The sequence below is a fragment of the Heterocephalus glaber genome, unplaced genomic scaffold (genome assembly GCF_053883595.1).
Source record: "Heterocephalus glaber isolate CG9 unplaced genomic scaffold, H.glaber_assembly_v1.0 deba00001577, whole genome shotgun sequence".
NCBI lineage: Eukaryota > Metazoa > Chordata > Mammalia > Rodentia > Bathyergidae > Heterocephalus > Heterocephalus glaber.
In genome coordinates, this window is record NW_028258358.1 from 12,176,688 (window position 1) to 12,248,776 (window position 72,089).

At 36.0% G+C, this 72,089-nt stretch overlaps 1 long non-coding RNA gene and 1 pseudogene across 1 annotated transcript; both read left to right on the forward strand.

The window, feature by feature from the left end:
* Positions 1 to 11,634: 11,634 nt before the first annotated feature.
* On the forward strand, positions 11,635 to 29,257 carry LOC147823509 (uncharacterized). The gene is made up of 3 exons (XR_015443709.1): positions 11,635 to 11,828; positions 14,959 to 15,116; positions 27,255 to 29,257. It is a non-coding gene; the product is annotated as an uncharacterized LOC147823509 (long non-coding RNA).
* Positions 29,258 to 43,120: 13,863 nt separating this feature from the next.
* LOC101716126 (rho-related GTP-binding protein RhoQ pseudogene) lies at positions 43,121 to 44,608 on the forward strand (annotated as a pseudogene).
* The last annotated feature ends 27,481 nt before the right edge of the window (positions 44,609 to 72,089 follow it).

Sequence of the window (72,089 nt, forward strand, 5' to 3'; positions counted from 1 at the left end):
AATAAAATTTGGAAGATTAAAAGAAACTACAACATGAAAAGATTTTTATGATTCACTAAGAATGTAGGTTTAGTAGGTAATTTAAACACACCGAATTGTTTAAGCAGGAAATGGACATGATCTGATTTTTTCAGTTGAGAGAAGACAGGGTTCCTAGAAAGCAAAGAATTTGGGAGTATGATAAGAGAATGGTTGAAATTACAGAGCTGAATTATAAAACGATAAGAAATTAGAATTCCTTTTAGAATTCCTTAAGACTTCCTGTAGCCTTGAGGGGAAGTATGCATAATGGTTGTAACCAGTTCTTCTGGAGCCAGACTGCCTAGGCTGGAACCCTGGCTCTGTCACCAGCCATGTGACCTTGGACAAGTTGCTTGGGCTCTCTAGGCTCTAGTTTACTTATCTGAAATGGGGATCCCATAATAGTGCTTTCCTCATCAAAGTTGTTAGTTACTCAGATTAAGTAACTTTGTGAAATATTTTAAAAAGAGGCAACAGTATTTGTTAAAATAATTAAAATAAAACCTTATATATTTATTAATATAAGTAATACTACTACTACTTTGTCTAAAATTATGCATACATGTTTTAACTATTTTCATTTCTGTAACACTAGACATGTATGACTTTATTTTTTTGAGAAGTTAATGTTTTGTCTAATTTTTTTCCCTCAGATAAAAATATCTGATTCTAAAACAGGTTGTGAGATAAATCAAACAATAGTACTTGCTAAAATGTATATCCTAAAGATCATATTAAATTGTTCCTCCACATTGAGAATTAAAAGATCTAGAAAGAATGCATAAAAAAGACTTTGTAGCAAAAGGTGTCAGTGAACAACTTACCACTCCCAGGTGACAAAATGGAGTGAGCTGCTTCCATCACCTCGACTTCCAAGGGACCAGTCAGAGAGCTTCACATGTGTACCTGACAACTGGGGGATTTAGATGACTTCATTCTGTATTTACTACTCAGTTCTACCTGAGAACTGTGGGAGTCAGAAGACAACCTGCCAGCTATCCCAGCAGTAGAAGTAAGAAAAGAGGCCACTGCCTTGAGCTCAAAGAATGCATCAAGGAAAAGGAAAGGTAACTAATCCCCAAGTTAAGTGCAGAAACCATCAGTAAGAAAGGGCCACAGTGGAGGTGTGCTGAGGGACAGACTTCTGATGAGGGGCGCTAAAGGCTCCTGGTGACGCTGGAAGCAGAGAAAATGAAGAGCCAGAGGAGTGCTCCTCATGTGCAACAAGCTGCCCATGACAGATGTCCAGTGATGAATAGGTGGGGATTCCATCCACAAATGAAATAGTGAGTTTGAACCTGCCTGGCTCAGACATTTGGTGAAGATAGCTTATGAAGGCAAGAACCTACCCCTCCCTGAGGTCCCCTCACTGCCTGCATTCCAACTTGAGAACTATTAAACATTAAGGTTAGTTAGCTGGAGAGAGAATCAAAGCAGGAGAGAGCCCACATTCCCCTCTCTACCTCAGCAGAAGTTGGAAACAGTAATCTCTATATGCAACTGAACATTTTATGTACTGAGATGAGACCATTTGTGAATTAAAAGGAACATAAGCCTCTACTTGCATTCTGCAAAATCCTGTAACTGCCATTCTTCATGCATGGGGAGAGGAAATTTTAGCTCACTGAACAACCTAAACGACTGGTGAGAAAGGAAACAAACTTGCTCTGTGAATTGCATCCAACAAATGGCACTGGTTCAGAGTACTGGTTACAATTTAAAAAAAATTTTTTGTCTTCTGTTTTGTCCATTTGCACATTTAATTACAAACAAGTGAATTTACTCTGTACATCACTTAGCGATTTTATTTCCAGATCTTTTCTCATGCCTTTTCTCTCAACTGACATGAAAGCGCTTGTCACATTCAGAACTTCAAACAAACACTCCATTATTCCAATGAAGCCAACAAACCCTTTGATCATTGTTCTTAACCTGCTATCTTGGACAGATTTCAGAGAGTCTTTGAATCTCTGAAATTGTCCCTATATTTTGAATGAATGTGCATATGTATCTTTTTTCTTGTTGCATGATTTACAGCTTTGCTAGATTCTCAGATGAGTAGAAGAAAAACAAAGGGAAAAAAAATCTGTCTTCATTCTTAAATGCTTCTTCCCTTACAGCTGAGATAAATTAGAAATATGCATATTCAGATTTTTGCAAAATTTTGAAGATGATGTTTCTTTCCCTGAAATTACCATTCATTGCTAAGAGGCCTTTGTTCCTTTCTTTCCTTCTACCTTTTGACCCTCTAGTAATAGAAAATGTGAGTATCAGGCATGTATTTCTTAGACTAATGAGATTTCTCACTAGGAGTTCTCATTTTAAGCATTAGGGTTATGCTCTCATAAATCAATTTCCAGATGTAGTAAACAGGGAAGGAAAACATTCTTCATTGTTAGCGGTAATTTCCTAACCCTTAGAATTACATTATGAGGCTGTGCCTAAGGCAAACAATATAATATATTTATGTCCTCAGGTGATGTAAATATACATATATATTAAGTTTTTTATGTATCTATGCTTTTGCTTATTTCCTCAAGAGTCATACAGCACTCCTAAGCAGCTACCTGATTAGTGAGGAGCTGATTAGTTTGCAGAAACTGAACCTGACAAATGCCACTGGTTCTCAGATTTCCACCGATACAGGTCCCTCTAGATGTTCCCTCTTCCTTGTCTCTTTTGAGTTGTTATTTTGAAAATCCTACTAATTTGCTTCTCCCATTAGCCCCTCTCTGTAATTTAGCTGTTTTTCAGAATTGTAGCAGTCAACTTTGGTGACTTATGATAGTGAGTCAAAATAATAGCACTTTTCAAGGTGCTTTAAGTTCCAACTTCTGACTGTGTTTCCCCCTACAGGAAATAAGGGCTGTGTTTCCCCCATTTAATCAACATTGGCTAAAATTGATTAGCACCAATTCTTAATTTCACATAAATGCCAACAGATATCTATTAATAATGGGGAGAATTTCTGAGAACAGAGTCAAAATTTCAAGTCATTATTTATAGATGCCCAGATGTTTTTCTGAGTCTTTTATGCTACTCACAGAGTATGCAATTATAGTGCTGAGATGGTCCACTTCCCAGAAATACAGAGATGCTCCTAGTATGGAGAAAAATGTCCCTGCTGCACCAGTGAAGATCCTTTTCAAATTCAAGAACAGATGTCGATGTATGAATAAAATGAAGGAGAAGAAAAAAATATAGTGTGAAAGTAAGGAAGGAAGTCCATTCTGAAGCGTAATCAAAGTGTGAGCTCCTACTTAAATTAATTTTTACACTTGATCTTAGCTAAAAGGCCAAGAAGTGATTAAATTAATTTTTATGAGGAATCCTTGGATCTATTAAAATAAATTTTTAGAAAAAGATAATTTGAGGAGGTGAAATATTTAGTTCTTTTACCATTAGTTGCAGGATGGAATTGATAGAATTGATTTGGGAGACACAAAACAGAATGAAAAAATTGAGCCATTTAAGCTGACTTGTGGTTTGGTGTACTTAAGAAGGACTTTTATTGAGGAATGTGGCTGTACACTCTTACACAAATACATTTATGCTCTGAGATTATTCCTGAGCCGCCTGCCTTCTTGGTTGGGATCCACACTTTATCTGGCTCTTTGATGTAGACCTTTGCACAAATCCTGGCTGTTCTTTACCTATCTCTAGGTTGATTTCTTTTCTTTCTTTTTAAAATTTTGTATATTTAACATATACAACATGATGTTTTAATATAGATGTGCAAAAAGATGCATGTAGTGAAATTGATCACTACAGTAGGCAAATTAACATATTCATTACGTTCTATAGTTATTTTTGTCTGTGATAAAGCACCTACAAATCTACTTTCTTAGTAAATTCTTAGCATACATTATATTTACCAGACATTCCTGCAGTTAGGTGCCAGTACCCTGCCCAGTATACAACACTGGCCTGAGAAATAAAACTAAAAGACAGAACTAGGAGAGAGAAAGTGGGGTGCCAGGATTAGCAATGCTGGTGCAACCAACAAAGGCACTGGCCAATCCCAGGCACTAACTTTTATTGGCAATCAATTAGGGTAAAGGCAGTTTCTATGGAAATTAATGTAAACAAGGCTCATAAGGGACAAAACAAAGCATTCTCAAATTAGGAACAGAATAGACAAAATATATGGTTGTTATTAGAACATTGTCCTTCCAGTAAGAAAGTTTTAGTTGTGGGAATGGAATTTGAGTGCAAGTTACTCTGACCTTGGCATACAGGCTTCAGCCAGACTCATTTATAAACAAGCCAATTGTGGGATTAACTCTTTACACCCTGCTTTGGGCAAAATCAATATTACGGTTCCCTGCAATATTATTAACTATAGCCTTTCTGCCTTTCATTAAAAATCTAGGCTTAGTCATTCTACATAACATAACCTCTCTGAGCTTCTTTTCCCCTATCTACAATTAAGAAAATAAAAACATCTATTTTGTAAGGTGAATTTTACTATCGATTTAAAAAAACACATGGAAAAATGCCTAATATATGATACTGTGCAAATATTAGTCTTTATTGTACTATATAATATTCTTTAACAACTTTGTCACTTCTCAATTGTGATGGTTGATTGATTGTGTCAACTTGAGAAGTTTAGTTAAGAAAGTTTAACTCAATGGGCTCAGCAATTCCACACTCTAGGGTGTGGGTGTGGAAGACCCGCCCTAAGGCAGCTCCATGATTGGATGGTATAGAGGAGAAATCAGGAAGGATGGAGCTGCTTCTGTTCCTTCTGAGAAGCTCTAGTCTTTGCTTCACCTTGGACACCATCTCCTGCATTGTAGCGCAAACTCTTCAGCTTTCCAGAGTAGACTCCTCAGCCTTTCATTGCAGACCATTGGCCTGATACATGCTCCCTCATGACACTGCAGTGAGCTCCAGACCTTAAACTAAATCCTTCAGTCTCCAGTGTGCAGACAGATCCTCTGGACACTTCGACATCCAACTCTGTGGGTGGCCATTGCAAGCCAATCTTGCAAATTCATATATATTTGTATAGCTTGTGTTCTATCTGCTTCTCTAGAAAATACTGACAGATATATCAGTAATCAATAGACTTCTTCTCATAGTACTACATAGACTTATTCTGTTATATCTATTATATTCTATATTTAATAGACTATTCCATATTCTATTGAACATCTCTACCTAAAATTTAGGTGCAATATTAAAATCAAGAGCATAAAGTTTTAGTTACTGTACCTTTTGATTCTGCTTTAAGACCAAAAAAGGTAAGTCACATTCTCCCATGCATTTGTGTAATTATTATTTCACTCCACTTTTTGCTGAGATTGTCTTTGGCAAGACAAATGCATTGATGAGAAAAAAATGTGTTTTTTAAAAAAGGTTCATGAACAAGATATGAGTTATTTTCTATAAACTATAATTGATGAAGACGTGAATAATATCTTTATGTTTCTGAGAGGTAATCTGTACATGGAGTAGGGGATAATAAATATTATTTATAACTGAAAAAAAGTTCATGATTTTCTATTTACTTATTTTTCCATTGGAAATTTTAAAATAACTTACAAATGTATAAAATAAGAATTATATTAAAATTGTAGATTACTTTGAAGTGATGTTATGAGAATAAATTTTAAAAGTTTATTATGTAAAACTACAAGGATCATTTCTAATATTCTAATTACTGTGTAGATCATTTGAAAGATGCGCTTAAAAATGTCTCAGAAGTTAAAAAGTAAAAAAATAATGAAAGTATGTAAAAAAATAGTTAACAGTAATAAAAAGTAGAATTTAATGTGAAATACATGAATAAAACAAAAAAATTAATAAAGCTTATGTAGTAAAATGTAAACTTAGATGCAACAAATAACATTGTACCAAGATATAGAAAACAAAAACAAAAAATTATAAAAGAAATGGACAAAAATACAACAAGCAAATGAGTTCAATATAGTACCTTTAGTATATAAAAGACTATGGGGAATCAAAAGATGTACTTATCCAAAAAATACTCCCAATTAAAATCATAATAGAACTTCAAAAATTTCTAAAAAGTATATTTTTCAGATTATGTTCTAACTCCAGTACAAAAATATTCAGAAAGTATTAGTAAATGTATACTTTTAGAACATATCTAAATATTTAAAGATCTTCCCTTAGAAATTAATTGGCTAAAGATAAAATTAAAATAATTATAAAACATTAAGAAATGAGTGTAAATAAAAACATAAATTATATTGACAAACTCATAAGAAGGTAAATTCTTACATTTAAAGATGAAGTATAAAAAGATTAGCATAAAATATGACTTTGTATTGAACTAGAAAATTTTCTCAGTGTCTGCCAGGTCCATACCCTTCTTTGAGGTGCACAGACCGTACTGTAAAGCTCCTTCCTCGTGCATGGGTAATCAGATCAGGGGTCACCTTGTGATCCATGAGCCACACATCCTTATGCTAACCAGTGACCAGTGGAAACCAATGTAAAATATAAATAGGACCATTATACATTGTTTTGGATAATCACAACTATGTATAATTATCATATATCAATTAAAATATACCCTGAAATAGAACCAAAAAAAGATGAACAGAACCAGTAAAATTTTTCTTGGGGTACTTAAGCAGCTCAAGATGCAAGACTCTTCTGCTAGTTCATGTAGTTCTGAGTGCCTTAAGAAAGAGAAAAGCTTATGGTCCTGTGTGTTGGGAAGTCTCAAGGTGAAGAGATATCAAAACACAGGTTCTCCTGGTATTGATTTGCTTAGAAAAAACAACAACAAACAAATGGATCCTGAGTAGTTACGTAAAAGCTGTTTATTTTCCATCTCAGTGTTTCTTCTAGTTACAATTTCCACTAATTAGCAGTAGATGATGAGAGGCCAACATTCTTTCTTGTCTCATTAGGGACCATTTATTTATGTGTTACTTATTCACAGAGTAAAACATATAGCATATAATCTGATTCACAGGAGACAAAAGACTTTACTAAGAGTCTTCTTCATCTTTTATTTAGAATTCTGGTACTAGTTCTGCCTTATGAACTTTCAAAAATATTTACTAGAAGTTTGTAAGAAAGCATACAAAACTAGAGTTCTGCTATACAAATTACTTATACTTTGTGTTTCATTGATTTATTTTGTGCTTATTTATAAAAATGCACATAATACTTAAAAGTAAAATCAATACTCAATGACAAAAAGAATAAGTGTACAAAATACCAAATAAAACTAGATGTGGAATTGAGCCAGGGACAAAAGAGGTTAAGATACAAGGTATAGGATTTGAGAGAGACAGCTGCCCTGACATAGGCCTTTACACTGTGCTCATGGCAGTCAAACTTCCTGAGGCATGAAGGACAAGCTTTGAAGCTTTTACATTTGAGCTCCAGCTCTGCCCAACAATTCTACTCCAAAGAGGGGCTCAGGCTTTCCCTCAGCTACGGAATGCACAAAAAGAGAGATCCTTTCACCAAAGTTAATTTTGCTTCATTATCATAGTAGAACTCCACACCTCAGTGGAGATGGTAATGTAACATATGACTTATGAAGTAGCCTGACAAACCACTACTGTGTAGACGTTATCCTACCCCATCTTCTGCATGTGATCACAGGGACTGAGGGCTGAGTTCACGGCTGCCCGACAAAAATAAAGCTTTTACTCCAGTGGTGTCTCAGGCTGGTTTTTCTAGCAGAAGTCACAGTGCTATTTAGCTGCCACACGTGAGGTGAAAATGTATCTGTTTATTCACCACTTACCAAACAATGAAAGAAACAAAACAGTTTTTAAAATATGTATTGTTTTCAGGATACGAATGTCTTAGAACCCATGTTTGTCCCTTAGATTGACATGTGTTTCCTTACCATGTGAGAACACACCTTCTTGGTAACCTCACCTCAGCTACAGAAGGTACATTGTGCAAAAATAATTGAGGGACCTTTGAGTCAAATCCTGAGAATTTTATTCTTATTATTTCCTTCAATTTACTAAATTGTGCTAATGGCATAACTGAAAGACTAGTTCAATAGAAACAATTCTAAAAGGGGCAAAAACACAACACATTTTAACATCTCAGAAAGGTCACTTGTGTTAACATGTTTTCAGTTTCTCCAGTTTAAATTGGGAATTGGTATTGAATCAACTTGCTTCAGTTATAGTGATAGCTTGAACACATAAAAAATAACTAAATGGCTCAGGCACACAAACTGCAGGTGAATTCTTTCTCCATAGTTTGTCTCAGTCTTTCTCTGTATGCAGATTTCACTCTCTGAAAGAAGCTTAAACCATGCTGTTGAACATGACCAGATCTACACTTGCTTCATATTTACTTATTAGCTGTCCACTGTGTACACACTGAATATTAAAAATAAAATGCAAAGGAGGGATTTAGAATGGCTGAGTCACATGACTAATAATTAACAATTGCTAACCCAGACAATCAGTCATGAAAAAAAAATTGGATCATGTGGAACAATTGTCTAGGAGTAGGACAAAAAAGCAGTTCTCCAAAAAAACAGAGTGTTAACAAGGACATGACCACTGGAAGAATCACTGTGAAGTCCGTAACTAAACAAATTGGTCCTTGATAATGACCCCCTTTTCATATTATGAGAATTAAGTATAAGAAATTATTATGCAAATTGTAAAGGCCAAATCATAAAAGGCCAATCACTATTTCTTCCAATAGGATTTTCCTAGAAATTTTTTTAAAAGAAAAAGAAAAAAGCTCAGAATTCACAGGAGAAAAATAGACAGCCTGCTTTGCCCAGGAAGAAATATGGCTGCTTTTCTGCAGTCCCTTGTGATTTGAGAGCAAGTCATTGAGCTATTAAAGTCTGCAAATGAAGAACTCCCAGGAGTGTATTCTGGACCATCAAGAAGAGGATGACTCAAGGCCTCTACCCATATAGATCAGTAGACCACTGTCAGATTTCCAGCCCTCCCCAAAGTCACTCATGGTATGCAAATAATACCAATGACAATACATAGATTCATACAAAATATCTGTGTGTGAACAAGTTGATTTTTTTGTTAATTAAATCTAGTTTTGAAAATCATTCATTCCTTAAGAATTCTAGAAAACGAATGGGTCATTAACTCCTATTTCCATGTGGCAATATTCCCAAAGGTGCTGTGCTAGAGGAAATATGCAGTAAAAGTAATTTTCTAAACAATGTTCTGAGGACATCAAAGCAAGGGCATACTTAACAAAAGTGTGCTATGCTTTATAATGTAAAGCAGAAGTCTTGCTAAAGACAACTAAAGACAGTTGAATAGGAAAAGAGCTATAGCCTTAGTGCAGAAAAATATATTGAGGTGTCCTTCTGTCCTCTTTGCCAATAAAGAGAACTCCTGCCTGGTGAAAGAATTCAATGCAAAAACAAGACTGTTTGAAACCTGGGGTTTCATCTTAACTTGCCTGATGATAAAAAGTGGTAAGCACATGTAACAGTGATTTGTTTGCTGAAGTAAATGGCGGCTTTATGTTATAAATAGAAACTATGCTTTTAAATATTCCATTATTTCCTTTTTGGTGGCTTTCTCCTTTGGGGCAAATTAGTTTCCAAGCACCAGACCCCCATTTAAACAAATACAATTTATGTACAGATAGCTCGTATGACAATAGGAAAAATTCTTGCCTGGAGTCACTTGAAGGCTGAGACAATTGGCTGGCTTAGGAGAAAAGCCTCTATTTCAGCTGGCTTTTAAATATTATTTTTTAGTTTTGAATGATTAATGGAATGTTTTATTGAAAAGAAAACTTTTGCTGGGGATTTAGCTCAGTGGTTTAGCCGCCTGCTGCGCAAGCACAAGGACCCAAGTTCGATGCCTGGTACCAAAAAAAAAAAAAAAAAAAGAAAGAAAGAAAAGAAAACTGTTTCTAGTTGAAGGAGTTTCACATATAATGCCACAGAAATTTGAGAGTGCATTTTGAAAGCAGAAATCCAGATGAGGAAGGCAATCCTCAAAAGCCCCTGACAGGAATCCCAGGAATGACCCTGTATCTTGCCAGGCCTTCTACAGCTCCCTCCAGGGAGCATCTAGGAGAAATGGTTGTAAATTTAAGCCTTTAGATACCTTTCATGCAATAGCTGCTGAAGAGCTAGCATAATTTGAGCTAACCCACTGAGAGAGCCAGCAAAATTCAGTACTGCACCCTATGTTCCAACTGGACAATTGGCTCTTGTCTATTGATAGATATGCAATAACCAACATACAATATTATATGCACTGGGATGTGGAAAGTTCTGCTTTTCTAGCCTAAATTATCTCCAGTTATACTTTTAAAGACTGGAGTTCAACTGTTACTGGCCCCCTCCTCCATTTTCTGACATCACTATGAAAGAGAAACACATATTGAGTTGCAGGTACTGTGTGTAACTTCATTTTCTCACCTTAATTATCAGTGTCAGCTCTGCTCTTCTTCCTAGTTCTCCTTCAGCTGCTCTAGAATTTCAGCCAATAGACAAGAACACACTTTAGTTCTTGGCAACCCCAAGGTCCAGATGCTGAATAATTTTTTACAATTAATTCATTATGAATCTCATTCTAATACCAACTCTTTTGAAGAAGGTTATGAAAGGAAAACCTACTTCTGAAATGCTTCTTACCTCACTAAATTCGAATAGTTGCAGCAGAGGTAACTATGTGAAAAATTTTCATCAGCCTGTTATGTATATATAGTGAAATTACAACTCAATCCTTTTTATTACAAACAGGTGATTATTTCTCAAGTACTTGTGCCCTGAGGACTCATAAGATGCCTGGCTTCTTTGAAGATACAAAAATTTTTTTTCTAGAGCTCAAACTTCTTCAGACCAGCAACTAAAAAGCGATCATGTTTTGGGGGTGTATTCCCTCAATTGTTTCTTCTTCTGCCTGGGTTTATGATGCTGCCTTGAACTAGTGAATTAAAATGTTTTATATTTCCATAATACCTTCATATAAAACACTATAAATTATTAATAAATTGTGTCCTGGCAACCTACAGAGGCAGAGTAGTATAAATTAATGATTACCACCTCTGAAAACAAACTGAGGTAAATAAATAGACCAGTGGTACACATTCCACTGGAGGACTCTACAATTACTGAAATTAAGACATTTCACCCTCCGACAAGGATGACAAATAAATACCCTGGTAACTGCTGAAACCTGACTGCAGCTGCTTTCCCTTTGGTGTCCACATGCAGCCTCAGAGCCGCCTACAGCACAGCTCCCTGCACCCACAGCGCCTCAGCAGGCTGGTAAAGCCAGCAGACCAGCTGGAACCCAGGTGCCATCTTTGCCCGACAATGTTCCCATGCAGAAAGAGATGGAGCAGAGGGGAGGGAAGAGAGGGAAAGGGGATGAACAAAGAAATTAAGATGTGCTACGTACACGTACAAACTCTACACAAGGAATGTAAACACTGTGTACTCCAAACACGTCGTAATAAAAAAAAAGGATAAGGGGCAGTTGTCTCAATTCTTCAGACATTGGCTGTGATCAGCTACTGGATGACATACTTACTGATTTACCCTCATCCAGTAATGTGCATGTGCAGCTGGTTTGAGGAATCTGAAAACAGCTGACTTGTTGGAACTATCAGGTGTGACATAGTGATTTGCTCCAATGCTTCTGTGACCAAGATCAAAACAGCCTCAGAGATTCTTCTGTTTTGATTTAAAATAGTTCAAAGTAGGACTTGCTGCTTGCCACTTCACTGTTGGCTGCCTTCTACCTGTTCTGCTTTGCCATGGACTGTTTCTCCTCTGAGATGCCCCTCTGCCATGTCACCCTGCTTTGGAGCCAGCAGACTATGGACTGAAACCTCCACAAACTGTAAGCCAAAATAAACCTTTCCTCCTTCAAAAAAAAGTAGTTTAAAATAGGCTTTTTGATGGCCTGAACTGTGAGCCTTGGGAAACTTTCTCATTTCCCCTTTTTTTCTCTATTATTATGTGAATGGCCCTGAAATGATGTTTGTTTACGTGCTTAGTACATCAGAGTAGACTCTGCCTCCCTCTTTCATTCTCATCCCAGTGTAGCAAAATCAATATTTTTAATGGCAAGCCTGTGAATGAATATTACTTTAAAGTCTTGGAATGACAGAATTACTATCTAAGATTATTCTTCAGCACTTGAAAACCTGGGTTTACATTGGGACTATGCTAGTTAACAGCTGTGTAGCTTTCCACAAATAACCTAATCTCTGATTGTTAAATGAGACAATGTTTATACTTCTTTTGTGAACTGTAGTGAGGACTAATTGCAACAAAATGTAAAATGTAGTGGTCATGGTGGTGCATGCCTATAATTCCAGTAGACTGGGAGGCTGAGTCAGAAGGATAACAAGTTCAAGTCCAGCCTGGGAAACTTAGCAACTTAACAAGACCTTATGTTAAAATTTTAAAAAGGGATGGGTGGCTGGAAATGTAGCTCAGTGCAAAGGCCCTGGATTTAATCCCCAGTACTGCAAAATGCATACATACATACATGCATACATACATACAAATTTCAATAGGTTTCAAAGGTCCTGGGACATAGTACATACTATATAAATAACAGGTCTCATTAGTCTGCACTCATATGCCTCCCACTTAATGCCAGCATCTTTCACCAGTAGAACATTAGTCATAAGGAACAATAGGGCAGGTTCAATAAGAATGTACAAATGATCAAAATAAATCCATTCCCACTTCTGAAAATAATCAAATAGCCCATTTGATGATGGAGATTGATGTTAAAGAATTATATTACAGTATTTGGGAAAAATTGCACATCTGTATTCATATTTGGTGAAGATATAATTTGACATTAAATTTGTAGAAGACATCTTCATAGAAAATATTTTTGTAAATAATTAGAACTTTTAAATCTGGTGACGAAAAGATTATATTTTCTATTTTTTAAAACCACATTGATTTTTGCATATATGGCATGTACCTGATTATATATTTGTTTCACCATTGTGTATTCTGATAGATTATGGTTCTTTACTGTGATATACAGTCATCAAATTTTTGCAACCAAATTGTTTTTATTTATCTTTTCAAAAAATAGAACACTGTGATGAAACTTGAGCCTGAATTTCTTATTTATATAAATAATTTGAACACAAATTATTTATAGTTAAAAGGAAATTCATGAAAAAACAAAATCAAATCAGGAGGTGAAGTAATGCTGCTCTTTTGAAATATACATAATTCACAATGGAAAGAAGCATTAATGTTACAATATCTGAATTAAAGCAATATACACCAGCCAGCCAACACTTATGAACACTAGTTCACTGCACAACTAGTTACAATTCTGTGAGGCAATTAATGACCTTATTTGATTTTCAAAATAGCCCTTGACCTAAATCCACTTTTTAAACTATACAAGTTGAAAGTGGGACATGGTGAACAAAAGAGCGTTAGAATTATTTTCTGGAAGAAAATAAACTACCAGAACATTGATTTTTTTTCATATATACCAATTTTTTCAAATTTAAAATGTTTATTTAATACCATATTTACTAGTTAAAATGAACTCCATTTTGGGAAATGTAATGTCAAACTTAAAGCATAAGGTATTATTTTTTCATCCCAGGCATCTAAGATGTATATGTATTTGTATTACCTGAAACTTAGAATTGTCATATATGATAAGAAATATTTACTTTACCTTAATTCACATATTACTTGGCCTGATATCCCTGAAAGACTATTAGAGGAAAATAAAAAGTTGTGGGCTTTAGACACAAGACCTTTTTTAAGTAGTGGGAAGTGAATGTCCATCTATACTTTATTAATTTAGTAGTATGATTTTCTCATAACTTTTCTCAACTAAAAACATAAATGCATATGATCTTTTTCACAAATAAAATTATTGGTTGTGTATTCCATTTAATAAGGAGGCCTCACCTTAAGCATGACTTCACCTTAAGGATCTGTATTTGCAATGACTTTACTTCTAAATAAGGTCACGTTCTGAAGTACTGGGGCTCAGAACTTCAACATATCTTCTAGAGGGGATGCAATTCAACCTACAATATTTATTGTTATCTGTTTATGCTTTTAGAAAGAAGCATAAAAAGTCCCTTGCTCTAGATTTAGTGCAATTTCAGGGAGTACTAAAAGTCTTATATGACCCAGAAGTCTTACATGAACTTTTAATAGTTTGATTGAATAATAACAATGCTCTCCTGAACCATGTTCATAAACTACAAATTTATAGCTTTTTATTGAACTCCACTCTCCAAAATTTCTGATTTTCTCTGTACCATCACCCCTCATGATACTACTAATTAACACCTAACCATTATGAGCAATTGGATTCCACTTAATTGGTATTGGTCTATACTCAAACAACACTGAAATATTAATTAACAATACTGAATGATAAAGTACTTCTTAAATTTACTTTATCATTGCTCTTTCAAAAAATATTGGAAATAGCCATAATACAGAATACAGTACCCACTTTCAGAAGAAAGATCCTTTTCATAATAGTGTAATAAAATTTTGATTCAGCAAATGACTCACCAAAATGCAATTCTTACTGTATGCTCCAGTCTTAGTGTAGTTATGAGGGCTATTCTTTGATATATAACAGAATCATGGGATAAGTAATAGCACTAAAGTTCTCATATTATGACCAGGATTTAATATCAAAGATAGGCTATGAAAGAGATAGTTAAGCACATCATAAGTATAAATGCTACTAATGACGGTCCACCTCCTCAATGGAATAATTCCAAAGGGTGTCACCATATTAATCAAACATATTCTACTACCTGGATGCTGACTAAGAGACTAGTATTTCAAAGAAGATCCTAACATAGTCATTAATGGACCTCCTATCTACAGTGTCACTTTAGTAAATTAACTCAGGGAAGTATGGCTATAAGTGAATACCAAGTTTTCAGCTTATTCATCCTTTTCTAATTCAGTGAAATTTGAGGGGTTATTTTTTGTTTGTTTTAAAGATTAGATATTTACACAAGATAATGAATATACATATGACTACCACATCACCTACACAAGACAGAGTAACATTAAGAACTTCACTTCTGCATCCTGCCACTCCCAGCCCAGAGGAAAGGGCTTTTGGGCCACCATACATCCTGCTGCTACCAGCCCAGAGGTAGGAGCTTCTGAGCTGCCATCCCACTGCTCCTGGTCCAGAGGAAGGGCTTCGCAGCCACCATCCCTCCCTCTGCTCTCAGCCCAGAGGAAGGGGCTTCTGGGCCACCATCCCTACTGCCACTCTGGGCCCCTGTCCTACCTCTCCCAGCTCAGAGGAGGTGAGCTGTGGGGGCGCCAAAAGCAGCCCCCTGCTACCTGAGTCTAAATGAGAAAACATGTAAATAAGTCTCAAAACCAGACTTCCAGATCACCTACAGCAACCCCAAAGGGAAATGAGATGGAACACTCTGATACTCAACCACCTGGACCCAGTGAACTGGTAACAAAAGGGGATCTGGAAAAAATGAAATCAGAAATAATTTCTCAGATAACAGGAGAAATGGTGCTCCTAGTGCAAGACATGATTAATAAATCTAGAGAGGAGCTGAGGAACATGATGGAATCCCAACACAGGAAACAAATGGAATCCATAAAACAGATGCAAATAGATTTCTGGGAGATGAAAAACTCCATTGGAAGTTTACACAGAAGAATGAGCCAATGTGAGGACATAATTTCAGATAAAGAAGATAAGATTGCAATTAATGACCAGGAAAAGAAAAATTGCTTCAAAATTCTAAGGGAACATGAGAAATCAATCCAGCAGCTGCTAGACGATGCAAAGAAGAATAACATAAGACTGATTGGAGTCAATGAAGAAAGAGGAGAGAGTGCAGATGACATTAAAAAACTCTTCACAGAAGAAATGGCAGAAAACTTCCCAAGCATGGGAAAAGAACTTGACATACAGATAAGTGAGACATATAGGACTCCAAATAGCCTTGATCAAAAAAAAAATCCACACATAGGCATATAATTGTTAAGATTCCAGAAACACAACAGAAGAACAAAGTTCTCCAAGCAGTCAGAGAAAAGAAACAAATGACATACAAAGGAAAGCCCATCAGAATCACAGCAGACTTCTCAACACAAACCATCAAGGCAAGAAGAGCTTGGAGTGACATATTCCAAGCCTTAAAGGAAAACAGCATCCAACCCAGATTGATGAACCCTGCAAAACTATATTTCAAAAATGGATGGAGAAATAAGATATTTTCATGACAAAGATCACCTTAGGAAATTTGTGAGTACTAAACCAGCACTCCAAAGAACTTTACACAATATCCTAGGAACAGACATTGAGGATCACAACCCCAGGAAGCAAAGCAGAATGAAGCCATCTGGCATGACAAGAAATTAAATGTAAAGGGGGAGAACCCAACAAAAAGAAAAAGTCATGGCAATGTTTCAGTTATAACCATCAATGTTAATGGTCTCAATTCACCAATCAAATGAAGCAGACTGGCAGAATGGGTCAAGAAGCAAAATCCAACAATATGCTGCATACATGAAACACACTTCATTCAAAAGGAAACTCATAGACTGAAAGTTAAAGGGTGGAAAACAATACTTCATGCAACAGGAACCCCAAAAAAAGCAGGAGTAGCTATCCTCTTGGCAGATCAAGTAGATTTCAAACCAACACTGATTAAGAGAGATGAAGAAGGATACTACATCCTTGTAAAGGGAAGAATCCAAGAGGAAGAGATGACAATCATAAATATCTATGCACCGAACACTAGTGCACCAACTATGTAAAACAAATACTAACGGATACGAAAAGTCATATATGTACTAATACAATTGTAGTGGGGAACGCAACACCCCATTGTCACAAATAGACAGATCAACTAGATAAAAAATAAGTAATGAAATACTAGAACTCAATCGAACTCTTGAACAAATGAACTTAACAGATGTTTACAGTGTTCCACCCCACAAAATCAGAATACACATTCTTCTCAGCTGCACATGGGTCATTCTCCAAAATAGAACACATACTCACACATAGAACATGTTTAAGTAAGTGCAAAGGAATTGAAGTTATCACCTGTATATTATTCGACCATAGTGTGATGAAATTGGAGATCCATAGCAAAAGAAACTCAAAAAATTTAATAAACGCATGGAAATTGAACAACACACTTCTGAATAACCAATGGGTCACAGAGGAAATTAAAGAAGAAATCAGACAGTTCCTTCAATTAAATGACAATGACAATACAACATATCAGAATACATGGGACACAATGAAAGCAGTCTTACAAGGGAAATTCATAGCAGTGAATACACATATTAGGAAAACAGAAAGAGCCCAATTAAACAACCTGATGCTGAACCTCAAGCTTCTAGAAAAAGAAGAGCAGGATGACACCAAAGCTCATACAAGAGAGGAAATTATAAAGATTAGAGGAGAAATCAATGCAATGGAGACTAAGCGAATGATACAAAAAAAAAAAAATCAAAGAAGCCAAGAGTTCGTTCTTCAAAAGAATAAACAAAATTGACAAACCCTTAACCAACCTTATCAGAAAAAGGAAAGAAAAGGCCTAAACCCATGCAATTAGGAATGAAAAGGGTGAAATTACAACAGACCCAGCAGAAATCCAGAGCATCATCAATACCTACTTCCAGAACCTATATGCCAATAAGATGGAAACCACAGAGAAATGGACAGATTCCTAGATACATGTGAATTACCAAAGTTGAACGAAGAAGACCTAAAAATTCTAAACAACCCAATATCAACCAATGAAATAGAAAATGTAATTAAAAACTTATCAACTAAGAAAAGCCCAGGCCCTGATGGCTTCACTGCTGAATTCTACAAGACATTTAGAGAGGAACTACTGCCACTACTGTTGAAACTCTTCAATGAAATTGAAAGGGAAGCAATACTCCCAAATTCATTCCTGGAAGCAAGCACCACCTTGATCCCCAAAGCAGAGAAAAACCCAACCGAAAAGGAGAACTATAAGCCAATCTCACTCATGAACATAGATGCAAAAATCCTTAATAAGATACTGGCAAACAGAATGCAGAAGATCATCACGAAGATCATACACCCTGATCAAGTGGGATTCATCCCAGGGATGGATCCACATATGCAAATCAATCAATGTAATACACTATATCAATAGAGCCAAGGACAAAAACCATATGATTATCTCCATAGATGCAGAAAAAACACTCAACAGAATCCAACACCCATTCATGATAAAAACCCTACAAAAAATTGGAATAGATGGTCTCTACCTCAAACTGATAGAAGCCATCTATGAAAAGCCAACAGCCAATAACATACTAAATGGTCAAAAACTGACATCCTTCACACTAAAATCAGGAACAAGACAAGGATGTCCACTATCACCACTCTTGTTCAATATAGTTTTAGAAACATTAGCCATAGCAATTAGACAAGAGAAAGAAATAAAAGGAATAAAGATAGGAAATGAAGAAGTCAAGTTGTCATTATTTGCAGATGACATGATACTCTATATAGAAGACCCCAAGAACTCCACCAAAAGTCTTCTAGACTTAATAACCAAATTCAGTCAAGTAGCTGGTTACAAGGTCAACACACAAAAATCAATAGCTTTCCTCTGCATGAATGACAGACTCACTGAGAGAGAAATAGGGCAAATAATTCCTTTCACAATAGCATGCAAAAAGCTGAAATACCTAGGAATCAACCTAATGAAAGAAATCAAAGACCTCTTCTCTGTAAACTATGGCACTCTGAAAAGAGAGATTGAAGATGATATCAGAAAATGGACAGACATCCCCTGCTCCTGGGTAGGAAGGATTAATATAGTGAAAATGGCCATACTACCAAAACTGCTATATAGATTTAATGCAATTCCAACTGAAATCACAACAGCATACTTCATGGACCCTGAGAAAACAATCCAAAAATTCATTTGGAACAAGAAGAGACCCAGAATAGCAAAAGCAATTCTAGGTAATAGAGACATGGCAGTGGGTATCACAATCCCCAACCTGCAACTCTACTACAAAGCTACTGTGATAAAAACACCATGGTACTGGCAATGAAACAGAACTGCTGACCAGTGGAACAGATTAGAAGATGCAGAAACAGCACCAGACACACTCAGCCCTCTCATCTTTGATAAAGGAGCCAAACAGCCTCACTGGTGGAAAGATAGCCTCTATAATAAATAGTGCTCGATAAATTGGGATTCAATTTACCAAAGATTAAAAATAGACATATATCTCTTGCCATTCACTAAACTAAAATTGAAATGGATTAAAAATCTAAATATTAAAATCGAAATTCTGAACCAATTAGAACAGAGGTTAGGTAGAACTCTTTAAGACATTGGTGTAGGAAAAGATTTTATGCATAAAATCTCCTTTGCCTGTGAACTAGCACAAACAATCAACAAGTGGGATCTATTCTTATTAAAAGCTTCTGCACAGCAAGAGAAACCACCAGCAGTGTGAAGAGACAACCCACAATGTGGGAAAAAATCTCCACCTGCTTTTCCTCAGACAAAGGTCTACTATCTTAAATCTATAAAGAACTTAAAAAGATCAGACCTCCCAAATTTAAAGACCCAACCCGAAAATGGGCATCTGAAATGAACAGACATTTCTCAAACAAAGAAGTAGAAATAGCAAATAAATACATGAAAAAATGTTCAACATCACTGGTCATTCGAGAGATGCAAATGAAAACAATGCTGAGATTCCACCTCACCCCAGAAAGAATGGCTGCTATCTTGAAATCAACCAATAACAAATGCTGGAGGGGCTGTGGGGAAAGAGGAAGCCTGCTCCATTGCTGGTGGGAGTGTAGACTGGTGCACGCACTGTGGAAATCAGTATGGAGTTACCTCAAAGAACTAGGACTGGAAGTCCCATTTGACCCCATATTCCACTGCTGGGGATCTTCCCCAAAGAATAAAGGAATCATACCACAGTGGTATATGTGTGCCCATATTCACAGCAGCATAGTTTGTAATAGCTAAAACTGGGAAACAGCCCAAATCCCATCAACTGGAGAATGGATAAAGAAAATGTGGGTTTTTTAATAAAATGGAGTACTACTCAGCCATAAAAAATGAGAAATTAGAGACATTTATAGCTAAGTGGATGCACATTGAGGCGATACTCTTAAGTGAAATAAATAGGACATACATGTGTAAATACCAAATAGTTTCTCTGGTGTGAGAACCTGAAAGTGTAAATAAGGACTAAATGTATAATAGGTCATGTGAAATAGGAAGAAAAGGGGCAAAGGGGAAGGAAGTGGGAGGGCTAGGGGAAAGGATAGAAGGGAATGGGATTAATATGAGAAAATGGAAAAATAGGAACAAAATCTTTGTAAATAGGGAAGACTGGAGGGGTTGAAGGGAGTGCTGGGGAAGGGTGAAAAATAAGAACCAAGAGAGACTATGTAAAGGTGCAAATTTCCAATGATGAATGCCAACGGGAACATATTCTGACTTGGATAAATCAGGAGCAAAGTCAAACTTTAATATTCCTCCAAGATTGTCTCCTTTTTCTTTTTGTGATTTTTTTTATTAGTATCTGTTTGCAATACCTAATGAGTATTCATCACATCTTAATCTTTTCTACTCTTCTCAAGCCTGCATTCTACCAAGATACTGCCTGGGTCCAGGGAAAAGCTAATGTTCTCATGGCACTGAATGATCAGAACTTCAATTGTTGTCCACTGAATTACTGGTCCATTTGCCTCTAGGCATCTGTTATTGGTCTCTAATGTTGAAGTGTCCACAACTGATATAAGTTGTGAATTGGTTCCTCAGCCTAGGCAAAGCATGACAATTACCTCATTTCCCCTTCCTCTGGGCATTCACTAGATTTCCTTACATGGAGCCACATCTTTGCCCCATGGCTTCACTTTGCAACCCTCAGCATAATTTCATCCTCACTAATTTTGTACAACCTTTATCTTAGTTACTTTTTTCCTTGCTAAGACAAAATACCAAACACCCACAAGTTAAGGGAGGAAAGGTTTATTTAGCTCATGGTTTGTAGAGGTTTCAATCCATAATCATCTTGCTCAAAGGCAGGGTGGCACGCCAGACAGGTGTTAAAGAGGAGAAATAGTTCATGGTTGGCAGAAGATGGCAAAGCAACAAGGGATGACCACAGATTTTTCTATCCCTTGTATCTTATCCAGGCTGCATAGGGCAGATAGCATTCACACCTTCATCCTAGTGCCCTTGATCCTAGCATTGCACCATAAATCAATTTAGCATCATATATTCTAGAACAAGTCACCCCTGAAAAATATCCACCTATGACTGCCTGAGGGTTTAGGGGTACACCTAGACATAAGCCATAACAACCTCCATAGGATACAAAGGAATTTGTAGAACTCACACCTTTTACTACTTGAGAGTTGAGATTTCTCTGGAACATTGCCTCGGGTTCTTCTGCTGCCTAAACCTATTAGGTGCTCTCCATTGGATGTTAGACTTGGAATTCCTTGAATGGGAATCTCCTCCCTGAGTTTCCAAAGTCTCTACCTCCAGTTCCTTTATTTTTATGGCACACACCCAAGGCAAGGCAGGAGGATAAGGGATAGAGACCTGTGAGTGGGAGATGGAGTGGTTGCAGCTTTTCTGAGGAATCAGGAAGAAAACCACCCCATTCTCCTTTTCATAGTCCTTGCCTTCTCCACACTTGTCTACACCATAATTACAAGGACTCTTGTTCTTAACCAGAGCATAATTTGAATTCTGATTTCCTATTGCTTAAAATCTCACTTTAGAAGACCAATATTTGTTTATATAGATAATACACATTTAAAAAGCATTTGAATTTTTAAAAATGATTTTTTCTAATATAGCAAGGATTTCAGTACTGTGGTCCAGACTGTGGCTACAAAATCTTATTTTGGCAGGCAAAGATTGAAATTGACTCTTAAATTTGCCTTCCTAATTATTATACTTTATATCTTCCTGAGAGAATGGATATCTCTGTTTGAAAAGGTATTTTATTTTATTTCTTTAATTAATTTTTTGGTACATTTAAAGTATACAATATAATGACACTCATCATTGGAAATTTACACCTTACAAAATCCATCTTGGTTATTTTTTCCCCAGTCTCCTGCCCTCCCTTCAACCCCTTCATTCCCCCCTATCCACAAAGACTTTGTTTCCATTTTTTCTTTTTTTCATATTAATCCCATTCCCTTCTATCCTTTCCCAATCCCTCTTACTTCCTTCCCCTTTGCCCCTTTCCTTTCTATTTCACATTACCTATTATACATTTTAGTCCTTATTTACACTTTCAGTTTCTCACACTACAGAAACTATTCAGTATTTACACATGTGTGTCCTATTTATTTCACTTAAGAGTATCACCACAATGTGAAACCGTTTAGCTATAAATTTCTCTAGTTTTGCATTTTTTATGGCTGAGTAAAATTCCATTTTATTTTTTAAAAACGCATTCTCTTTATGCAGTGTCCAATTGATGGACATTTGGGTTGTTTCCAAGTTTTAGCTATTATAAACTGTGCTTCTATGAACATAGGTGCACATATATCATGGTGGTATGATTCTTTTAATTCTTTGGGGAAGATACCCAGCAGGGAAATAGCTGGATCAAATGGGGCTTCCAGTCCTAGTTCTTTGAGGTATCTCCATACTGATTTCCACAGTGGTTGCACCAGTCTACAGTTGCACCAGCAGTGGAGTAGGCTTCCTCTTTCCCTACAACCCCACCAGCATTAGTTATTGGTTGATTTCATGATGGCAGCCATTCTTTCTGGGGTGAGGTGGAATCTCAGTGTTGTTTAGATTTGCATCTCTCAAATGACCAGTGATGTTGAAAATTTTTTCATATGTTCTTTTGGTATTTCTACTTCTATGTCTGAAAAATGTCTGTTCATTTCAGATGCCCATTTTTGGATTGAGTCTTCAAATTTGGGAGGTCTGATTTTTTTAAAAGTCTTTATAGATTCTAGATAGTAGACCTTTGTCTGAGGAACAGCAGGTGAAAAATTTTTCCCACATTACAGGTTGCCTCTTCACACTGTTGGTGGTTCCTCTTGCTGTGAAGAAGCTGTTTAGTAAGAAGAGATCCCACTTGTTGATTGTTTGTGCTAGTTCATGGGCAACTGAGGTTTTGTTCATAAAATCTTTTCCCACACCAATGGCTTCAAGTGTTCTACCTAACCTCTTTTCCACCCATTTAGTATTTCTGTTTTAATATTTAGATCAGTAATCCATTTAGATTTTAGTTTAGTGCATGGTGAAAAACAGAGGTCTAGTTTTAATCTTTGGCAAGTTGAAACCCAATTTTTCCAGCACCATTTATTAAAGAGGCTATCTTTCCTCCAATGAGGTGTTTGGCTCCTTTGTCGAAGATGATGTGGCTCAGTGTGTCTGGAATTGTTTCTGCATCTTCTAATCTGTTCCACTGGTCCACTGGTCTGTTTCTTTGCCAGTATCATGCTGCTTTTATCACAGTAGCTTTGTAGTATAGTTTCAAATTGAGGATTGGGATACTGCCAGCCATGTCTCTGTTGCCTAGAATTGCTTTTGCTATTCTAGGTTTCTTCTTTTTCCAAATGAATTTTTGGATTGTTTTTTTTCAAGATCCATGAAGTATACTGTTGAAATTTCAATTGGGATTGCATTGAATCTATATAGCAGTTTTGGAAGTGTGGTCATTTTCACTATGTTGATTCTTCCTACCCAGGAGCAAGGCATGTCTTTCCATTGTCTCATATCCTCTTCAATCTCTCTTTTCAGTGTGCTATAGCTTTCATAGAAGGGGTCTTTGATTTCTTTTGTTAGGTTGGATGCTATTGTGAAAGGAATTGATTGCCCATTTCTCTCTCAGTGGGTCTGTTTTGTGTACAGAAAAGCTATTGATTTTTGTGTGTTGACCTTGTTTCCAGCTACTTTACTGAATTTAGTTATTATGTCTAGAAGATGTTTGGTGGAATTCTTGGGGTCTTCTATATAGAGTATCATGTCACCTGCAAATAATGACAGTTTGATTTCTTCATTTCCTATCTTTATTCCTTCTACTTCTTTCCTTGTCTAATAGCCATGGCTATGTTTCCAAAACTATATTGAACAGGAGTGGCGATAGTGGACATCCTTGTCTTATTTCTGATTTTAGTGTGAATGATTTCAGTTTTTGACCATTTAGTATGATATTGGCTGTTGCTTTTTCATACATGGCTTTTATCAGATTGAGGTAGAGACAGTTTGTTCCAAGGGTTTTTATCATGAATGGGTGTTGGATTCTGTTGAGTGTTTTTTCTGCATCTATTGAGATGATCATATGTTTTTTGTCCTTGGCTCTATTGACATAGTGTATTACATTGATTTATTTGCGTATATTGAACCTTCCCTACATCCCTGGGATGAATCTCACTTGATCAGTGTGCATGATCTTCTTGATGACCTTCTACAATCTATTTGCCAGTATCTTATTAAGGATTTTTGCATCTGTGTTCATTAGTGAGATTGGCTTACAGTTCTCTTTTTCAGTTGTGTCTTTCTCTACTTTGGGGATCAAGGTGATGCTTGCTTCCAGGAATGAATTTGGGAGTATTGCTTCCCTTTCAAATTCACTGAAGAGTTTAAACAGTAGTGGCAGTAGTTCCTCTCCAAATGTCTTGTAGAATTCATCAGTGAAGCCATCAGGACTGGGCTTTTCTTAGTTGGTAAGTTTTTAACTACATTTTCAATTTCATTGATTGATATTGGGTTGTTTAGATTTTTTAGGTCTTCTTCATTCAACTTTGGTAATTCACATGTATCTAGGAATCTGTACATTTCTTCTGTATTTTCCATCTTAATGGCGTATAGGTTCTCGAAATAGGTATTGATGATCCTCTGGAGTTTCTTCTGGGTCCCTCGTAATTTCACCCTTTTCATTCCTAATTGCATGGATTTGGGCCTTTACTTTCCTTTTTTTGGGGGGGGGGTACCAGGTATTGAACTCGGGACTTCCCACTTGCAAGGCAGGAGGTGGAACCACTGAGCTAAATCCCCAGGCCCTTTTTTTTTTGATAATGTTGGCTAAGGGTTTGTCAATTTTGTTTATTCTTTTGGAGAACCAACTCTTGGCTTCATTGATTTTTTTGTATCATTGTCTTAGTCTCCATTGCATTGATTTCTTCTCTGATCTTTATAATTTCCTCCCTTGAATGAGCTTTGTGTTTGTCCTGCTCTTCTTTTTTCTAGAAGCTTGAGGTTCAGCATCAGGTTTTGTAATTGAGCTCTCTCTGTTTTTCTAATATGAGGATTCACTGCTATGAATTTCCCTCAAAGACTGCTTTCATTGTGTACTATAGATTCTGATATGTTGTGTTGTCATTATCATATAATTGTAGGAACTGTCTGATTTCTTCTTTGATTTCCTCTGTGACCTATTGGTTATTCAGAAGTGTGTTGTGTAGTTTCCATGTGTTTTTTCTTTGCAGTTTCTTTTGGTACTGATCTCCAATTTCATCACACTATGGTCTGATAATATACAGGGGATAACTTCAATTCCTTTGCACTTACTTAAACATATTCTATAAGAAATTATGTGGTCTATTTTGGAGAATGACCCGTGTGCAAGTGAAAAGAATGTGTATTCTGATTTTGTGGGGTGGAACACTGTAAATATTTGTTAAGTTCTTTTGTTCAAGTGTTTGATTGAGTTCTACTACTTCCTTATTTATTTTTTGTCTAGTTGATCTATCTGTGATAGTGGGGTATTGATGTCCCCCTCTACTACTGTATTAGTGCTTATGTGATTTTTCATGTCCATTAGTATTTGTTTTATATAGTTGGGCACTCTAATGTTTGAGGCATATATATTAATGATTGTCATCTCTTCCTTTTAGATTGTTCCCTTTATGAAGATGTAGTGTCCTTCTTTGTCTCTCTTAATCAGTGTTGGTTTGAAATCCACTTGATCTGCAAAGAGGATAGCTACTACTGCTTTTCTTTAGGTTCCTGTCACATGGAGTATTGTTTTCTACCCTTTAAAATTCAGTCTATGAGTTTCTTTCTGAATTAAGTGTGTTTCTTATATGCAGCATATTGTTGGATCTTGTTTCTTGACTCATTCAGCCAGTCTGTTTCTTTTGATTGGTGAATTGAGACCATTAACATTGATGGTTCTAACTGATATATATTGACTTATCCTTGTCATGACTTCTTCTTTTTGTTGGATTCTCCCCCTTGGTGTTTAATTTCTTGTCATGCCTGATGGATTCATTCTGAAGGGCTTCCTGGAGTTATGATCCTTGTTATCTTTTCCTAAGATATTGTTTAAAATTTTTTGGAGTTCTGGTTTGGTATTCATGAAGCTCCTAAGGTGCTTTGTCATGAAAGTATCTTATTTCTCCATCAATTTTGAAAGATAGTTTTGCAGGGTACATCAATCTGGGTTGGAGGATGTTTTCCTGTAGGGCCTGAAATATGTCACTCCATGCTCTTCTTGCCTTGAGGGTTTGTGTTGAGAAGTCTGCTGTGATTCTGATGGGCTTTCCTTTGTACGTGATTTGTTTCTTTTCTCTAACTGCTTGTAAAACTTTGTTGTTCTATTGGGTTTCTGCAATCCTAACTATTATATGCCTATGTGTAGATTTTTTTTCATCATATCTAGTTGGAATCCTATGTGCCTCACTTATCTGTATGTCAAGTTCTTTTCCCCTGCTTGGAAAGTTTTCTGCCATCACTTCTGTGAACAGTTTTTTACGTTGTCTGCACTCTCTCATGTTTCTTTATTGACTCCAAACAGCCTGAAGTTATTCTTCTTTGCATGGTCTAGCAGCTGCTGGATTGATTTCTTGTGGTCCCTTACTATTTTTAAGATTTTTTTTTCATGATCACTAAAAGCAACCCTATCTTCTCCATCTGAAATTCTATCCTTGCATTGGCTCATTCTGCTGCATAAACTTTCAATGGAGTTTTTAATCTCCTGGAAATCTGTTTCCAACTGTTTTATGGATTCCCTCTGTTTCTTATGTTGAGATTCCATCATGTTCCTCAGTTCCTCTATTTTTTTTTACCTGTGTCCGCTGTAGATTTATTAATCATGTCTTGTACTATGGGCACAATCTCTGCTGTTATCTGAGAAATTATTTCTGATTTCATTTTTTCCAGATCCTCTTTCATTGCCAGTTCAGGGTGCCCAGGTGGTTGAGTATCAGGTTGCTCCATCTCATTGCCCTTTGGGGTTTCCTTAGGTGATCTGGACGTCTGGTTTTGAGGCTTATTTATGTGTCTTCTCATTTCAACAGATGCAGCCTGCTGTGCCTTTTTTGAAGCAACTTTTTGCTCACCTAGTGGTCTTGAATTCTCAGCAAGACACTGAGCAGCTTTTACTCTGCTGCTCACCAGTACATCAATTCCTGGGTTCAGAGTGGTGGCCTTCTTGATCCCTGAGCTGACCTGTTGACTGGGCGGGCTTCTGGCTGGGGCCTGTGCACACTTGGGAAGGTATGTAGGTGTGCCTCTTTCTGGGGCTCCTATGTAGCTGTTTTCTGAGAGGGCCTTTGATTGGGGGCTGTGCACCCTAGATCCTATTGTCTGCACAGGCTTTGGCTAGGGTCTCCAGGCCCTTATCAATGGTATAGGGCAAGCTTTTGGGTAGTGCTTGTGTGCCTGTACAGCTCTTCTCCAGGGGGGTCCCTGCTGTGGCCAATGGCATGGCAGGCCTCTAGCTGAAGCCCATGCACCCTTGTAGCCCCTTTTTTAGGTAGAGCTTTGGCTTGGGCAGGTGTGCCCAAGCCTCTGGGATGGGGCAGAGCCCAGCTGGGATCCCCTCACAGCCACACAGGTCTGGGCCACACAGGTGCTCTCTGGGATCTGCATGCACTCACGGATGTAATGGCAGGCCTCTGGTGGAAGCCCATGTGCCCGTGCAGCTCCTTCCCAGGTGGGCCCCCAGCAGGGGCGGTTGTGCAGGAGCCCCTGTTGTCTGGGTGAACCCCTAGCCGGGATACACCTGTAGCAGAACAAGTCCAGGCCACACAGTGGCTCCCTGGGATCTGCATGTACCTAAACCTGTAATGGCAGGCCTCTGGCTGAAGCCCATGTGCCTGTGCAGCTCCTCTCTGGGCAGGCCCATGGCCTGGGCGGGTGCACAGAAGCCCCGACTGGGATCTACCTGCAGCCATGCCAGTCTGGGCCGCACAGCTGCTTCCCAGGATCTGTACGCACTCACTGATGGAATGGTGGGCCTCTGTCAAAAGGACAAATACAAGCAAGTATGAAACAGAAAAGCTTATATATATATGCATAAATATGTGTGTATATATATATGCATAAATATGTGTATCTTACCCTATGGAATGTTTTAGGAATTTTTAATTTAAAAACTGAGGATCAGGTAAACACTCTTGATGTGATCACCATCCTCTAAGGCTATTTTTAGTTGTGTAGAGTCAGAAGTTTAAGTTTTGTAGTTCAGCCAAAGGCATTCAGACTTGATTAATTCCTACAATTTAAATTCATAAAAAGTTAATTTTGAAACCATAAATCCAACAAGATAATTTGTATTGTACAGTGTATCTTCTTTGTCGCCCAGAAATTACACTCTTAAGAGACTAAGGTTTACAAAATCTAAAACTTTTTTTTCACCCTTTAAAGGTGCAAATTTCCAATGATGAATGTCATTATATTGTATACCTAAAATGTACCAATGATTAGAATGAATAATCGATAATGTAAAATAGGAAGAAAAGGTCCAAAGGGGTAGGGGTAGTGGGAGGGGCAGGGGAAAGGAAAGAAGGGAAAGGAAAAATGATAAGAAATGGAAAAAATGGAAATAAAGTCTTTGTAAATAGGGAAGGGTGGAGGGCATGAAGGGAGGGCTAGGAATGGGGAAAAAATAAGAACCAAGATGCATTATGTAAAGGTACAATTCCCAATGAGAAATGTAATTGTGTTGTATACCTACAATGTACCAATAAAAGAATTTAATACAAAAAAAAAAAACTAAAACTTCGGAGACAACTATTTTTAATAATTTACAGAAAAATTGATATTTGTGTTTTATATTTTTATTTCATTTGTACATATTTGTTGTTCATGTAGTTTACAATTGTCTTGCAGAATGGTTACATGTACATATTATTGTAGACAACTAAATTAGTTATTAGTATTTCAGGCAGTTAGACAGGGCATAGCCCTTATTACAGAAGACGATTGTGGTGAGAGTCACATTCACTGCAAAAATGTTTGAAACCCAGATATCTGATAAAGAACACTTATCCAAAAGTACATATTTTAAAACACAACTCAATCATATTTTATTATATTACATATATGGTATACATGTACATATATCAATTACAGTTATTGGCTTTAAATTTTATTTTATTATAATTATTGCTACCAACTCAAAGTTGCCATGATTTTTTACAAATTTACAAAAAATGGGCTAAGAAATTTGAACATATACTTAAAGTTGAGACAAAAAATGAAAAATAAGCATATGAAAAAATGGTCAACATAACCTGCCATTATGGAAATGCAAATTTAAATCACAATGAGATATCATTGTACACATACAAGATGGGCAAAATTAAAAAATAAAAAACCTAGCAGTGCTAATGAGGATATGGGATAATTAGAACTCTCATTTATTACTGGTGGGAAAACAAAGTGGCATAGCTACTCTTAAAAACAGTGTAGCAGGTTCTTTAAACTATATAACCACTGCACAACCCAATAGTTCCACTCCTAAATATTCAAGATAAATAAATATATGTCCATAAATTTCTGTACATAGAAATTTATATCAGTTTTACTCGTGATTTTCAAAAGTTGGAATATATGAAGAAATTGTGGTATGTGGTACACTTGAAAACTGTGTACTTAGAAATACAATCTACTTTCGTCTCCAACAATATAAATTAAGCTCAAAGACATTAAGCTAAGTGCAACAAGTCAAAGGCAAAAGTTTACCTGCTGTGTGACCCTTTATAAGGCATTAAGGAAAAGGGAAAATGAAAGATAGATCAATGTTTTCCAGAATTGAGGGGAGGAAGTAAGGGATAATGACCAAAAGGCAATACTAGAAATTTTTAGGTGTGATAAAAATGATTGTTATGGTGACTAGATGCTCGTATATGTTTGTGAAAAGATGACAAACTGTACACCTAAAGAAAAAGAATAAATTTTACTACAACCAAATTATACTTCAACAAATCTGATTTAAGAACAAATAAAAGTAACCATTTTTTATACTAGACATTGTCTCTTAATCACTTTCTAATCCCAAATTTACTTGAAGAGTTTTCTGTGGGAGACCACCCCATTGATTATGCCCAAATCAGGCTTTAAGCAGTACAGGCTGTAAAAAGTTAACACCACAATTGGCTTGTTTATAGAAGTAAATCCATCAAAACCTAGGTGCAGAGGTCAGAGTGACTCTTACCCAAATTCTGAACCCAGAGTTAAAACTTTCTTTACTAAAAATACAAGATTAATTATTAACCACAACCTATATTTTGTCTGTTCTGTTCCTAATTCAAGAATGCTTTGTCTCTTCCTTTATAAGCCTTGCCTGCATCAGCAACGTATCCATAGCACCTCCATCTAGTCCCTCCATATAGCCCCTTTACTTCAATCTAACTATGATGTCACCAATAAATATTGACAGCTCTGGGTGTTCAGGGCCTTTGCTTGTTCAATCCTCTGCCTGCTCAAGCACTGGTCATCCTAGCTCCCTGTATCTGTCTCTATGTCTTTCTTCTCATCTTGCATCATAGATCAGGATCCACTGCAGGGGACTCTGATAGTTTTCTACATGTCTCTTTGTGGATGGTAGTTCAGATTCCCACTGGTTGTTCATAAGAAAAATCAATAGCATGTACCTAACTCCCCTCTCACTTTGTAGCAAGTGTCACAGCATCAGTCACTTGGACTGCTAATTTTTTTCAGGAGAAAAAAGCAGTGACCTGACAACAGTTGAAGAGCCGCAGGACTCTGAGATAATGATTCTGGATAATGATGAGGGAGGATGAGAAGGAAATGAGGCATGATCACAAGTGAAATATTAAAATAAAAGGTGAGAGAGAAGGCATACCTAGGCATAGCAATGTGGCACTGTAACCTAAATGTAAGGCTGCAGACCAGGCTTCTCTTTTCAGTTTACTTTCATATCTCCTCCTCTCATTTCCTCAGACATGACTTGCCATTCATTTTCAGGGGAGGAAGGTAGTGTCATAGTAAATGAGAACAGGTAAAAATAAAGCATTTAAAATTCTGTAAAAATAAATCCACAAACCTTATATGGTCACCTGAACAGGCTTGAAGAGGCATATGTTACTCACAGAACATACCAAACCTTTTACAAGTTCCTAGAATAACAAAGCAGAATAATATATGGTGTCTTATCCAGACCAAATAAAAGACAGGGCATATGACTGACTACAGATTAAATGTGGTTCTCATGTCTGTTAAATTTTTGTAAAACAAACTTTTATTTAAACATTCTGCTTTATGTAAATTCACACTGCATGAGATGTGAAACTTGTGAAACGTATAAAATATAACAATGAATGAACTATAGCAAACATGGGAAGTGTGAGGCAAATATGATACCACAAACACAATAAACTATGGGCATTACTTTGCTAAATCCAAGTCTCTGATCATATTAAATGTGCACAATAATGGCCTTTCTTATAGCCAGAATAGATCCCTTCCCAACAAATGAGGGTAGGGATTGTAGACATACATTGTTGCTCCGTTATTTTGTTTTTCTGCAAATAAAACATCATCTTTACAGGTCTGTGTGGGGACAGTAGATGCAAATTATTAAGTGTTATAATGGATATCTAGAGCTAGATTTTATACTGTCTTCATAGATTATATATTTATCATGGCAGTTTTCTAGCAGGTGGCCATACATTGTCTGAAAGTGAGAATAAAGTGCTTTTTTGAATGTGTACCAAGGGGACATTTAACCCAGTGGCCTGTTCTGGCAGCTTTGGAAGTTCATTAAAATATAAAGTAAAAATGCTCATCATCTCTTATCATCATGGAAATGCAAATTGAAAACCACAATCAGATATCATCTCATACTTGTTAGAATGGCTCTTACAAAAGAAAGAAAAATATCAAATGTTGGCAAGGGTGTGAAGAAAAGGAACCCCTTGTGCACTATCGATGGGAACATAAGTCAATACAGCCCTAATGGAAAACAGTATAGAGCTTCCTCAGAATTACTATATAATCCAGTAATCCCACTCTAAGTATGTAACCAAGGGATGAAAGTCACTTTGCTTGGGAGATATGCACTTTTCTGTTCATTGCATTGATTCACAATAGCTAAGATATGGAAGAAACCTAGGTGTCCATCACTATGAATTGATAAAGAAAATGTGGAATGCATATACAGTGGAATGCTGTTCAACCTAAAAATAAGAGAAATCATGTCATTTTTGACAACGTGGATAAACCTATTAAAAATAATGTCAGGCACAGAGAAACAAATACTGCATGATTCCACTTGGGGAATCTCCAAAATTTGAACTCAAAATTGTAGACTAGACTGATGATTATCAGAGGGTGTGGTTGAAGAGTGTGGATTAGGAAAAAGGAGATGTTGACCAAAGAATACAAAATTTTAGTCAGAAGGAATAAGCTTTAGTGATCAATAGCACATGATTATGACAATAACATTGCATTTTTATATTTCAAAATTGGTATAAGATTAGATTTTAATGGTTTTACTACAAAAAATAATAAATATTTGAGGTAAGGGGTATGTTAATTACCCTGAGTTAATAATCCCACATTATAAACATACATCAAAACATTACTTTATGTCTCATGAATATATATAATTATTTATCAATTATTTGTCAATTGTTATTTGTCAATAAGTAAAATTTTAAAAATCCAAAGGATTGCAGAGTGACTTCCAGATGGCAATGTAAGGAGTTATGTGGGCTTTTTTCTCCAGGAAATGACTAGGATTGGTGAAAACATAATTAAGTGTGAAAAAAATTTCTGGAAATTGTTCTGAGGAAAATCAGCAAATGGAGAAACATTATTTTAAAAAATCTATTGTATTTTTAAAAATAGAAAAGAAAAGTGAAAACCTATAGCACTTGTGTCATGAACTGATCCTCACATGACTCCAGATTCAAATGACTGAAACTCCATTTGTGGCAGGTCAGGCCACAGGGAACACAGCTCCTTCCCTTCACCCCAACCCCTGCTTCCAGAATGTAATCACAGTTACTTTGTGGGAAAAACACCCCACCTACATTTGTATGCCCCTCTCCCCATGTAGCACAGTCACTTTCCAGGCAAACTAAATAAGTGGTCTGGTACCCCATTCCTACATGCAGCCCCATTTCATAGAACAGCAGCTCTACCTAGATACAACAGGCCAAGAATACTAGGCCCCAACCATTCTCATTCCTTGCTCATAACAGAGGTTATACCCTAGGAAAGCCAAGCTGAGAAGAATAGAGAACACCACTTGCCCATTCACAAACCATGAATGTCATGGTGTCATTCCAAGAGAAGTGAGCCAGTGTACCTGCCACCAGGTCCAGAGCAGTGAAGCAGAAGTTTTTCCAAAGATAGATGTTGATTATAAAAACAGAGAGCCCCATAGTTCTCCCCAAGGACATTGATTTTATTTGTAATAAACAGTGGGGAAGTTCAAGCCAAAGGATACAGTCAGAAACAATGGAAATTTTGGTGATAAGCATTTAAGAAGAGGCTGGAAGCTCTATGAAAGCCTAAACTGTGGAACAGCTTGCAGTTTAATGGAGAGAAACAGGAAAAGAAACAGCTAAGAGTCCTTTTGGGACCATAACAAGCCTCAAACACTAGCCTCAAAGGCTATCCCTGCAAAAAGGCCAAAATTTAATGAGATCAAACTGTAGAGAAATATATGCCCTAAGGCATTGTTAAAAATAATAGAGCAATCAGTGGACATTACTAGAGGCTAATAGCTGGCTATGAAAACAGAGTTAGACAACTTAAAGAGAAATTAGGCAAAAAGAAAGATAGAGAAAGCTTTCCTAAAATCCTTACCATCCTACAGTGACAGTTAAATTGCTCAAATCTTTGTCCAATACAGAATATGTACACTGCTAGGAAATATACTCCATTCCAATAGTTCAATAAGTCACTAACATTAAATAATCAAACAATAAAAACAGCAATACTGGTGGTAGGTGGATGATAAGATTTTGTTTCAGAGTTGCTACATTAAACTGTCAGTGTTTTACAACAAAAAAAAATCACAAGACATAAAAAAATGGAAAGTGTGACTCATGCACAAGGAAAAAGAGCAGGCAACAGAAAGCCCCTGCAAGAGGGCCTAGGTGTTAGATTTAGTAAAGACTTCAAATTAATTATGTATAAAAATGAAGAAAATGATGCTTAAAGAGGTAAAGAAAGGAATGGTGATGGTGGCAGCATTATAAGGACGATGTCATCAAGAAGAGAACAACAATAAATGAAATATTTTACAAAAGAACCAGGTAGAAATTTAGAAGTTGAGAAGTAAAAGAAGCATAATGAAAAATTCACTAAAGGGGACCAATATTAGATCTGACCTATAAGAATAAAAAATCAATTAATTATAAGATACATTTGTAGAGACTGAAATCTGAAGAGAGAAAAATAATTAAGAAAAATAAACAGCACACTAGAAAATTATGGAATATCATTAAGTGTACTAACAAATAAAAAGGGAGTATCAGGAAGAGGAGAGAAAGATAAAAACTACTGAAAGAAATAATGACTGAAAACTTTCCAAATTTAAAGAAAAACATCTATGAGCCTTGACAAATTCCATGCAGGATAAATGCAAAGTAACCCACACCTATCAATATTGCAATATAAATAGTAAAGATGCTATAAGTCCAAGAAAAAGAAAAGTTTAAAAGCAGAAAGAGAAAAATAATTTGTCATGTACAGGTAAACAGAAATAAAAGTCTCTAATAATTTACTAGTAGATACTACATAAGCCATAAGTTTCTGGAATAACATACTCATGGCGCTGACAAAAAAGGACATTAATCAAGAGTTTTAAAAGAAAAATTATCTTTCAGAAATATGATAAAATAAAGATATTTTCATATAAACAAAAACTGATCAAATTTGTGGTTAGAAATACTAAAGGAAGTTTTTTGAATTGAATGCTCCTGAGCCCAGGCTCATTATTCAGATATACATACAAAAACAAAGGTTGTCAGTAAAGGTAGTTTTTAAAGATAGCATAATTTTATAAATCATCATTCTATAATTTTATTACTAGGTCATAACATATGAGAATATAAAGTATTTGAAATAGCAATACAGAGAGGAAGATGGGAGCAAAGTTGCACTGAAATTTTAAAAAATGCCACATTGTGTTATTCAACTTTCTACTACTATAACAAGTATCCTTAAATAATCAACTTATAAAGAGAAAAGGTTTATTTTGGCTTATGGTCTGGAGGTTACAGTTGTAATTGCACCTATTGTTTTTGGCCTACAGTGAAGTAGTACATCATGTGGTGCTACATGATAAAACAAAACCATCACTTCATAGCCTGGATAGGGTCCCACTTTCCCTTTTAAGTGTACACCCCCAATGACCTTAAGACCTCCCACTAGGTTCCACCTCTTAAACATTCCTATTCCCTTCCATTATTTCTATGGGCTGGGGACCAGGCCTTTCACACATGGTCTTTTGGAGAACTTTCCAGATACAAACTATAGCAGATATGAATCCATATAAACAGCAGCAGAGAGCCAAGAAAGGTAAATGTGAAGATCAATATTACTTGATAAGATGTGAATGTTTGCTAAGGCTAAAATAAAAGTATATAATTTCAATAAAATTTTAGACATCATGTTTGGCCATGGATGTAGAATGATGATTAAGACTGAACCCCATCTTACATAATAAAGAGTTACTTAATAATGCAGTATATCTGTAAAAGATATAAGTTCAGAGAATATAGCAGATAACTGTGCATCAGGAGGGAAGTTTTTATACATTTTCCTTTCTGAGATAACCATAAGATAATAATTCTATTTTCATGTACTCCAATCAGTGATGAATAAAAAGAATGAATTTTCTAGGTCATGAGTTTGTTTACTAATGAAGTATGCTCATTCAAATATTTTATATTTATTCCAAAAGAAGTCCTCAATATGACAGTTCTTTAGGTTTCTTCTTTATAAAGACAGATGAGATGTGGTATGTTGTTGAAGTATTTACTATCATTTGGAGCTTTCAGCTACTGGGTCAATTAATTTCACTCTTTAAACAATTTTATACCATATTCTTCAGCTACAGTGTCAAAGTGAAATTTTAGATAAGCCTAGAACCACTGGTACAAAAACAAATAACATGAACCAGAAAAAATAGGAACATACAATAGAAAATAAAAACCTTTTTGATAGATTTTCATTTGTGATTGGTGCTATGATTAGATAGCACATCTAGGTGAATCTTCCTCAGTTGGCTCACGACTGTGTGAAATGGTTCTTCATGTCAACCTTTCTCATGTTTATTCATTCACTATTTATTAAACATTTATAGTATGTGAAGTAATGTACTTAAGACAAGAAACATAAATATTTATGTCAGTTATGTTTATTCATGTATTCTACACATTTTTAAATATCTGTTTTGTACCATGCACTGTACTAGCTGCTGAAAACACTGGTAAAGACAACAGCAGTTCTTGATTTCATAAAAATTATAGTGAGGAAAGTTGGGAGGGATGTTCAAAAGCAATAACAGAAAATGGGAAGGATATTCTGTTATTAGAAGCATAGTGAATGGACCTGGAGGACATTATGCCAAGTGAAATAATCCAGGCATAGAAAGACAAATGTGCACAATCTCACTTATACTTAGAATATAAAACAATCTAGTGCATATAAATGGAATGGTGGTTATCAGAAGCTGAGGAGTAGGGAGGGGGATTAGGGGGATGTTGTTTCAAGGGACACAAAATTTCAGTTAAGAAGGATAAGTTTAAAAAAATCTGATATACACTACAATGACGACAGTTAACACCAATATATTACAGACTCAAAAATTCTAGAATAGATTTTAAGAGTTCTCAGTACAAAAAAACTATATGAGGCAATACATATGTTAGATGGCTTGATTTAGCCTTTCCACAACATATACTATTTCAAAACATAATGTTGTCCACCATAGATATATATCTAATTTTTACTTGTCAGTAAATAATTGTTTAAAAAGAGCAAAGCTTAGAAAATAAATCAGCATGGCTAGAAATTATTCTGCAATAATAACATGTGATTGTTTCCATATCTTCTCTTCTTTCCCATTCTACCATTTGTAGGAAGTAGTGGGTTCTGTGCTCATTAATTGAGGGGAGTTGTGACGCCCCATAGAAAGTAGATGATATGACTTCTTGGTTTTTACTCCAAATGTTTATGCTCATTGATGATATCCAAAGTTAAGAGAAATAGGACTGCCCTGAAATTACAGAGGAAGTTCCCCAAGCTGATAGAGGAGGAAAAGGATTGAGCTCCCTAGATCTTACAGTGGTGGGTTCAAGACACTAATTGGTGGGAACTCTTACGTGGAATCTCATATTCCATCTACACATATAATTCAATATTATTCAGCCTTAAAAAGGAAGGAAATATTGCTACTTGTGACATATTGGATGAACCTGGGACATATTAAATTAAATTAAATAAGTAAAGCACAAATATGTACTGCACAATTTCATTTATGTCTAAAATGTAGAATACTCAAATACACAGAAACAGAGCAGAATGATGATTGCCAGGGATTGGGGTTGTGGTAAATATGATGACGTTGGTCAAAGAGTTTGAAGTTTTAGTTATGCAAGATGAATAAATTCTGGAGACCTAACTATAGCATGGCAGCTATAGTTAATAGTATTGTATTATTCACATGAAATCTGAGTTTTTCTTACCATAGGAAAGGAAGAGGAGGAAGATATAGGGGAGGAGGAGGAGGAGAAATTAACTATGTGAGATGATGGACAAAAATTGGGTTAATTGTGGTAACCATTTCATAATGCCTTTATGTCAAAAATATCACTTTTTACCCTAACTACATGCAAGTTTTATTTGTTAATAATATATTTATGAAGCTGTTAAAGAATAGTTTGTTCATTCATTTATCTAACCTTTGTTAAACATCCACTATGTGACAGAAAATGTTGCAAAATAACTTTCTGAAAAGGAAAGAGATATGGCAGTATTTCAGTGACTATACATAAGAAAAGATGGCTTGGGAGGTAGATTCCACACCTTCTTATTGTAAGACAACATCTCTTTATCTTTAGAACTGAAATAATAATAGTGCTAAAGGGGCAGGGGACAGCTCAGTTGGTAGAGCCCTTGTCTAGAATACAGAAAGCCCTAAATTTGATCCCCAGCACAGCCAAGGCAGAGAAGAAGAGAGAACAGAAGAGTGAAGAGGAAAGAAGAAGAAAGGAGAAAGAGAAAAAGGAAGAGAAAGGAAGGAAGGAAGAGAAGGAAGGAGAAGGGAGAGAAAAGAAAAAGGAGGCAGAGAAGAAGGCAGAGGAGGAGGAGGAGAAGGAGAAGAGAAGGAGAAGGAGAAGAAGGAGAAGGAGAAGGAGAAGGAGAAGGAGAAGGAGAAGGAGGAGAAGGAGAAGGAGAAGGAGAAGGAGAAGGAGAAGGAGAAGGAAAGGGAGAAGGAGAAGCAGAAAAGCTTCCACTGCTCCCAGCCCAAAGGAAGGGGCTTCCAGGCCACTGTTCTACTGCTCCCAGCCCAGAGGAGGTGAGCTGCATGGGTGCCAACAGCACCTCATTCCCCGCCCCCATCCCCGATCAAAATGAGATGACATGTAAACAAGTCTCAAAACAAGACTTCCAGATCACCTACAACAACCCCAAAGGGAAATGAGATGGAACACTCTGATACTCAACCACCTGGACTCCCTGAACTGGCAACAAAAGAAGATCTGGAAAAAATGAAATCAGAAATAATTTCTCTGATAACAGCAGAGACTTTTCCCATAGTATAAGACATGATTAGTAAATCTAGAGAGGACACAGAATAAAAAAAATAGAGGAGCTGAGGAACATGATGGAATCCCAACATAGGAAACAAAAGGAATCCATAAAACAGATACAAACAGATTTCAATGGTGATTAAAAACTCCATTGAGAGTCTACACAGCAGAATGAGCCAATGTGAGAACAGAATTTCAGATATAGAAGATAAGATAGCAATTAGTGACCAGGAAAAGGAAAATTGCTTCAAAATTGTAAGGGACCACGAGAAATCAATCCAGCAGCTGTTAGACGATACAAAGAAGAATAACATAAGACTGATTGGAGTCAATGAAGAAACAGGAGAGAGTGCAAATGACATAAAAAAAAACTCTTCACAGAAGTAAGGGCAGAAAACTTCCCAAGCAGGGGAAAAGAACTTGACATACAGATAAGTGAGACATATAGGACTCCAAATAGCCTTGATCAAAAAAGATCTACACATAGGCATATAATTGTTAAGATTCCAGAAACTCAACAGAAGAACAAAGTTCTACAAGCAGTCAGAGAAAAGAAATAAATCACATACAAAGGAAAGCCCATCAGAATCACAGCAGACTTCTCAACACAAACTCTCAAGGCAAGAAGAGCATGGAGTGACATATTTCAAGCCCTAAAAGAAAACAGCCTCCAACCCAGATTGATGTACCCTGCAAAACTATCTTTCAAAATTGATGGAGAAACAAGATACTTTCATGACAAAGAGCACCTTAGAAACTTTATGAACACCAAACCAGCACTCAAAAAATTTTAGATAATATCCAGGAACAATGAGAATCACAACCCTAGGAAGCCCAGCAGAATGAATTCATTGGGTGTGACAAGAAATTAAATATAAAGGGGGAGAATCCAACAAAAAGAAAAAGTCATGAACTTCATCTCCCTAATGAGTATATAATTCAATCTTGTTACTGTACTGATTAGTATTTTTCTGATTCTAATGTTTCACACCTTTCCTTGTGCTGTACTGGCTGTTTATCATCTTCTTATGTCTACTTTTTAATTGGGTTGTCTATTAATGAGCTCTAAGAATTCTTTATATATTCTGGTCATACGTTGTATGCATTATAAATATGGTCTGTTTAAGGACTACTTTTCATTTTCTTAATGATGTCATTTAAAGTTCTAAATTTTGATGGAATCTCATTTATCAATTTTTTCTTTTATACATCGTTTTTTATATCCTAGGAAATTCTTGCCTACCCTAAATTCATGAACATTTTCCCTTATAATTTCTTCTTAAAATTTTATACTTTTAGGCTTTCATATTTAGGTTCATATATCCTTTCAAGTTATTTTTATATATGGAAATAAAGGGTTGAGGTTAATTTTTTATATACAGATAACAGGTGTTCTAGTGCCATTTGCTGAAGACACTATCTCTTCCTCGGCTCTTGAATTGAGTTTATATTCTATAAAATGCTAATGTTAAATAATCTTTCAAAATTCAGGACCATATATGTGTGGTTCTATTTCTAGATTCTCTGTTTTATTCAAATGATCTATATGTCTTTCCTTACACCAACACTGCCTTGATTACTGTAGCTTTAGAGAAAGTCTTAAAATTAGGTACTAAATGTCTTCCAACATTGTTTTCTTTTTCTTTTTACTTTTCTAGGTCCTTTACACTCCTACATAACTTTTAAATTTCAATATCCAATTCTTCATTTATTATAGAAAGTATACATATACCTGAATTTTTGTATATACCTTGTGTTGTCTAATCCTGCTAAATTCAAATGCAAGTTCTAGAGGCTCCTCAAGATTTCTTAGTATTTTCTCTGTAGATAATCATTTCATCTACATATAAAGATTTTACTTCTACCCTGCCAATCCTATCCTAATTGTGTCATTTTATTGCCAGACTATTTTGGTTCAGGCCTATGTTTCAAAGTTTAATGGACAGATGCAGAATAGGCATATCTGCCCTTGTTCCCCACCTTAGGGAGAAAGCATTGCATCTTCTCCATTCATATAAGGCATTTTTCCTGGAAGTACGGAGTACATGTCTTTTATCTGTTGAGAAGGTTCTGTTCTACTTCTAGTGTCCTGATAGCTTTTACCATGAACAGCTGTAGAATGTAGTCCAATACTTTTTCTCCAAATACTGACAGGATCATATGCTTTTTCTTTCTGCTATAAATGTTTGATATAATTTATTAGTTAAAATGTATATGAGCCTGTTTCATAAAGGTAGGTTTTCAAGCTAGGAATATATGTTCTTTAACAGGTGCTATTCAAATTTTATGTTTCCTTCAGAGTCAGTTTCATTAATTTGTCTTCCAAGGTACTTCTTAGAAGTTGTCAAACTTACTTCAAAAAAGACTTTTGTAATATGCTTTCTATATCCTTTTAAATTCTGCAAAATCTGTGGTAATGTCCTCAAGATTTTGATAGTGTAATTTTAAAAATGTATAATTGATATTGTGAAATAGGAATAAAATATCTAAAGGAGTAGGGCAAGTGGGAGGGGTAGGGGAAAGGAAAGAAGGGAAAAGAAAAAATATGAGAAAAGGAAAAAAATGGAAGCAAAGTCTTTCCAAATAGAGAAGGCAGGGGAAGGGGAAAAAAAATAAGAACCAAGATACTCATATTAAGGTACAAGATCCCAATGATGAATGTAACTGTATTTTATACCTAAAATGTACCAATAAACTTAATGGAAAAAATTTTTTAAATTAGGAAAAACAATAGAGGTAATACTGCTGAAGAGGGCGGCCTAGACTAGGTGATCCCTTGATACCACTTTCTGCTGGGGAATCTAGGAGGACAATAGCCATCATTAGTGAGCACCTTTATTGGCTGGGAACTCTTCTGGGTACTTTACATGTGCAAACTCATTCAATCTTTGTAACCTCAGATAAAGCCTTAAGGTTCTTCCAGAGCAAAGCTGAAGCATAGAAAAACGTGCCCCTAGACACTCATGCCTTCGCTTATGTGTCAACCCACTTCATTAGGCCTCAATCTCATCTTGATTACAAATACTTGAGCACATTCCTCTGTGCTACAGCTTCCTCCCTGGAAATAAATATAATGTTTTTTCTCAGGTTACAAAAATTTGACGGTTCACATATGTAAGGTTCTCCAAAGGTTGTCTAGTAGATAATAATGCCCCCAAATCATTTTCTTTGTGATTTTAAAAAATCTTGTAACACTATTTTTAACTCATAAAATGTCTAAGAAAAAGGTCTACTTCTCATTATATCAAATATATGATTATTGATTTCTTCACTATGAACCCAAAAAATGGAGGATGGTCAGGCAGTGTGTAAGCATTTTCCCACAAGCTGGATGAGTGTAAGGGTCTTCAACTGCCCCTTTAAAAAAGTGTGCTGAATTATGAATGCAAACTCTTTTAGCAGGAAAAACTAGTCATCCTGTTTTTGCCTGGTGACAACCTCATTACAGTATATCAGCAGAGAGTTAAATATTTTAATTAATGATTTTATCATGCAAAGTACCTGGACTTTTCTTTTGTTGCATTTTTGAACATAGTGAATTTCTAACTTATCAAAAATACATTGCTTCCAAAACAATCACATATAAATGTGCCAAAAATTATCATGAGAGTCATTTATTTGAGTATTTAGTTCATACACGAGGCTGTAAAACTTTATTCTTTTTAACAATATTGTTCGTATATCAGTAAATCTCTCCTTTCAAATCATTTTCCTCATGACTGATAATGTTAAGAATGTTATTGAGATGAAGGGAAGGGGAGGGATAGAAGGGGAAGCATAGGCAAAAAGAATTAATATGTGTTATGTACATGTACCAATGTCTCATGATGAATGCAAACCATTATGGACTGCAAACATATACTGACAAAAATACATTTTTAAAAAAAAAAAGAATGTAGTCTAACTCATCTCATTGGCAATTGTTTTAAAACTCTTAAGTCCTCTCTTCTGACAACTCATATTAAAATACAGATAACTATGAAAGAAAAATACCACTTTCAAAAATTTTGTTTTGTACCAGAGATCAAACTCAGGACCTTGTACTTCCAGGCAGGCGTGGCACCACTGAGCTGCATCCCCAGCCCTATCACTTTCAGTTTTTAAAAAAAATTATTCAGGATGGCGGCGGCGGCCCAGGTGCCATGGGGCTGAGGCCGGCCGGCGCGGGGGCGAGCGGAGACCATGCCCGGAGGCCGGCCGGTCGCAGCGCGGCTCACGGGCCCAGCGCGCTGATGCTCAAGTGCGTGGTGGGCAACAGGGCGGTGGGCAAGACGTGCCTGCTCCTGAGCTAGGCCAAGGACGCCTCCCCCGAGGAGTACGTGCCCACCGTCTTCCACCACTATGCCTTCCACCACTATGCCTTCAGCGTCACTGTGGGGGGCAAGCAGTACCTCCTGGGACTCTATGACATGGCGACATGGCGGGACAGATTATGATTGTCTGAGGCCTTTATCCTATCCAATGACTGATGTCTTCCGCATATGCTTCTCCATGGTCAATTCACCCTCCTTTCAAAATGTGAAAGAAGAGTGGGTACCGGAACTTAAGGAATGCGCATCAAATGTACCCTTTTTATTAATAGGAACTCAGATTGGTCTCCGAGATGACCCCAAAACTTTAGCAAGACTGAATGATATGAAAGAAAAACCTATACGTGTGGAACAAGGACAGAAACTAGCAAAAGAGATAGGAGCATGCTGCAATGTGTAAGGTTCAGCTTTAACCCAGAAGGGATTGAAGACTGTTTTTGATGAGGCTATCATAGCCATTTTAACTCCAAAGAAACAGACAGTTCAAAAAACGAATAGGATCAAGATGTATAAGCTGTTGTTTGATTATATGAAAAACAACTTCAGTGGCCAAGAAAACTGTCAGTTTCTCTCAGAAAGCATATGAAATGCTACAGCGATACCCAGGCCTCTTGTAATGAAGCAGTTTCAAACTTGAAAGAAAACAAAAACTTGTCCTCAGAATTCTATAAAGTTCATTAAGAATGTTTCTTAAAGGTCTAAGAAGCAGCAAACAGAATCTGAAGGCACAATCTATTATAAATACTTTATTTCAACTAGAAGGTACAATCTCTCAGGGTTTTCAAGTTTAAAAAGCTACAATCACATCATGTTAAAACTACATTACATTTAAAAAAACAGTGCTGTAAATGGAACTGCTTGGTTTTAACCGTGTACATTTCTGCACAGACCTTACGGAATCTGCACAAAGAAATATCTTCTCCCTTTGCTCCAATTAATTGTTCTTGCATGTAAGTTGGTTTCTATTCTAGTATACCCAGAGTGGTGAAATAACAAGGCCAGCCATGTAGCCAAAGATTGCAAGTGTCCAAGAGATGGGTCATACCTGAAGAGAGAATGTGTGAGATCAAAAACGAACACACTTTTATTATTACCTGAGCACAAGTTAAATGTAAACTAAATATTTCTATATTAAAGCTTAGTATGCTTTCTTAAAGAATACCAGAAATGTAATAAGGTCATAACTGCATTTATCATCAATAGTAAAAATGTACACATTTAGTTAATGTGCATTAAACTATAACAAGGCTTCTGACAATTGTAGATTTAGTTTGATGCTCCCCAAATTGCATGAGATACATGCTAAATTACAAATTAAAATTTTGGGTCAAACTTTGCCATAATCATGGACTCAATTTAGCTCTCTGAATTAGCTGGTAATTCTTTTTAAAATTCCCACATTGGCTGTGTACATCAAATGATGAGAACTGTGTATGTTGACTGAAACACAAGAGAACATTGATTTATGTTAAAGAGGCAAGACCTAGAATCTAAGCATGTTACATGGAATTTAAAACAGGGCAACTGCTTCTGTAATAAAACTGTTGTCACCTTTCAGATAAAAAAATTATGCAATTTTTGTAAATATTTTATGTATAATATATAATAAATAAGACACATATAAAAATTTTAAATACTTAAGCCTGTACATACTATGTAAACATAAATCAAATTTAAATGTGACCATACTCTGTTCCCTGGTAATATAAAATACAAATTTATAATCCTCTGGATCAGGCAAATATATAGATAATTAGGAATGGTTTAGTTAGTACCAAAAGATGAAGCTGGATTTATATAAATTCTGGTAGAATTATAAGAAAGGCTTTCCATCTTTTTCAAACTTCACCAGAATCTTTGGAGCCCAGGAATAGGGTCTGCAAACTCTTAAGACCCCAAAACCTTAGAAAATATCAGGTGGGTTGTTTAAGAATCCAGGTGGAGAAATCTGTGAATTATCTCTTCTACTCTATCACAGATATTTCAGCACCCTACTGTTAAAATTCAAGATGTTGTTAGATGGAAGCACATAGGGATGAGCTACAATTTCTTAAAATCGCACAATTGCTGCTTGGAAGGTAATTTAAAGGTCATCAAACCCAATCTTAAGTGAAATCTTAATGTTTCTTCAAGTTTACCCTAACCCCCGGGCCATCGCCTCCTGCTCATCCATCCCTTAGTTTGATGTATGTGCCAATCACACAAAGCTAACTTAATTCAATAAGAAAGCACAATATATTTAAAGAAAGCAATGTATTTCAAAAAAATTATCCAATCTCCCAACCAGTCATTTCTGGCCTTTTTCACATAGCATTGGATTGACAAGTGAATATAATGATTCATATATAATTTGCATGCTTATTTATTCCCTAAGGCACAGAAAAATTCAAGTGAAGGCTACAGAATTATGATTCTTCAGTTATCATCATCAGGTGTTATCCAAGATACCATGTGCACAGAAAAAAATGAAATTTTTATGAGAAAATTTAATTTGTCACTGTTAGGTCTATTTAAGTAGACAGTTCACATCAGCCCTCAAAATTGCATTAGCACTAAACATTATGGCAATTATTGATGGATTTTAAGGCAGAAACAATCCTGAATTATTTAGTCTGTGACTGAATTGCACAGTATAACTTTACTGTGTTTCAACAAAAAATTTCCTGTAATTCAGAGTCTGGGAGGCATTAAGCAGTTATGTATTGATTCCTTTTTCCCCCTCAAGTAATCAATTTAGGTCCTATGGCCTTCATTTCCCAAAAGACTGCAATGTCTATAAAAAGATTATTTCTATGAGTATATAATTCTGTACACTGAAAAATGCCATCAGATCTTCTTGAGGTCCATGGTCCATCTATACTACTGCCACTTCAGAAAGAGAGGTAGTAACAAGAATTGACCCCAGTAGAAAAGCCAGACCTAAAAAAAAAAAATGACTGAACATAAGAAGTCTTAGTAACTGTTTATAAAAGATTAACTCCACTAGATCCCACATTTATTTTCTGAATAGGATAAGAACACATTACTGCTTTTAATTATTATCTATCACATTGACTGGACGTTTGTCCTTGACCACAGGAAACCATAAAATTTTAGCACTGAAGGACTCAGATTATTTAGTCTCAAACTGATAAGAAAATTATAGGCTACCTGATATTAATGTTTCATTCAACAATATTTATTAAGAGACTACAGTCTAGGGAACCAGACACAAAGCAATGAAGAAAATAAAGCTCTGTTTTACTCCTAAGTTTCACTCATGTGGGAGGGAGTACACAGTGAACAAATAAATCAATATTTTCTCAGATTGTTACAAGTTTACGAAGAAAAACAAAGTGAAGTGAGGGGATAGAGACAAAGAGATGTGAGGGAAGCTGAGGTGCTCTAGGGAAGGCACCCAGGGCAAGAGTCCCCAATCGGGCTGCACTGAATGATGACCAGTGAGAAATGAAGGAGCAAGCCACTCAGATACATGCATGGCTCTGCTCCTCTGCTAGAACTGTCACCACTTGAAGGCAGAAACACGAATTAAATTTCTTTGACCCCTCCCTACATTATCTTATAGCTTTGCACACAATAGAGGTATGACAGATACTAGGAAAAAAGAAAGTGGGAGAGAAAAATAGTTAATGTAATCAAGCATGGACACTGTAGCTAAAGTTGTACCATTGTCTTATGTATTTTATATGTTTTTTGGCTTATTAGTTTGGTTTTATATCTGTACATATGATAATTAGATGTATAAATTCTTATAGGTGAATAAATGAATGCAATGCTGGCAAAAATAAAAGGAGGGGGAAGGGGAAAAACAGAATTGAATTGTGTTATGTTCAAGTAACAATCCACTACAATGAATGCAATCACGTATTGCAAACATGTACGAATAAAAGTAAAAACAAAAAAACCACTTAAAATATTTTAATTGCTTAAAATTTCTCTCACTGGTATCCTGTAAAATCAACTAATATCTATATCTTTAAAAGCATAAATATAACTACTAACTTCATGAGACAGCAATACAAGTCCTATCAGACCACAGTTCTTTCCCAATTCTTCTACTTGCCTCAATCAACATGAGTAATTTCATGGAACAATACAGAAAACCCACACTGATAAATGCCAAAGAAATTCATTTGATATTGTCCTCAAAGTCTAATATACAAAGATTTGTAGCCTTCAAATATTTCCTTGATTTATCAACACCAGAGAAGGGACAAATCTATAGCTGTTCTAGTAGTGATTATTTTATTGAGACTTGCAGATAACTGCTGGCAATATGAGTTATAACACTAACCAGTCAAAGGCTTCAGTCTGGCAAAAACTAAACTAGCTATTATTCATGCAGGAAACACTTCCTGCATACCTACAACATGCCAGACCCTAAGAATCTAATGCAAAACACAATTCCCCACCTCAAAGATTTTATTTGTTGGTGCCTTTCAAATGAAGTTGCAGGAGTTGAATAAACAGAAGGAAGGCACCACTGCTATGCAACATTTCTTGGGAAAATAAGACACTTAGGTGTAAGAGCCTGGTCAAAGGAAGCTCTAGGCTCCAGTATTCTACTGTCCCAAAGATAGATTCCTTGCCTTAGAAATTCCAACCCCATTTGTTTTTTTAAGATGGGGAAAGAGGCATTAGGAACTGAAAGCCTTATTGAGCTGAAGCTATTGGGCAAGAGTCACACACAAATATACATGCACATATAGACATATACATCTGTAGGTATAGTAGAACTGTCCTACCATTATTGCTCCCATCTGGGAGTTTGTCTACCACTTCCACTGCTGAACTTTTTCAGTTATATGCTTTTCTATCATGTGCTGAGGTCCTCAGATCATTGATTTATGGATGGGCCATTAAGAGATTTCTGCTCTCAAAAAAGTCAAGAAGCATATGAGTATGGAAGAATAATACCCATGTCATAATTTGGACTTATTCAAATCACAAATTTTCAACTAATCTATCATATCTGTGTTTGCTTTTTTACACTGGCTCTAATTTCTCAGATCACCCCAAAGGTAGGACAGTTAGGGCTAAGGCTGGTCCTCTGTTGTTTTCAGAAACACATTGGTTTGAAGGAAGAGTGTTTGATTGAATGTGTTTTCCATCTCATTTGTCCTTTGTGCCCTCTCCTTGATTGTTTTGTTGAGGAAGCCAGCATTTTTTAAATGACTTCCTAACTTGACACTTCATAAGAACAGATGTGTCAAGTTACTGTCTGATCTTTCCACAGTTATGTGTCATTCCTGTCCAGTTCTGATGGAAAATCTGACATACGCTGTGATCATGCTGTAATTCTGACAAGAGAAATCTACTGAAAAGACTATTGTCTCCACAAAAATAACCTAGAATTTGTCCCTTTTCCATCCGTAAAACAAATACTCATGCTAATTTGCAAAATGGAGTAGAAAAGAATGGCATATAGTGCTCAGCCAAACCAATAAAACATCTATATTTTCTGAACAAAATAGTGAATCACAGGGAACACATTTCCTATTTAGAAGATCATTTGCACTTTCTTAAAACATACCATGCTCTTTTACTGTTTTCTAATTAAACAATGTAGAGTGTTTAATACTCATACAACAAAAAACTTTTAATGTTTGGGTAGACAACAAAACAATTAGTGCTGGATTAGAATTTAGGGTCTCAGAAGAAAAGTAGACAAAATGAGGTAAAATAATAAAAGTAGACAATAGTTTGGATGACATGCCTCTTCTGTTAATCCATCAGTTACATAGTTTCATGTAGCAGACATCCTTGCCCAGTATTAGTGGGCTATAAGTGGCACCTGCTTCTTGCTTTCAATAATTCAACTATATTGTTTTACATCAGGAGTCAGACAAAAGCCCTAGATGACTCAAATAGACATGTCAGATGGCAGACTGGGTGAATATAGCCCCTTCCCCAGTGGGTCCCACTGAGGCCTAAGCCTTGATCTGTGAAGTGCCAGGGCTCTACTGAGTTACATGCAGGTGAGGTCAACGTGACCCTAATTAAGATCCTTTCCCCTGAATTATAGCTTCTCACTGACCCAATGGGTTGCTTGCAAATTGCACTAGGTCCCAGTACCAATTTGTTCTATCCAAGCAAGATAAGCAGTGCTTACTCCCTAACAGCCTTGCCTGGCACCATCATGCCAGGTGATCAGCAGTATTTCACTAGATGCCTTCAAAGCATATCCAGCTCCCTATTCCTTCCCACAATTGTATTCAATTTATACTGGATGCACTTGGGGGCTTTTGTCTTTGTTGCCTAGAGAAGCATTGATCAGGTCCCAAGACCCAGCTTCACTCTAAGTCTAGTTTCCTGTCTTTATTCTTCAATTTGCCTTGTACTGTAGTGGCTCACAGGAGGCCAGGACCCACTGCAGTTGCTCTGACAACGTCCCCTTCCCTGTTCCCAATAGTTTCACAATCTCATGAATGATTTTTTTTACACACAAGAGCCATTCAAATAAGCATATGGAGATTTCCTTTTTCTTTCATTTTTTTACTGACACATAAAAATCATACATATTGTATAACATTCAGATCTGGGTAAGCATGCCTATCTCCTCAAACATAGATCTTTTTGTCTGGTAAAAACATGCAAAATCCTTTCTTCTAACTTTTTTGATTTCTTATTTTGTAAAATTCTGTATCTACTTGAAAGGATAGAATAAACAGAAAAAATGAAGATGTATCACTTCTAGATAGGAAATAAGTGTTAGTATGTGAATATGGTAGAAAGGGTGTTATTTATTTGGTCTAAGCTACCAGAGTCTTGACACATGGTACCCAGCTAGTTTAGTTATAGATCAACACAAAGAAGTATTTACTTTAACAGAATCTGTGCTACAGCACAGAAAGGTCAGTATATAGGAGGGAAGCAATGCTATATTAAAACTAAAGCTGTGGCTGGGAAGTGCTGCATATGTAGCAAATTCCAGGCCTGTTTTAGTGAAGGTGAGGACTGAATGAAAGCTTGCTATGAATGCTGAGCATGCAATAAGGAGCCCAGATCCCTCCTTTCCTGATCTTAGCCACACCAGTTTGCCCTCTGTATTCTTCAAAACTGCAACAGAATCTTCTGAAATGGCGGGAGTGGATGAGAGGTACCATACTGCCTGCCTGCACTCATGAAGGAGTGGAAGATGGCAGTTTGATAGCCAGGGAGAACACTGAAGCAAAGTGTTCCAGTCTATTAGGATGCAAAAGGAAGCAAAGGGAAGCAGGAGGGAGGGAAAGACAGCTGCTGGTCAAGCCATACCTGCTCCAACTGGCAGGGGAAAAGTGAACCAGTCTCTTCTTATCTGTCTCACTTGTACAGCATTATAAACAGGCAAGTTATTTCAATGCTTTTGGTTATATTATAAAACTAAATATAATCAACAACTTAATATTAATTCTTATTTCTGAAGTAAAAATGTTATGTGTGTATTATGCATGTATCACTTCTAGATGGGAAATGAGTCTTAGTATGTGAATATGGTAGAAAGGGTGTTATTTATTTGGTCTAAGCTACCAGAGTCTTGACACATGGTACCCAGCTAGTTTAGTTATAGGTCAACACAAATAGATCAACTATACATGAAATTCTTTAATGCATGACTCTATGAAGACAATAAACATATATTTTAAAAGTTAGAACTGTAGATACTGTAGTATACATTTGACAGAACTTCAGACAAATACAACAAATTATAAGCCACCCAAAGTTCTCTTCTGTCACTACCTGTCTTTACCCTTTGTTGCTGAAAAATTGGTGGAACTAGGAGAATATTTTTATGTCCTATGTGTCTTTACGTTTTCATCTGTCAAAATTTCATTAGAAAAGAAGTAAAAGAAAGAGGGAGAGAAGGAGGGAGGAGAATGGGAGTGAGGGAGAGAGAAAGGAAGGTTGAAAAGGAAGGAAAAAGGAAGAGAAAGAAAGAGAGAAAGAAGAAAGAAAAAAGAAAAATAAAAAGAAAGAAAGAAAAAAGAAAAATAGAAAGAAAGAAAGAAAGAAAGAAAAAAGAAAGAAAGAAAAAGAAAGAAAGAAAAAGGAGGAAAAGAAAGGAAGAAAAGTTCTTCCTTGAACAATTTGCAAACCAGGCAACACACAGTTGGTCAAATAGGAGGCACACTCAGAATGGATGAAAGGAGGCAGCTTATATAAAGAAAACTCTAACTCAGTTTCCCAATGCAAATGAGGGATGCAAACATGCTCAGTCATGCTTGGTGGGTTTTGTGTAAATGAGAGATGCAACTATTCCTATGGCCACTTGATTGACATTACATATGATTGTACATCTGTATATCATAGTTCATTGGTCAGGCATGCACACCTAAATGATACTGTCCAGAGACTGTATATCCTGGCAGTTAAGAAAGGAGATTTCTCTCATAAGGGCTTCAACTTCAGTTTGTGGTCCTTGCATGAACGCAGTGTTATGTGTGACATGCCCACATGGTTATCAAATTCCATTTTGAATTTTGGCCCATTTATCTAGTTGAAACACTTTCTGAAGATTGAGCTTTTCTTAAAATTCAGACATCTTTTTGACTTGATCTTCTTGTGTCCCATTTGTCTTTTTTCCTCATCTACTTTGCACTAAAACAATCTCATCCATATTTCTTTTCCCTTATCACCAAATAGAGAAAATTTAAGTTTCTCTGGAATTGTTCAAAGTTGAGGTTTTGAAGAACAATGTAATTGTTAAGTCTACTGTGAAGATTGCTTCCTCTAATACTGCAGAAAAATGCAACTGCTATTTATTTTATTTATTTTTATTTTAAGATTCGATTTGCTCTACACCAACACTGCCTAAAACTTTCTCTATTTCTGAATACAGACATTCCTCACTTAACAACCTACCTGTTTAACAACTGTTTAGATTTACAACTTGCTGCTCAGATTTACAACTCTCCTTTCTTTGTACAGTTTTGTACATTTTGTTTACAGAGTCTCAATGTCTTTTTGTTCAGTATACCTTGTTTATACAGTACTGTAACTTTTGATGATTGTATCCCACAGTACAGTACTGTAGTTTTATGTTCTGTCATACACTACAGTACTGCATGTGAGAGTTATGCAAATAAAAGCAAAGTCATCAAGTTGGAGTTTCCTTTGACCATTCTTTGTTCTGAATATTGTAATGTATACTATATACAATTCTGCATTTAGCGACTAATTCATTTAATGACTTAGTGGCTGGAACAGAGCTCAGTCATAAAATGAAGAATGTACTTTGTTCAGCATCATGTAGTATGGTACACTATGACACATGAGGGCTTTTTTGGTATTTTGGTTTTCTACTCCTTGTTTTTTACAGTGTGTACACGTGCATGTGTGTATGTGTGTACCTGCAAAAACTCTCTTTTTGGACAAAGAATTAAGATGCTAGGATGCTTCTAACTGCAGCACCCTGAAACTATTATGTACCTCTTCATGTCTTCTGTCCTGTAGGTTATATGTGTCTGCTTCTTAAGAGATCTGAATTCTAATATTGGTTAGTAAAATTTATAATAATAATAGTTAACTCACCTAGACTATTAGAAGTTTGAGCTCCAAAAATAGAGAACTAGAAAAAGAATAGAAGAAATACTTCTTTAATATTTGTGTACTTTCATAGCATTAAAAATAATAAATACTGTACAAAAAGCCAAATACAGCTAAGGGAAACTTTGCTAGATAATGGGTTTTTAAATTTTCATTTTATGAAATCTAACAATTGCCAATGCTGTAGCCATTTCTCTAATAAAGTGCACATTAGTTTAATGTGAGCCAAATGAAAGGCCTATATTTGTTTTGCAAAAAATCAATTATTAATAGCTGTTTGATTTAGCTTTAATTCAAGTCAAGATAACATCCCTCTGTACTTTGCAGCTTCTTTTTGTTATTCTAGGTTTTATTTTGGTTTTTATCCATCTTGTTTCATATTAAATTGCATCTATTTATCTCCCATGCCTAACTTTTCCACCATATATATTGACAATTAGACTATATGTCATTCTTGCTCAAGACTACTGAAAACTACATACTTTTTAAAGCTTTAAGAAACTTCAGGATTAAAGCCTGGCAGAAAACTCTTCTCTCTGGATTTACATTTTACTATCCATTGTTTATTACTGTTGCTTGCCCTCCCTGACCATTGTTCTTTATGTACTGCTGTGAGCAATGTATATAGTCCAAACTCATTATCTTTTTCCCTTTTTCTACCCAAACCTAAAACCCAAGAGAAGACTCACTTTCCATTCTGCAGATGATGCAGACATGACCAGCAGATTGATTACAATGACATCCATTCCATGTAACTAGCAGACCAAATATCTGACTTCTAGCTTGATGTGTGTAGTGCATGTCATTCACGGGAATTCACACTTAAACCTCTGCCAGTTCTCATCTCCCCGGGATCTTCATGTCTGAATGAGTTCCCTCAGAGAGAAAATAATAAATGAAACATCAAATTGTTTTGTAGCTCTCTTGGCTCATACTAATCTTTATTATTCCGGACACTTCCAATATGTATCAACAGAATCAGATTCAAGACACAGAGCTCTGCTACATAATTTTAACTGTTAAAGAGCATTTTCTCTTTTTTTTTCACTATTTCTAAGAGTAACTTTCTTATCCTCCAAAAAAAATCTTTTATTTATTACTCAGGGAATAACAGAAAAGTGATTGTCTCTTTTAAATCATGAAATGTGTTGTCCAGCAATGTGAAAAATAAGAAAACAGAAATAAAGGTCACAGAGTAGAAGCACACAAGAAAATAAATTCTAGTAACATAGAGTGAGTGTCATTTTAATGATTCTGTTTTACATAGCTACCAACCAAAAATCACTAAAAATCTATCTTACTTACCAAGTTTAACACTCTACCAAATAGCCTTTTGAATAGGGACCTGCTGCTATGTTTTCTTAGATGAAATAAGCTATGGTTTAATTTTTAAAAATCAGTCATGGTAGATGCTGTATCAGCCAAAAGTAAAATGTTACATTTAAAATTAACTTTTAGGGAATGATTTAAAATCCTTAAAAGACTGATTTATCAGCCCAGCTTTAGGTAGTGAGTTTAGGGAATCAATATTATAAATAAAATCATTACCCATAATAGTAAAATATTTTTGCCCCTCAAAAGTAGATCTAATAACCAAATTCAGTAGCATACCTGGATATAAAGTCAACACTCAAAAATCAGTAGCCTTCCTCTACATGAACAATAAACTCAGAGAGAGAAATTAGGGAAACAACACTTTTCACAATAACATTGAAAAAAATGAAATACCTAGGAATCACTCCAACGAAGATACATTGAAAACTACAGTACTCTGAAAAAGGAGATCGAAGAAGATATTAGAAAATGGAAAAATATCTATTGCTCTTTGGTAGGAAGAACCAATATAGTGAAAATGATCATACTTCCAAAATTATTATATAGATTTAATGAAATCCCAATCAAAATCCCAGCAGCACGTCTCACAGAATTAGAGAAAACAATTCTAAAATTCATTTGGAGCCAGAAGAGACCTAGAATAGCAAAGGCAACTCTGGGCAACAAAGGCAAGGCTGGGGGCATCACAATCCCTGACTTGAAGTTATAACTACAGAGCTACCATGATAAAAACATGTATAATAGATAATGTGAAATAGGGGGAAAAGGCCCAAAGGGGAAGGGGAAGGGGACATAGGAGAGGTTGGGGAAAAAATAAGGGAAAGGAAAAAATAGAAGCAAAGTCTTTGTAAGTAGGGAGAGGTGGAGAAGTTGAGGAGGGGCAGGGAAATGGGGAAATAAATAAGAACCAAGATATATCATGTAAAGGTACAAATTCCCAATGAATGTCATCTTATTGTATACCTAAAATGTACTATTAAACTTAATGAAAAATTAAAAAAAAAAAACAGCATAGCACTGGCAAAAAAAACCAGACCTGAAGATCAATGGAAGAGACTAGACTAGAAGACACAGAAACAACTCCTAACACACTCAGACACCTTATCTTTGACAAAGGGGCCAAACATGTCCCCTGGAAGAAGGACAGCCTGTTCAATAAGTGGTGCTAGAAAAACTAGCTTTCTACATTCCAAAGACTAAAACTAGACCCATGTCTCTTGGCATGCACTAAACTAAAACCAAAATGGATCAAAGATCTAAACATTAAAACAGAAACACTAAACCAGCTGGAGGAGAGAATAGGGAGAACTCCTGAGTACACAGGGATAGGCAAAGACTTCATGAACAAAACCCAGATTGCTGGCAAAATAATACAAAGAATCAACAACTGGGATCTCACCCTATTAAAAAGCTTTTGCACTGCAAAAGAAATCACCAACAGAGTGAAGAGACAACCCAAAATTCTAGTCAATAGTCCCTCAGACAAAGGACTAACATATAGAACATACAAAGAATTGAAAAAAATTAGACCCCTCAAATTTGAAGACCCAATCCAAAAGTGGGCATCTGAAATGAATAGACACTTTTCAGATGAAGACATACAAATGGCAAATAAATATATGAAAAAATGTTCAACATCACTGATCATCTGAGAGATGCAAATTAAAACAATGCTGAGATTCCATCTCACTCCAAAAAGAATGGCTAATATCAAGAAATCAACCAACAACAAATCCTGATGAGGTTGTGTGGAAAAAGGAACTCCTGCTGTTGGTGGGAGTGCAGACTGGTGCAACCACTGTGGAAATCAGTGTGGAGATACCTCAAAAAACTGAGATTAGAGGTCCCATTTGACCTAGCTATTCCTCTTCTGGGTATCTTCCCAAAAGAATTAAAAACATCATACCACAGGTTTATATACACACCTATCTTTGTAATAACCAAATCTTGGAAACAACCCAAATGTCCATCAACTGATAAATGTATAAAGATGTGGTTTTTCTATATAATGGAGTACTACTCAGCCACAAAGAAGGATAAACTTGAGACATTTATAGATAAATGGATGTACCTTGAAGCTACAGTCTTAAGTGAAATAAACCAGACACACATGTGTAAATATTGCTTTGCCTCTCTGGTGTAAGAAATTGAAAATGTAAATATGAAAATGTATAATAGAAAATGTGAAATTAAAAAATCATTTAAGGAAGGGGGAACAAGAGAGGGGGGAAGCGGGAAGGAATGAAGGAAAAAGAAAAAATTAGAAATGGAAGAAAAAAATGGAAATGAGGCTTTTGTGAATAAGGAAGGGGAAGAGGAGTTGAAGGGAGGAGAAAGGAATGGGGAAAAAAGGAGTCAAGATACAGCATGTAAAGGTACAAATTCCCTATGATAAATGTGATCATGTATAAATCTAAGTTGTACCAATAAAATTAAAAATGATTTTTAAAAAACTATTTTTAAATGTTATATAACTATCTGAATAGCTCACATTATCTGGGATACAACCAGTCTAGTAAATATAAAGCCGTAACCCAAATCTGAATCATCATGTACGTTTTAACAGGTGATTTGTATTAACGGTTTATTTGTATTAACACTAAAGTTTGAAAAAATATTAGTGATTTAGATTTCTGTTCTTAAATTTGTTCTGATTGTATTATCTAAGAAAATACTCTACTGTAATTAGAAGGATTTTTACTCTAACACTGAAAGTAAAGGGGTTTGTGTGTATTGAAAATTAAAACAACAACACATTTCATTTGTTGAGGCTTTTGGAGCACCATGGTTTTCTTTGGTCAAGAACTTTATAGTTTGGTCATGTTTTGTAAGAATCTAGATGAAGAGTGTGATACTTAACTGAGTGTGTCAACTTGAGTAAGAAATACCCAACTAGATTGGATACACATAGTTCTGAGTGTGGCTGAAGAGATTTACTGAAGACAGAAGACCCACCCTGGGTGAGAGTGTCACCACCCAACAGGCCTGTTGCCCAAATGGAATAAAAGGGAAACTAAGAAGGAAGGCTCACTTCTGTTTCTTTGGAGGAGCTCCAACCTTCACCTTCACTTTGGGCGTTGTTTCCTGGCTTCCAGTGCACTCTTCAGCCTCCAGCGCAGACCCTTCAGCCTCCAGCGCAGACCCTTCAGCCTTCCATTGCAGAGCCTCTGGCCTCCTGATACAGACTTGCACAGGACCTACAGTGAGCATCAGGCCTTTAACTGGATCCTCTGGATCTCCAGTACTCAGACAGCTATTTTGCACTTTTCCACATCCAACTCTGAAGTGGCCATTGTAAGCCAATCTTGTAAATGCTTATGTATTTGTACATCTTGCATTAAATCTATTTCTCTAGTAAGCAATGACATACAAAGAGACAGCTAGTTCCCAAGCCCAGGCACCTGGACCCTGTTCAGAAACCAATAATGTTCCTTCCCCTTCAATTCCAACAGAAAGTTTCAAATAAAGACTTATAGAAAAATTATTAGATAGGTCATGGGGTGAGATAATTCTAACTCAATATGTAAAAACATAATGAGAGTGTGACTCTTGGACAGTTAATTGCTTTTTCCTTTTCTATGAAATCTCCTGAACATTAGACAGGTCCCTTCTACTTTGGTGAGGTGTTCCTCTTATCTGTCTCTATAACTTATCAACCCTTTAAAAAATATATTGCTGTTGGACTGGGGATTTAGCTCAGTGGTTCTGCTGCCTGCCTCGCAAGCGCAAGGTCCCACATTCAATTCCTGGTGCAAAACAAAAATGCCTTTGGCATTCTGTATTGTAATTACTTCACCTTTTGTTCCTAGTGGGTGGACACCTGGAAGGCCAGCACTGTGTCTTAGTCTTCATTGTGTCTCCACCTCTAACAGGAGCAGGGCCAGAAAGAGGGCCCAAGGTCCACTGAATGGATGAAGCAAGGCAAAGAACAAGAACACTAATAACTAGTAAAACCAAAATGATAATCTCCCTTCCTAGATCCTAGTAACTGAATTGACTATGAACCAGTTTTTATATTAAATTAATTTTATTGGTTCTGCAATCCCCATCAGATCTGTAATTTCCTCTTCTCTCATAATATTAGCTTAAAAAGGAGAGAAATGGCTTGGCAGCTTTATGACATGAAGTTTGATAGAGCAATTCAAATTTTTCTCACAATGGACAAAAGGAAATAATAGAAAATGTGATTTACTGCTCCAATGAATATCAAAATTAGTGATCTTCACAAAATGAGGATCTAAAAAGCCCCGAGGAATGCTACAATGAGTCAAAGGTAAGATACAACAGTGAATATAAAGTCTCATGTGAAAGCAAATTAAAGCTAAGTATTCCAAGAGTGTAACTTTGATATAATGAGATGGTTATAGAGATTTTAAATTTTAATCTTCTTATATTTAAAAAGAGTTTAGATTTTTAATTTTCGAATTTTTAATTCTTACATTTGTACAGAATTATGGAGTATAGTATGATAATTCACTACATGTACACATGTATAGTAATTAGTTTAGAGAAAAATTTCCTTCCCAAACAGTCAACATTTCTGAGTCTTAATGAACCTTAAGAATAAGAAATGTGAAAAGACTCACACCAAAGTACAACATACATCAAACATATGCCAAATTATGAGCAGCAGTGATTGAGAGAACCTAGGGATATAATTTCTATGGCTTTGAGGTAGGTAAAAAATTTATATAAAATACAAAAATCACAACCCATAAAGCCAAAATGAATTAGACTTCATTAAAATTTAAAATGGTTCTACACAAAAGACAATGATAAAAAATTGAAAAGGCAAGCCATACTCTGAAATATTCACAGTGCTTGCATCTGACAAATGAATTATATTCAAAATGTAGAAAGATTCCTACAAGTCAGTAGTAACCTAATTTCTAAAATTAGCAAAAGGATCCAGGCATGGTGGTGCATACCTACAACTGCAACACTTGAGAGGATGAGAGAAGTGGATTGCAAGTTTGCAGACAGCCTGGACTATGCAGCAAGGACTCATTCTCAAAAATAAATATAGAAACAAAGAAATAAGCCAAAGACTTGAAACCTCATCAAAGAATATATATAGTTGTCCACTAAACATATGAAAAGATGTTTAGTATCCTTAGTCATTAGGGAAATGCAAACTGGGAGGATATGGCATGGATATGGCATGGGAAAAGGGCAAAAGGGACCTTGAACTTTTGAATCTTGCTTGTGTCCTAGTTACACAGGTATATATATTTGTGAAAATGTATTGAATTTGAGATCTGTGCATCTTATTATTATCAATTATACATCCATAAGGAAACATTTATCACTTCATTGTTTTCAAAGCTTACTCCCATATACCATGTTATTTGCAAGAGTGAAACAGCTAGGTTAGCCATTATTATGGATTTTATGATTGAGGACATGAAAGCACAGAGAAATGTGACTTGCTGAAGTCTCCTGAGAACCTGTGGATCTCTGGCCACTATTTAATTTTCTTTATAATGTGCTACCATTTCTCCCAGCAGCAAGTGGGAGCTGGGCCATCAGTATTGACACAGAAAAATGTTAATGGATTTAAAAGTGCTAAGAAAAACTTTTCTGCTGGGTTAGGACTGTTTGAATAGGAAATATAAAACTTTGCATATCAAATATATTCTTTTATCTGTTGACCACTGTGCTACAGAACGGGGTAGCATTCCAGAGAGGGAACTGGAGAAGACCATAGAAAAAGGAGACTATTGTTGCTAGGAGCAGGCTTGCTTCCTTTTTGGCTTGGAAGTACTCTTTCCTGCTCAAAATCGTGGGGGGGAAAAGACAAACATTTTTGACAAGTACTGAAAGATGAGAGAAAACCTAGAGAGTCCCACATCAGAGCCAATCCAAAGAGAGAAGAAAGGACACAGTGTAGCCCTGGGTCAGACTAGCCAGTGTGATTGTTCATTCTTATAGCTGAGGTATCAGCAAGAAAACAAAAGAATTAGGCCTGAGATTGTGGGCTTGTTTCCAGAGGTCAGGATGAAGCTCTTCACAGGAAGAGTTCTCCAGACTTTCAGGCTGCTTCTGAATAACAACATGCATCCCTAGTCCTCTGACTGACTCTTCAGATCAGCATCCTTGTGGTAAAAAGAATGATTTATTTGCTGCAGCTAACACATATGTGATGCACGGAACAAGCTGAATTGTCCCTTAATTGGAATGATTGCTAATTAAATAAGAAGGCATGTGGGAATAATTAATCAATCACAACTAGGTTTATATGTGCATAGAACTTGTATATCGCTGCTTTGAATTTTGTCAACAATGTCTATCTTGGAACTGCCCAGAGAAAAGACATATATATACAGGAAGGGGAAGATGTGAAGAGATGTGGTTCCTGCAATAATTTAAGGTAGAAATTAATTAGCCCAGTTGTTCTCCAGCCTGGATGCACACTAGAGTCATATGTGTGCCTTCATTAGGAATCCACCATGTCAGAGAGACTCAGTGATTGGCCTGAGTAGAGGAGGAAGGGTAAGCAGCGCGAATTGGTATAAAAGCTCCCCAGGTAAGTCTAATATTCAATCCAGGATGGAGAACCACTTAGTTAAGCACAGGAGGAAGGATAATTATTCAAAATGATACACAAGCTCATAGACTGACACTCCAAAATGAGTTCAAATCGTTTTCCTAGAGAAAGAAAACAATTTTCAAAAAAATTTATCCCACTTTCTAGTTATATGGAAAGTCAAAGGTAGAAATAGCAGAGTATTTAAGGCCAATAAACTCTCCTAAATAAAATGTGACACCATGGGAGTTTCATGGCTCCATCCTGCTCCGTGCACATCTCATTCTGCTGTTTTCTAGGCAAAATAAGCATGGCCTCGGGCCGTTGGTGTGGGACCTCTATGTCAGTTATTGCCACACTTCATTTTACACAATTTTAATGATAAACTTCCCACTTTGGGTGACCTAGATAAACTACCCAGGAAAACCCTGAGTGCTTTCCTAAAAAAACTTCTAACTTCACTGCTTCCTACATTACTATTGCAAAGTTGCACATGCATATCCTGCTAGCGATAAAACAAATTTAAATTACAATAATAAAATCACATTCTTAGAGTCATATTAGAGAAGATTAAAAATATAACACCTAACATTGACAACTATAAAAGAAAGAGCTCTTTTCATAATTTTCTGTCAAAAGCTTAAATTTTCATTGGATGTGGTGGAATATTCCTGTAATCCTATTCCTTTGGGAGACTGAGGCAGGAAGATCACATGTTCAAACCCAGTCTGAACAACTTAGTGACTAGTGAGACACTGTCCCAACTAGTTTCTCTCAGTTCACTGAAAACAAAGTTTTGTGCTATTATCTGTTTGTTTCTTCTTTGTAAGAGAGAATCTTTTTTGTCTATGTCTTGCACTCTGAATAACTACTTTGAAGATAATAATGCAGTCTACTGACCATTGTTATTTGCTTATTATTTTATGAAATTTTGGGGGTTTTTTCATAAAATTAAATAATTATTAAACAATTAAAAAGGACTAGGGTTCAATATCCAGTATTGCAAAGCAAAAGACAAATTAAACAAAAATAAAATTGTAAAACTTTCCAAGTGGAAATTTCTTTTAATCTCAAGAGGAACCCTGAAAGTTCATAAAATATTTGTTTCAAACATTCCCCTGTAGAATTTATCTAAGGAACTAATTATGGATACACTCAGATGTTTATCTATGAGGTTAATCATACTATTGAAATGAATTTATATATCTATTGATAAGGTAATGAAATTAAAACTTTGTTCTATTAAAATGTGAAATGATGATGTAAGAGTATTTTATAAAATTAATATATAGTTAAATAAATATTGAGTCACAAAGCACACTGTATATTATGGTACTATTGTTTGGTAAATATAAGCATAGACAAAGTGAAGTTTGAGAAAATTATCTGAGTGAAGAAGCACTTTCTCCTCTTGTACTGTATCTTTCGGTTACTTCTTATAACTTGCATCTAGTTTTGTATTTAATTAAGACAAAAGTATAAAGGAACTAAAAGGCTACATGGAAAGTATTAATATATGAGATTTACTGGTCTGGTCTTTGTTGATCTCTGTTTTTGAGATTTATACTAATAACTTATTGCTTTTACTGACATAAAAAATGTGCTCCAAGTAAATTTAACTGCATGCTATGTAATCCAAGAAATTTCATGCTTTGCAAATAATTTAGCTGCTATCTAGTGTATTTCTTTTACCAGGCCCCCAATTTTTTAAATACCTGCAAATGAACACACCAGGCATTAACACCAGTTATTTTCAGTTTACAAGATGAAGAATCTGACCTTCTATCCTGAGTCTGTTTGGGATATGAGAATTGCATTTGCCGTGTATGTATGATCTGACAACAAAACAGAAGTTCCTTGGATTTTTATTCTGCTGAGAGATGTGTGTATGTTTTTAGTGATGTTTCTTTCTGTGTTTGGAAACAAAGGAACTTTGCTAACAACTTTGTTTTGTAGGATTTTTCTGCATAGGATTGCACTTAGTTCTCGACAACCCACATCCTAAAAGCACCAACTAACACTTTTAAGTACATTGTATCTGCAAATGTTCAAGAACCATTCAGCACAGGAATTCACATCAAACTATTCACTTTCAAATTTCACGGTCAAAAAAGAAGGTAGATATTTCAGGATTCCCAAACCTATTGTCTTGGGGTGTCAAAACCATTTCTATGAGAAAAGCAACTGCTAACAACCACAGTCTGATAGTATCTTTTCTCTTCCATACTTCCCCTATAGAAGAACAAGTTATAATTTCCTGTGAGGTTACCAAGCACTTCTGCCTGCAAACTGGATAATCCTCTGCAGCCCTTAATCCTACATACTCTTAGTGGTAAATGTTCATTGAAAATATTTTACAGAGGAACCTGGGCAAACAGATAAGGGATATGCAAGGAAGAACGTGGGGGTCCTCTTTACTACCCACAGCTGGCCAGAGAAGCCATGAAATGACTATGCAAGGTCCCTGAGGACAGACCCTACATCTTGTTGCCTGTCCTATTGTCAGCCCCAAGCGTACAGAAGTATTTGATAATACATGTAGGATTAAGCGAATGGCTGGATTCAGAAAAACAGAAATGGATGGATGAATGAATGGTGTTCTGTAGAATTTTTCATAAAAGTTATCTTTATAAAGATTAATTGACACAGGCTAAAAAGAAAAATATAGCAAAAATAAGACCACCTTAAAGATGACTAACTGATATCAGATATTTTCTTCAAAATAAATTTTAACTGATAAAAGAGCAGAGATTGCACAAGGTCTTGGGAGGCCCTGAGAATAGGGAGAGGACTCCATTAGAGGCCGGACCTTCAGGCACACAGGGAGGAAATCCTAGCCCACTTCAAACTGTTGGCTGGAGAACGTGCCACCCACTGCTCTCTGATATATCAAGTAGACCTACAAATTCCACAGGAGACTTAAGGATCTGGTCCCTGCTGTGTCAAGGTTCTGCTTTCCAAAACAGATGACTCAGAAGAGAGGGAGATGCGTTTATGCAGAAAAGGCAAGCTTCCTTTGCTTTCTTCAGAGCTCAAACTACACAATTTAAGGTACAACCCAATTTCTCAAAGGAATGAAAATAGATATATTGGATGGAGCAAATAGCAGATTTAATCATTGTATCCGCTGCCTGAATCCACTCTGCTTCCCTTCTTCATTCCTTACCTGTTTAAGATTGCATGGTAAATGTTCTGATAATCTACTGCTGTGTAATAAACTACACTACAATTTAGAGATCATTTTGTGGGGTCTCACAATTTTGTTGGTCAGGAGTTTAGGCACCACATAACTTCTGCCTTCCTAAGACACTGTTAAGAGAAAGAAATAGATACAAACTGAGAGAAAAATAGTTGTAAGGCCTATGTCTAAAAGGTAGTTACATCCAGAGCTTTAAAAACGCCCTCAAAATCTAACAATAAGAAAACAAACAATTCAATAAAAAATGGGCAAAGCATTTGAAAACCATTTCACCAAACAAGATATGAATGGCAAATAAGTCCATAACGAGATACTCAAAATCATTAAATATTATTCACCATCTTGGTTATAGTGGCTTCACAAGAGTATGCACACATCAAAACCTATCAAATTGTATGCTGAAGTCTACACAATTAAGTGTATGTCAATCAAATGATACAATACCTTAATATAAACTATTGTTTAAAAAGGAATGAGGACAGAGGACTTGATTTTTCTCAAACTCATCCCACCATAAATATCACCGAACTACAGAACTGGGAGAGACATAGGTGTTTAAGATCTCAAAGGCAGATATCTTACTTTCCACATGAAGAAAACATGCCTGGGATAGATTAGCTGTCCAACCTAGGGTCACACAGCTGTTGGCTGCAGTTCCAAACTCCTGCTTTCCCCCTTTCCACTGCTGTCTGGAAAAAAAGAGCCTCTTTACCAAAGCAAAGACAACACATTCAGAATGCTTCATAATCAATTTATGTGATTAAGAATTTGTTTTAAATATAAACTAATATAGTTTCAGGTGAAATGAAGTACATCTACAACTCTGATAGAAAAGCCACAGACTTTCTTGGACTACATTACCCTCAGACCAAATTGAGGCTAATCACAGCCACTGGAAATTGAGTAGGGGGATCCTGGAAAGGAGAGAGCTAGAAAAGGAGAATCTGAAATTCTGTTTGTAAATTTTGCCCAAATCTCTGGCTGATATTTGATGCCTAGAACAATTAAACAAAGGACAAAAGAACTAGACTAATATTAGAGCTTCTGCCTAAGATACAAGGTCAGCAGGTTTAGTCCATTCATTTTAATTGCCTTCTGAAACAAAATTGATGTTCTTCAAAAGAATACAATGGAATTTACAGACTCTGCAACACAAAGTCACTATGTCTAGAATGTAATACGAATTACTAGGTCTATTTAAAAATGAGGGAAACCTGACTCATTTTCAAGATAAAAGACAACCAACAGAGATTGACTTCAATATTAACTAAATGTTAGAATCAGTAGGTATAGATTTAAAGAATAGCTATCATAGTTTTGTTCACTGATGTAAAGAACCACATATGTGGCCTGCACAGGTATGCTAAGAAATAAGTTGTGGTGTTCTACTGCACAGCAGAGTGACTACAGATAATGATATACTAGATTTTTGAAATGCTGTAAGAAAGGCTTTTAAATATTTTCACCACAGAGAAATGATAGACCCTGAGGAGATGAAGCTTCCCCCAGACAGAAAAAGGGGCCACAGGCATATGAAGAGGATCTTGGCAGCATTTCAATCCTGGTTCCAGGTGTCTCCGAGTCCAGTGATGCCCACATGAACCAACAAATCCCCACTTTTCTGTTTACTTGAACTTAAATTGGTATCGTTACATCTCAAAGCTAAATTTTTACCAAAAAAAGACTTAAGAGTATTGGGGCAAAAGGAAGGAGTCACAATTGTTAAATTAAATAGTGCTAAAGCACTTTCAAGGCAAAGGGTAGTTTGAGATGCCAGAACACAACGAAAAGATCTTCATGATACATGCATATAACCCATTATCTCCACTCTCTTTACCTGAAACTGAACACTGGAAAGGTGGGCTGGGAACAGCAGTAAAGACTGAGAAGTATTTGCAGAGCTTGACAAGGAGTCCATGCACTCTTACTATAAAAGATTATCACAGCCAAAAATGTGTATGCTTTGCTAAGGATAGAGCAATGAGAAAAATAGAGTCTCAGTCTACAGGTGTGTTACTTCTGATGGAGAACACTATTGCTGCATCACATCTTGAGACCAGGAAGGGTACAAGATGAAACTCATAAGCTCACTATGGCATGTGCTCAATAAAACTAGTGCATGTGCTAAATATGAGGTTACATCGAGTGTCACAAAAATAGAGATATCCAGGAAAAACAGCCATCAAACACCCACACAAACATGTTGAATGCCATAACACTTCCTGATAAGGAGGAAGAGGTATGCCTCAAAGAACAGGAGCATATAAGAGGGAGGTTAGGAGGGTGTTCATGATGCTAGGAGGCATGTTTCTCCAGGGATAAAATTAAGAAACAACCTGTCTTCATTCTCCTCCCCACCAAAATATAAAGCATGGGGAGTGGGCCATAAATGGGCACACAATGTCCTAGTGACAGTTAAACTGATACACCACAGAGCTGAAGGTCATAGAGGAGCACATAATTACAACTGAAAAGTCTGAAAGTAGAATCTATAACAGTTTGAAGAGTCTTCTTGTCCACAGGATAGTTTTGACACAGGACTTCTCACAGCCAAACCGAGCAGTTCTGTGGCCTCATTTTACAAGTGAATGAAATCTCACAGTCATCTCAGAGTATCAGTTGTCATCCAGGCTATTGCATTCTGCCTGGCAAGCTGGGAAATGAGGTGAAGAACACCCTATTCAGCTTTCTCCAATGAGCGCTGGCTCTTGGGCTCATCTGTCAGTTGTGGTACATTGCAAAGTGCTCCCAGAGGGGTTTTCAGCACCAAATGGATTTTCTGAAGGCTAAATTCTATACAAATTGTAGAGAAAGTGTCCTCTTTTGTTGGTACCAGATGCCTTCATATTGTCTGAGTTGTCTAAGTTGCTAACAAGCCCTGATTCCAATGAAAGGTGTCTACCTAGCATACCCTCAGCAGTTCCTGGGTGTACAAATTCTAAAGTAAATAGCAAATAACATTGACCAAATATCTAATAAATGTTATCTTATCTTACCTATCCATCTATCTATGTAGTCATACACATCTACACACACACACACACACACATAATGGAATGGGCAAGAAGAAGTATATAGAGTGTAAAGAAAGTCACTAAATTAAACTTTGGAGTTATTGCTATGAACTACAGTACTAGACTCATAGAAGAAACTGCTCCAAATATGTGTAAGTACCTAACTATAAAAACAAAACAGATTGGAGCTGTCACTGCAGTTAACAGGGGCTATTTTTTTTTTAAATAGGACATTTTTCTTGTGTGTGGAGCATGTATCACTGGAGTGATTTCTATCAAAATCAAAGAATCAGATGAGAAAATCTATAATCACCATTCTTATTTCTCATTTTTATAACCAATATTAGAAATAGGACATGAAACAATAAAATATATTTGGTTTCATATATAAAGCAGAAAAAATTTCACATAGGATCAGTTCTTTATAAATTAGTGATTTGGATGCCAAATGAATCATTAAATAGAAGAATTACTATGTATATTTGTTTATATAAAAAGTTCAAATGCTTATCCTACAAAAGCATGAAAGTTGAGAGGCAAACCATAAAATGCACAAATGCAAAGATCTCTAACAAACCAATAAGACAACTGCTTATGTGCATTATTAGTCTCATTTACTGCATAACAAATCATTCCAAATTTCAGTGGCTTGAAACAGTCATTGATTTCTCACACTTCTATAAGTCATAAATTTGGGAGGGGCTTGTCAAGGTACAGTTTAGTTTAGGGGTGTCTCATGAAGTTTCTCTCACATGCTTCAGTCACCTGAAGGTATGACTGTGGCTGGAGAATCTACTTCAAGGCTGATTCTCCAATGTGCTGGCTGTTGGTGGGAGGCCTGCTTTTTCTTCCACATGACATTCTCCATGGGACAGCTTGTGTATTTTCTTGACCTGATGACTGATTGCCCTCAGAACAAGGGAAAACAGGTACAATGGACCATTGACTTACGAACTCAATCCGTTCCTGAAGGCTGGCTGTAACTCAGATTCGTCAATTGAAGGCTCAGGCTCCTTTACACAGCCTTCAAAGTCTCTCTCCTGTATACAGGCAGATCTTAGCATCCTTAGAGAGACATTGCCACAGGAATTCTCAATCAACCCCACACATTATAACAGGAAAGGATGTTGTAATTTTCCTCCAGAACTCTTTAAGGGTTAATTCTGTATCCGAAACTATCTGGAAGCATAAGTGGCTGGCATTTGGGTGGTAACTCAAGACCTTGGTCATAAGTTAAAACTAAAATTCTTGTCAACAATCCAAGTTGTTCGTATGTCAGGCCAGTCATAACTCGAGGGTCCACTGTAATACAATGCTTTTGTGACCTAGTCGTGTAACTGTCACTCTCTCACTTCTGCCATATTCTATTCGTCACATAAGACAATGTCAAGTTCATGTAAAAGGTGAAATACAAGAGCATGAATATAAGAGCAGTGGATCCTTGGGCCCCTCTTGAAGGCTAGCAGCCACTCATACGAATAGCCAAAGACATGAGTGGTCAATTCATACAAGCATAAACACAAATAGCCAATTATTACTTGAAAAAATCAATCTTACTAAATTTATTCTAGAATAAAAATAGAGTAAAATACTCAATTTTTTATACATTCACTTAAAAATAGATAATGGAAAATAAAAATAGAAATTCTTAATAATAAGAAATATTATACAGTGCAAAGTCTCTACCTATTCCACTATCCCAAATTTTCTTCTTCAGAAGTAACCTATGCTACTAGCTCCTTTGTGTTTCCAAAAAGATTCCTTGCTCATACAGGCAAATATTCATATTGTTTTGTCCCAATACCTTGAAGTTTATTTTATATCAATGCATATAAAAGTGATTTATTTTAATTACTGTGTAGCACTTACAGTTTAATAATATTCTTCTATTTTCCTACCTCCTTCATGTCACTGCCCAGAATTTTGAGTGAGACTTGTGTCTCCAAGTGTGGATATTATCCCTGATCAGCAATGATTGTTTCAGTCTGTGCAAATGACTCAAATTGGGTTGATCAAAATGGAGCTCAGGTTTTTTGATGAAATAAGAAGTGGCTTCCTCTCTCCATGAGGTGAGGAAGCACAGAGCATACTGTAACCACTAATGAAGCCAGATCTGTATTGTTGTAGATTATGTAGAAGAAATAACAAGAAACTGTGTCTTTGAGGACAATGACAGTCAAGGAGTTAAGGTTCACAGTTTATTCTACCTCTTGACTTTCAAATTATCAATGTATTTTCATATAATGTAAGTCACTTTGAGTTACATTTCTTATTTTTAATGTAAAAGCTCTAATTGATTCAGTAATGTCTATTATGGCTAGACCATATTTATATAATCAACCTTCTGTAGACAAATTTTTGCTTTTACAAACAAGTTGATCATAAATATTTCTGTACACATGAATTTGAGAATAGGCATTAATATATCTGGAGAAATCATTCCTAAAAGTTAATCTTTATCAAAAGGAACATGTTTTAAAAATTAGCAGAACTTTCCAAATTTAACTGCATGGAAGTTTTAGTAATTTTTATGTACACTGACAAAATGTATATAATGTATATAATAACAGGGGATTATTAAAGATTGACAATAAAATATTTTGTTTTCAGGAGCAATATTTAATGTTGGTCTAGGCATAAAGTCTAGGCAACCTTGTGTAACTCTGTTAGACATGTTAGATTACCTGTACCCTTTCTAGAAAGCAAGCAAGCTATATGAACTAAGAAAGTTAAAATGTTCATTCTTTCTGACCCACTATTTCCACTTCAAGGACTAAAACATGAAGAAAATCTCATAGATGTGGAAAGTGATTTATACATAAAAGTATATTGAATTCTTATTTAAAAGAAAATAGTGGAGTTAAGAAGAGTGGTAAACTAAATTATGACATATCCACAGGGTGACTAGCATGGTTTTGAAAAACATTTTATAACAATGAAATATGCTTCTGATATAAGGTTAACTCAGAAACAAACATTTAGAATATGGTAATTTTGAAAAAATACTCATATACACATATACATGCATTTCTCTGTATTTATATAATGTACATATAGACATTATTTATATATGTGTGTATATACGTATATGTGTATACAGATGTTACAAGATTTTGTGCATAAAATACTAATTTTATTTTCTCTTTTCCTGGTAGATTGGAAAGTGAATGATTCTTAATTTATTCTTGATAATCTTTGACATTTCTAAATTTCCAACTAATGAACATGTGTTATTTTATAATCAGAAAAATGTTACCTTCCTTTACCATCCCTTAGCTTTGGCTTGACAAGGCATTTGGATTCATAATTAATCAGAAGAGGGGAAGGTGAATTTTGGTTCATGAAATTTTCAACATGAATAAAAAATGAATACTTTCTATAACATTTCTGAAATGCTGATCTTTCTACTTTAGACCTTCAGTTTATTAAGTCATAAGGCCATGAAAATATTCATTATCTATTTCAAATTCTTCTATCTAATGCTCATTTGAAAAAATTTCTGAAATAATTTAACCTAGCCATACCAAATTCCAAGATAGATCAGACATATGAAGGGAAGTTAACATCCAAAGTACAAGGTCATGCCAATAAAGAGTTTGATGTTGAATTGTTTATGTTCTTTTCATTACTAATTATATTATGTACTATAGTAATAAGCAAAATAATTTTTCTCACAGGGAGTAAATTGACATTCATAAGTAATGGAACAAATAAATATAAATTGTGACTCTGATAAATGTCACTGAGGGAGAGAAGCATCATAAGTAAAGTGATTAAACTCTGGAGTTTGATGCCTAGGTTTGATCCTAGTAGCCACATATCTAGCAGTGTGACTCTCACTGAGCAAGGTAGTTAGCTTCTCTGTATCCAGGTTGCTTATAAGTAAACTGGAAATTCTGAAAATATCTTGGATTATTATGAAAGTTAATTGTGCTATATAAAGTACTGATAATGGTATTTGACACAGAGTATCTAAGATGTATTATAAATAGATAAACAGAATTATGTGCATGTAGTGAGAACATTTAATAGGAAGATATAACTAAGTTGGCCAGAGAAGGTTTCTCTGCAATAATTTGTGTTTGAATAGCAAGCATCATCTCTATGAAAGGGATGGGGTGAGCAGTTGTGTAGGATTAAAGTAGAATATGGAGAAAAGTGAGAAGAAACCATGCTCAGCATGTTTGGCCATGTTAAATATTTGGGATTTTGTTTTATTAAAGTTTTTCTATAGAAGAGATGACTTTTAAGAATCACCATTCACAGAGTATTGAAAGTCGTTAATTAGGAAACAATTACAATAACACAGGGGAGAGAAAAGATAGCATGTGAGGGCAAAGAAAGTACAAAGGAAGAAAGGGACAAACTGTAGAAACATGAGATGAAAAGAAGAACCTTCTTAGGTGGCTAGATCAGATACTGGAAGAGAGTGGGTGTGTGAAAGTTAATCTCCTGTGTTTCAGAAGCTATGGAGACCCTGGGAAAAGACTAGCTTTGACAAATACAGGATGACTTTGGATCTAATAAGTTGAGTTTGAGAAAACTGAATCATCCAAGTAAAAATATCAAGTAAAAAGTTGATTCTATCATTGTGGAGCCCCCAAAAATTGCAAAATTGGTGTGTTAGTCAATTTTTGTCTGTAACAAAATGTTTGCGATAATTTAAAAGGAGGAAAGCCCTACTTTAGCTATGACTTCAGGGATTTCAGTCCACAGTCAGTTGGCTCTTTTGTTTTCAGGTCTGTGGCAAGGCAAGACATCATTCAGGGAGGGCACTGTGGAGGAAAGCTGCTTTCTTCTTGGCCACAGAGATGCAAAAAGAAAACAATGAAGTGGATGGGGTCCCAGTATCCCACTTAAAGGCACACCCTTAACAGACTGAACTTCCTTCAAGTAGGCCCCACCTCCTAAAGATTCTATCACTTCCCAATAGTACCAGAAGCTAGTAACTAATATTTAAATGGATGATCTTCGATGAACATTTAAGATATAAATCATAACAATTGAAACAGAATTATTAAATGCTGCTGAGAAGCCAACTGTGATTGACAGAGTAACAACAACAACAAAAAAATCTCAAAGGTCTAGATTTACCAAGGTCACTGTTGACCTTATAAACAACCTGTTTTTCAATACATAATGAGGACTGAAACTAAATTGAAAATTTTTGATGGTAGAATGGAAGTGGATCTAGACAGCCTT